This window comes from Melozone crissalis, unplaced genomic scaffold (assembly GCF_028551555.1).
Source record: "Melozone crissalis strain CALT ecotype California unplaced genomic scaffold, PUWL_Pcris_2 ptg000006l_1, whole genome shotgun sequence".
In the NCBI taxonomy this organism is placed as follows: Eukaryota; Metazoa; Chordata; class Aves; order Passeriformes; family Passerellidae; genus Melozone; species Melozone crissalis.
Genome location: NW_026535784.1, coordinates 35,366,408 through 35,417,308, shown reverse-complemented (window position 1 = coordinate 35,417,308; position 50,901 = coordinate 35,366,408). Strand labels below are relative to the sequence as shown.

The window sequence follows — 50,901 nt, the reverse complement described above, 5'->3', positions numbered from 1 at the left end:
TATTACAGATATTCTAGTCCTGACTAGGGAGAAAATCCCATGAAAATCTTCCTGGACAAGTGACAGATTTGCTCCAGTATGGAGCAAAATGCGGGATATGAACTTTCTGAAACCCAATGGATTTGTGTCAGTCTGTGGGTTTGGCTGGTGTGAGAAGGATGGGAGGACACTTGGACACCACATTCTGCTGTCAGCCCAGGCAGGGAGCCCTTTCTGATGCAGGCAGTGCTTTGTTCTTGCTTCACTGCAGAAATACAGTGTTGTAAATCACAAGCACATCATTTGCATGTGTGCACACATGTGTATGCAAACAGCTGTAGAGAAATGTATTGTAAAAGGCACATTATCCATGTGTGGATGTGGATGAAAAACTCAACATACGCTGGCAATGTGTGCTTGCAGGCGAGAAAGCCAGTCAAATCCTGGACTACATCAAAGGCAGAGCGGCCTGCAGGTCGAGGGAGGTGATTTTCACACTCTGCTCTGCTCTTGTGAGACCACACCTGCCGAAGTGCATGCAGTTCTGGTGTCCCCAGCATAAGGAGCTGTAACCGTTGGAGCAAGCCCAGAGGAGAACCACAAGTTTAAGAGGGTTGGAGCACCTCCCATAGGGAGACAGGATGAGAGAGTTGGGGCCGTTCAGCCTGGAGAAGAGAAGGTTGTGTGGAGAGCTCTTTGCAGCCTTCCAGTTTCTGAAGGGGACTACATGGAAGCCAGAGAGGGACTGTCAGGAATTGTAGCCATGGGACAAGAAATTATGGGTTCAAACTGAAACAGGGGAAGTTTAGGTTCGATATTACAAGAAATCTTTTATTGTGAGAGTGGTGAGGAGCTGGAACAGATTCACGGAGGTTCACGGAGGTTGTGGATGCCCCAGCCCTGGAGATATTCAAAGCCAGACTGGATAAGCCCTTGAGAAATTTGGCCTAGTGGGAAGTGTCCCTGTCCAGGGGAGTGCAGTCTGTGACTAGATGACCTTTAAGGCCCCTTCCAGCCCCTTCACACGGATTCCCCGGTCGGATGTATGGGCGCACGCCGCTCCCCGCGGGCCGTTCCCCGGCACAGGCGGCGCGGCCCGGCCGGGCGCTGTCCCTTTAAGGCCGCCTCCGCGCCCTACCACGTGCTGGGGCTGGGCGGGGGCGCCGCGCAGCCAATGGGGACGGCCCGAGGGGCGCGGCGCCACCGCAGCCCCGGCCCCGTCTCCGTCTGCCGGCGGCGCGGGGAGCGCTGCCTCGCTCTGCCCTGCCCGGTGCCCGGTGCGCGGCCGGTGCCAGCGCCGCCGCCGGGAGCGCCCGGCCCCTCGCTCAGGTGACGGCTGGCCGCCGGCAGCGGCGCGGCTGAGCGGCCCGGCGCTCCTTTCGCCTCCTCTCGCCTCTCCTCGCCTCCGCGGAATGCTGGGCGGCTCCGCAGCGGCTCCGGGGATGCTGCCGCGGCCGCCGCCGCTCGCCGCTCGCTGAGCCGCTGCGAGGGGCGCGGCGGGGCCGCCGCCGGGCGGGAGGGCGGCATGGCTCCCACCCTGCTCCAGAAGCTCTTCAACAAAAGGGGCGGCGGCGCGGCGGCCCCCCACGGCCGGGCTCCGGGGGAGGGGCCCGCCTTCAGGTAAGCCGGGGCGGGCAGCAGCGGGCGGGCCCCGGGGGCTGCCCCGGCGAGGCGGCAGGGAGGCCGGCGTGGGGCGCAGGTGTGCCGCAGCCCCGCGGGGTCCCTCGCCGCAGAGTTTCCAGGGGAACGGCCGGGGAAAGGGGGTGCGGCGGGAGGCACGGCCGCGCCGGGGTGGCTCCTCTCCCGCCGTTCCCTCCCGTTGGATCTCTCAGCCATTTTCTGCTCGAGTTGGCGGTGGCACGCCCGGGAGCCTGGGGCGCTCGTCCCCGGTAGGGGTGGGGGAGAGGCACCGGGCCCCCTGTCTGGCGTTTGTGCGCGGTTGATGGGATAGCTCGTGCCCGGGTCTCATCAGCACAGGAAAATTAAGAAACGGCTTAATTGTTGTGACCTAAATACACGTGCGCAGTCTGGTGACCCGCTAAGCATTGGGCACCTTCCACTGCCCCCTTCTTTTGATACCGTGCGTGCTGAAACGTGAGGCTCAGTAGCTATGGATGCTTCGGGGTTTATGTGTATAACCTCTATATAATATCGATTCTCTGTGTAATATTGAACTTTTAATGTTTTCTGAACCTTCGGGGGCAGCATTTTGCTCAGGCTGGTGCTTTGGAGCTTTGTTCGTGTGACATCTGCGCTGCTCACAAGACCGAGCGGCCCGGTGAGCGCAGTGACAATCACATGCGTGCCCCGTAACCTCTGTGCCTGTTTTGCTGGGCGGCATGAGTTGGCCGGTCTTGTGATCAGATGGTGCACGGGGCTCAACTGGAATCTGGGCTTTAAACGCTGAAACTACTGAGGATGGTCAGGGAGAGCAGTGGGCAATATTTTGATCCACAAAATGCCGTCGTGCTAAGTATGAAAGACCACAGTTGTGGAACCATTGTAATTCCAAAGATGGTCTGTGCGGGATATTGCCATTTGTGTGGCTAAAGTTACAAGATCATGGAGAACAATAGTGTAAGATGAAAATGACAATATATTTGGGTTACAAGGTGTTTCCTCTGAAAATGATTGGACACAGTCTTGGAGCTGCATTCATATTAGAGAACAAATCTGGTGAATTTTGTGAAGCTGCAGAGTCGATATGTTGCACTTGCAACTGCAGATTATTTTTCTCTAACTGCTACTTCTTTTAACACTTATCCACCTTATGAGTTAAATATGTCCTTTAATGTGGAAAAAAACAGTTTTCCACATCGAAACTGACAGTTCCAAACTAACTCTATTATTTTGCATATTCTGTGTCAGAGACCAGTGTTGTGAGTTCTGGATTATTGGATTGTTATTGGATTATCAAGTGTCTCCATGAAGGCAGATTCCTTGCACAGTGTGTTTCCCCCTAAAATCAGTAAGATTATTCTGCCTGGAGTATTTAGTGAAGTTAGGGATTGTACTTTCTCCTTCTTTCTGTTTTTTGGGTAGGATATTCCACACTTGGTTTTCAGTTTAAGTAACATTTAAGTTATGTGATGCTTTGCATAAAAGCTATTATAACGAAAATACTTCTGTAGGTACCCTTCATCTTTTTATCCCCTGTTTTTCCTCATTCCCTTTCTATCTGGCTTTTTTTGACGCACCTAAGGTTAATAAAATTTTTGAAGTATTTTACATGTGAATGGAGGGGTTTTTTGCTTGTTAATGTTAAGCTTCTTCCTTACAACTTTTAAGTATGCTGTAATGCTTTTTCTTTCTTTCCAGTGATCTGTTCATGATCTGCAAGAGCATGCTTACATGGGCTGAGAAGCTTTGCTGCAATGCTTTTAATAGACTTTCTGTTCAACAGTAATCTCTGTTGGAGTGGAGAGATGTGATTTCATCTAAGTAAAGTAGGAAACATAATCCTTTGGTAGCTCTGTATTAAGCACATACTGCTGGTCAATGTTGGATGCAAAGTGGCAGAATCATTTTCTAATGACAAGGCTGCCTTTTTAGGGATCTTTAGTTGGTTTAATTCCTTCCAGGTTTTGGTTAGTGAGGTCCCTCCATGCTCAATATGTCTGACAGTGTGAAGCTCAGTTAAGGGGTCCTGTGAGACCAATAACAATCTGTATCCTTGGACTTTCAATTGTTATGAATGCCTTGAAAGCTTTAAGTGTATTCACACACCCTCCTTATCCTGAAAAAGAGAGGAATCACGAAAAATCTCTTTTGTAGATAATGCCTCCTCAAATTAATGTGATTTGACAACTTTTTCCAACTATGTTGTTGGAAAAAGTTGTTTTCTAGTCTTCCCAGGAACACCAGAAAAAGTTCTGTTGCAGAGGGCTATCAACCAGGCTTGCATTTTGCCTGTAACAAGCACTGCATGTGCTCATGGTGTTGCACTCTCTCCTTTAATGGGAGCTACATCTTGGCCAGAGGTCTACGCTCCTTCTGCTCTGAAGGAAGTATCAAGCTTCAAGGTCTGTGCTGCTTACCAAGATGAGCTGGCAAGCCTCAAAGAGCAAGAGACATGGTGCCTACGGATGAATGTGGAGCCACAGGAAATTATTTCTTGGGTGCATGAATATGAACATATTAATTTGGCTCAGGAGTTCTCTTGTAAAGAAAACCTCTAAATTGTCCCACTAACTGCACTTTGGCTCACAAAGCCAAGTGGCTTTGGTGCATAAACTGGATTCCTGTTGGAATGAATGAAATTAGAATGTGTGTTCCAACCACTAATGGGCATTCAATCCCCGGGACCATACTACAGCTGGTCAAAAGTACAACTCCAGAGCACATGTACTGTGGGTGTCAGGTCCTTAGCAGCAATTAATGCACTCTGTGGAGCTAGTCTGAGCTCCATGACATGCTCACATGAGCACAACCTTTACCTGCAGGGTGAGGAGAGTGTAAACATAAGGTGCAGATGCTAATATAGAGCTATTGGGATAGCAGGACTTTCTACTGGCCCAGGCCTCCCTTCAAGATAATGGAAGTATGAAGTGCTAGAAGGGTAGTAGTTAGAATTATAGAATAGCTTAATTCCTTTTTTACAAAAATTATAAACCAGCTGGAATAGACGTGTATTAGTGAGATATTACATTTGTTCTAAGCAGTTTTGTGTACAAACTCGAGCTTCTCCTTTTTTACAGCTGCTTCTTGCTTCCCTTAACTAAAAGTATATATATCTATGTGTGTAATACATATGTAAAGATGGATGTGTGTGTATACACACATCCCCTTCAACAGAGGCACTTGAGTGACTGTAATTGAATATATTTCTTCTTAGCCTCTGAGGCTCTGGGAAAACCCTAATTACTTTGTGTGTAAGCAGTGTGTATTTATGTGGCTAAATTCCCCTAAAACTTCTTATTTCCTTATCAAATGTTGCTTCCCATATGAAATTGGTTTAGCATAGTTTGTACAATATTTTGGAGTGCTACCAGAGTCATGTATTCAGCAGAATCATAGATCAGCTTGTGTTGGAAGAGACCTTAGAGATCCTCTAGTTCCATCCACTGCTGCCTTAGACAGGGATACCTTCCACTAGACCACACTGATCAGAGCCCCATCCAACCTGGCCTTCAACATTTACAGGGATGGGGCATCCACTACTTTTCTGGGCAGACTCTTCCAGTGTTTTACCACCCTCACAGTAAAGAATTTTTCCTAATATCTCATCTACACCTATTCTCCTCGTTTGAAGCCATTGCATGTGTTTTTAAATTTCTCTCTCCATAATTTTGTAGGCTCCCTTCAGGTAATGGAAAGCAGCAATGAAGTTGTCCTAAAGGCTTCTCTTTTCCAGTTTGAACAGCCTCAGTTCTCTCAGTCTTTCATCACAGGAGAGATGCTCCATCCCTCTAATCATGTGTCTCTCCTCTGGACTTGCTCCAACAGGTCAATGTCCTTCCTCTGGTGGGGACCCCCAGAGCTGGATGCAGCACTGCAGGTGGGGTCTCACAAGGGCAGGGCAGAAGGGCAGAACAGTCTCCCTGGTCCTGCTGGCCACGCTGCTTTTAATGTAGCCCAGGACATGTTTGGCTTCCTGGATTGCAAGTGCACATGGCTGGGTCATGTCCAGCCTCTCACCCACCAGCACCCCCAAGTCCTTCTGGGCAGGGCTGCTCTGAATCTGTCCATCCCCAGCCTGTGCTGATACCAGGGTTTGTTCTGACCCAGGTGCAGCACCTCACATTTGGTCTTGTTAAACCTCATGAGATTGCCATGGGCCTACTTCTTGAGCTTGTCTAGGTCCCTTGGGCTGGCATCCCATCCTTCAAGTGTGCAGGCAAGCACAGCTTGGTGTCATCTGCAGATTTGCTGAGGGTGCACACAATTTCATTACTGATATTCCCCAAGGGATGCCGTTTGTCACTGATGTCCATCAGGACTCTGAGCCGTTGACCAGTGCCCTCCAACCAGTTCCTTGCCCACTGAACAACCCATGAAGTTTTAGGGATTGCATAGAGTATAAGCACATAGTATCTCCAGGGTAGAGTGTCTCAAGAGCTAAGCACATATTTGAGTAAGGTATTGGGGGATGGCCTTAAGGAAATTGATATGGGTTGCAGATAGTTTGATTTTACTTAAACTGATGGCAGTTTTTCTGTCATTGTGTTTACCTGATTCTAGAAGAAATTTCACATCTCTGCTTTTCTGGACTTTTCAACATAAAGTCTGAGGTTTTCCTTAAGCTGTGGATACAGACTTCACCTTAATTTCAGTCTTTTATAGTTTTGTTTGGTTTTGAGTTTTTTAAATGAAAATAAATGTATTGGAGTTTTTGGAAGACTGCTTTCCCTGCTGAATATATAATTTATGCATTGCAACCTGTGATTAAATTTCTGTGATATTGGTATGTGTAGTGAAGGACTGTTGTAAAGTAGGGAATAACTTCATTTCAAGTGGTTTTTTTTTTTTTTTTTTTAAAGGTTGTGTTATTTCAGCTGTGTCTGAAACTTGCATGCAGTCTATTTCTTCAGCTTTAAGTATCAACTGCTCCTTCTGGTGTATATAATGGAGCGGATGTCATGTTGTAGCTGCAGGATATCTATCTGGTAACAGTTTGTTAGCTTTGGTACATGAGATCATTTGTTTGGCAGCTGGTACTAGTGATTCCTTTGGTCATAGTACTGAAATGCTTGGTGAGCTCCTACTTGCTAAGCATTATTTCACAGCATTTATTACCAGCCTGGCAATGTTCCACCTTCTGAAAAAGGAAAGAAAGCAGCAGTGAGCTTGGAGTCTGCTTGTATGTCAGTTTGTTCAAATGAAACACTCCTCAGAATGTTCTTGTGACCTAATATGGGTTTTTTCTTGAGCTTCTTGCAGTTTTGTAGAGATCCACACACCAGTTACCCTACTGAGCACACATGTACATCTTCATACGTGGAAATACCCATAAACATCTGGCTGTAAACCTTTTTAAAAGTATTTGAAAAAAATTCAGTGTTTTACATGCTGTAAAAGGGCAATCCAGCCCAAGGCCAGACCTGAGCATGGGGGCAGGACAGGTCAAAGAGCAGATCTAAACTGTACACCATTTCACAGACAGCTGAAGGTGAGCCTCAGGCTGCAGTATTACACCTTTGCACTGGTGTTAGTCTTTCATCCCTAAAGTGAGCTAAAGAATAAGTTCTGCAGAAAGAGCTTTACTAGAGTCTCACTCAAAAAACCAGCTTAGACAGGAAGTAATTGAAAGTATGGTCTTTTGACATGGAAACCACACTTCCAGCCTGGGGCTTTTTTGGAGGAAAACAAGCCCCAAGTCCTCTGGTTTTGAGCTTAGCAGGAGCTAATGCCATTTCTGCATTAGTTGTTTGAATTTCCCCTCCCCTAAACACTGCTGTCATTGACAAACCCTTGGTTTGCTCTAGCTTTGTTCTGAGTCTAGCTCCATCTCTCTTAACATTGCAAGAAGACACCGTTTTTTGTTTTGGTTTTTGTCTTTGTCACAAATGGCAAAAAATGTGTGGAAATGCACAAACTACTGACATTCTGAGAGGGATGGCTGTACCTTGATTATTCCATGAAAAGATGCATTATTGCCTGGCAGTCAAATGAGTTTTGCCTGTGGATTATCTTGTTTCTGATTTACAAGTAACTTATCCATGCAGTTCCATGTGTTTATTCTAAAATTGGTGTGCAGTTGGATAGTAGATGCTTGATTCCTTATTCTTAGGGCGCTTCTGTTGACATGTCCAAAACTAGGTGAGAGCTGTGCCACATACTGTGCTCAGTGGAAAGTGATTTAGGGAATAGTGGCAGCAGAAAGCCTTGAGGTATCTTTCCTTGGTGGCACAACTTAAAGCAGGAAACACTGCAATTTAACACAGTGATGCTAATGCTGTAGGGGAATAGCTGTAAATGGCTTGAAGTGAATGAGAAAATAAAGCTGCTTGAGGCTGAAAAATGTGGACAAGCATTCATAAAAGCTGAATTTGTGGAGAAACGTTTTAAAAACTGATGGAGGCCTTTGTTGCCAGTAGCGGGTGCCTTCATGTAAAGTTACATAAACTTTGTAACTTTTCTTATGTAAACTAAGTTCAAGTTGCAAAATAGCTTTATTAAATTTCGGGGGAAGGAAGATGGTAGAGTTTTCACAAAAATGTTTTAGTCATTAGTCATCATATCATCCCACTTTGACGTTGTGGGATGTAGGTGTTTCCAGTGCATGGTGGGGGCCCTCAGATGTTGCTTTGGTCTGAACAGTGAGTAACAGCAGACCAAACGCCCTGAGATAGTAGATGAGACAAAGGAGTTGGGGTTGAGGGGACAGAAAATGGAGTAATTTTTCTCATACAGATAATCCCTTGTGAGAACATTCTCACATTTTGGTATTATTGAAGATGCTGAGGACTTCCTTTGCAAAGAAAATTCTTTAGATTAATACTCACTATATGTGCTATAAACCGTGGTGATGTACCTGTTCCTTTAAGAATTCCTTCTGACACTAACAATCATGTACTTTCATCGTGTACTTTGCATCTTAGTGATGTTCGTGGATAGCTTCTGAAGAGTAAATTCAGATTTGGAGTCATGTGTTGTGTTTTATATTTGTCAAGTGTTACTGCTAAGTGCACCCTTGATTAAGAGCACACTGTTGTCTTGTATGCAGCTTAGATGAAGCGTTGTAAGAAGAATGTTCTTAGGCTGTCCTAATTACCAGCATTTGCTGTGTGAAGGTTTCCATGGGTACATTTCTTAGGCAAAAGATGAGGAATGCAGTTCTGTGGGGTGGTGGTGAACAGGCTTGCTAGAGAGAATAAGCAGGAAAAGGAGGACTTTGAATGGGGTACTCATGTGAAGACAGCAAATATCTGTCTGCACTTTTTCAGTGTGCTTCCTGTGATAGTGTCAGATTACTGCTGATCTGACTAACAGGCATGGACAGGGCAGTTCACCTTTGCCTGTCATGAATCAGCTCCTCTGTGTGTGCTCCACCTATGCTGCTTCTTAATCTTCATGCTCAGGTTCTTCTCTGTTCTGCTCTCTCCCCACTGTAAGTGCCCTTCTCAAGTCACCCCATTTGCCCGGTTTGTCACTTGAATACCTCAGTAATGTCATGTTTTAATGTGCAAGGCTGAGGTCACAAGACAAGCTCCTGTGCAGGCTACAAGACAAAGTGTTCTGAGACACTCACTGAGCAAACGAGCTTAGGAGTTGTGGCAACAGTGCTCGTGTCTTCACCACATCCACAGGGCAAGTGCAGATGCATTTACCTGACCAGCAGCTGAAATGTCTGTGGTCAGCCAGCACACTTCTCATAGGGGCGAGATTCTTAGAATTGTACTGATAAACGGGCACGAGGGCTTTACATCACACTAGCTGCTGTTAGAACTGAGTCATGATTCTGCTTCCATAGCCTTTGCTGAAGTGAAACTTGAGCTGTAATGTAATTACTGAATCAGTGTGGAGCTTTCTCTGCAGGATGCTCTCACTTCAGTGCAATACAGCTCAGCTTTTCTCCTCCAAGGTGCTCAGTGAAATTTTAGATGTACTAATGAAATCAGCTGTATTAAGTAAACAATTGACAATATTTATTCATTTTGCTAATAAAGGTGCTAGCAGTCTGAATTTGGTATTAGCACTTTCAAATTAGAAATCTGAACACAGTAGTACTTAATTTTTTATAATGGAATCGGGAAGTTTCTTACAATAACTCAACTTTTGTTTTCACTGAGTTTACTGACTTTTATGAAAGAAAACAGGCTTGAATGAACTCAGTGCTCTGAATTTCTGTGCAGAGTATTTGTACTGAATTCTGAATCTGGATGTTATCCAACACCTGAAATTGCTCAACTCATGGGGTTGGGTTTGTAACGCACAGCTCCAGGAGTACAGAAAATCTGAGCAGAGTACATGAGATAAAATTTTTGAAGGAAACTCCAGAGAGAAGGCTGTACAAACTGTTGAATACATAGTCCTTAGCAAGTTATTATTTAGTTATTATCATTTCATTGAATGTGGATGATTTTACAGAATGTAATGTTATAATGTTAAAACCCGCTGTGGTCTGGAAAAGATAGTTACTGCAACTTTTTGAAATCTGCAATTCACAGAAATTATTTTATGTTCAGACAAATTTTTTTTTGTATCTTCTGTTTTTTTATGTGGGCACATGAGTTTGTCCAGCTATTGCTGAGCATTTGAGTGCTTGTGTCTGCCACATTTGCTTGCCTTTCCTTCACATTCCCCCAAAATGACCTTTTAAAATCTTCACATTTAACGCCCTGCTCTCTAACTTGCGCCCTAAAATGGATTGTACTTTTTAGGACAGGTCATTCTATAGGAAATGTCATGAGCCTTTTGTTTCTGAAGTGTCCTGTCTTGTTTAACAGCTTGGGTTGAACAAGGTGGGTGGAGACCTGTGAGGCGCTGGGAAGGAAGGTACAGGAGCAAGGAAGAAGAAATTTGGTGCAGAAACCACTTTGCTCAGCTGTGGAGCAGCATGGTTAGTCCATGCATATGAAGGCTTGGTCTTGGTGAATGGCTTCAATGTTATAAGATGCTACTGGAGTCTCCTGTTCTGTGCTGGAATTGGGCATTGCCTGAACATTGGTCACGTCCACAGTAGCGCTGATAGAGCAGTGTTGAGATGCTCTCAGTGGTGTCTGTGTAGAGGTCAGGGATAGAACCAGCTCTTCTTACAGTAGTGTGTGTGAAGCTGTCACACCACGTAGGAATGGTTATGGAGGGCTAATCCTCAGCCGTGTTGAGAAGGCTGGAATAAAGAAGAGGGATTTAGTGGCCACTTCAGTTCACTTAGCAGACAACCATAGTGACATGCACCTTAGCTCCTACTTGTCTTGGCTTTTAGCCTTGAGGAAGGTTGCTCTCCCGTGTTAGCCGCTTCAGGAGTGCAACCTCTGCCCTCCCAACTGTTAAAAGCATTTCTAGATCACATCAAGTTAAAGAGTTGGAAAAATTAACCCTCTCTCCTTATAAAGGTAATTATGAGATTTGCCTGTGCATATAAATCGTGCTTACAGAGCCCTAAAATGATTTCAGACACAATTCTAACTTAGGGAGTGGATGAGTAATGCCTAATGACTTTGGTGCTTGGGAGGCTTGGGGATAGATGTCAGTCACCTGCTCTGGACTAGGTCACAGTACAGTTGAGTTCAAAAAAGTTCAGGTACTAAATTTCTTGTGCTCAGAAGTTCCTGGAAGCAGTCTTACAAACAGGGATATATTTGGGAATGCTTTTGAATGGAACTAGGGAAATAACATCTATTTGAAAATAGCTATTTCTGTTTGTCACTTTATCATAGCACTTGGTGCATATGTACAGCTGGACTGGATAATGGGTGCAGGGATAGGTGTGCAAAGAAGATGAAAATGCAAACAGAACAATGTATTTTGTAGTGAATGTGGGTTTTTTGAAACAGTCAACTCAATGAACCCATGTGCACATTGATAATGTATCTGTCCAATTTCTTTATTTTTAAGCAAAACACATCTGTGTAGAGTGCCAAAGATGACTTGAACCTCTGATTAAAGAAATAATTCTGTATTTGGATTGAAATGTGTTAGTGTGTGAACTAGAAATTTGATTGAAATTTGATTTGATTTTGGCTTTTTGTTCACATTACTGAAGCACTAAAAGGTGACTGTAGTCTTCATCAGAGTTGTATCCTTGGTCCCTGTTTTGACAGAAAGTGAAAAGAAAGTGAGTTTTGTTTGTATTTAAATGAAGTTATCCTGAATCTGTAGTTGTTAGGATGGCTTCTAGAGAGTCTGCTCTGATAGACTTCATCTCAGGAGTAAATCAGGTCTGTTATAAAGGATTTTCTTGTACACTGTTTTTTTTGGGGAACACTAAAGGAGCTTGACCAGGTTTTACCTTCTTGTGAGGAGGAAGGTTTCTAATTTGTCTAATAATTGCTACATAAGCTTGCTGACTGAAATTTGTTTGCATCTATCAATGTGCAAATCATTCTTATTGCAGGACAAGAATGCAACTGAATTTTCTGTGTGATTTTTATTTTTTTTTCCTCAAACATTTCAGGATTGATGGACTGATACTTGGCAGCCAAATGCTAGCTGGGTGCGGTCAGCTGTAATTACAAGCAAACCTGACTGGATAAACTTCTAAGTCTTCTGTAATACCAGTGTTTTTGAGAAAATGTTTGAGATCCTATGTGAGTAGTTTAGAGTGGTTGGCCTGCTTTAAGGAGGGGAGACTGTTTCATAACTTAATGACTATTTATACATTCAAAGTCCTACGCAATTGGTGGTAAACAGAATGTAAGTCTTTAGCATAGTGGCTTGCAGCAAGGGTAGGTTTGCCCATGCCAGTCAGCTGCAGGACTGTGGTTTGTTTGGTTGGTTTTGTGTGTGTTTTTTTCATTGAGAAGGTATATGGTATGAGTGATTTAATTGCCATGATCTTCTGCACATGGTCCCAAGGTGTTTCTCCTTCTCTTTCCAGTGAAACTTGAAAATAAATCTATGTAAGCCTTCAAGATTCAGTTCTAGTTACTAGAAAGCTACTCTGTGTGTTGTCTACAAGAGAGAGTTAAGGAAAGTGTTTTGGATGGAATGGACAAATTATCATAACAAAAACAAGAGGAGCAAAACGTATTTTTGGCCATGACTAGTGAAAAATGCCAGAGCTGACGTTATATCCGTCCATATTATCACTTCATTCAATCTAAATCAGGATTTCCTGGCATTCATCTAGACCAAAGCAATGGACTTTGCTGTTCATGCTGCAGCAACTTTGGGTGATCAAGCATGGCTACTTGTGTATGTGTTCTTTCCCATATTCTTGCCAGTTGGGTAAATCAGTACTTTCTCATAAATATTCAACTTAGTTTGTCTTCCTTCCCTTCCTGGTTATTGCAGACTAACTTTTCAGCTACAATCTCTGCTTTAGAAGGATCAAAACACATCTTGTTCTTACAACAGTTTAACATAATAATTTACAGAGGTCTTACCAATATTGTGTTAGCTGGTCAAAAAAACTGGGCTGCTTTAGCTCTCAGCACTGTTAGAGAGCCACATGTGATATCTTTTCATAGAATAGGAATTCAGGAGGTAAATATTAATTAATTTAAATATTAATTCACTTCACTTTGTAAGTGAAGTGATACTGCTGAGTTTGTGCTTTTGGGTTAGATGAAACTGACCCCTTCTGAAGCAATTTCCCTTGGAAGAGGGCCATGGGGTCCTTGGATAGCACTTGCCTCTAGCCCTCCTTGAGTGTGTTCTTTTGTACTGTGGGAGTGCGTGTTCAGAACCATGATGAGAAATGGGAATTTGCAATCTTTCTGTGCCCCTGGAGAGAGTACCCTCAACTTCTGTCTGTAAAGCTTGAGAAAGTGCCACATCCTCTGCAGTTCACAAAGGCCTCTTGTGAATGCAGCCTTTTCATAGCAGAAGTGAAGGAAATTTCTAAAGAAATGGTTGCTGTTAACATGCGGGTGTTTTTAGCTGCTTGGAGTGAAGGTGTTCGTGTGTGTTACAGCAGAAAAAATTCATTTAGCTAGAAAAAATTGGGGGGAATGCTCAACACCTGGCATTGTTTATCTCTCTGTATCTATGTATTTACATATGTCCAATAAATAACATTTTTTCTTAGTAATTTTTTTCATATTCTGAAAATAATCCTTTGAACAAAGGTTTAAAAGCTGTATACAGAATCTTCCTTAAATAAAAAGAATAGAATATAGGGCTCTGTAGAGGAGGGAGAAGGAACAGGAAGGAACAGGCAACCAAACCCATGCCTCAGGATACCAACCCTAAGGTGTGGTGATGTGTGACTTGGCTTGCTCACTTATGTAGGAGATACTAAGGTCTGAGATCTGTCAGGACTTTTATACAGTATTGCAATGGAGTAAGAGCTAGTGCAGTGCTATAAATACCAGATTCTGCCTTGCACTGCTGCTCAGAATTCTCCTTCAGACAGATGTACAATGTGTAGTTCTTCCTTGCATTCAAGAGAAGGTGGGGAAAGGCAGAGGCAGGATAAAGGATTTCTCTTAATATCATTTTCTGGCAGAGGCAGTTCCCAGACGTGCCTTGGCAGTGTCTGTATTTAGTAGCTGTGTTCCTGGCCGCTGGCCCAGTCACATGGCGCCGCTGGAGCAAGTGCCACGGGAATGATGCATTAGCTGGGAGCCAGCGCTGCGTGCTGCAGGAGCTGGGGTGGCCTGGCCGGGCAGCGCAGGCGCCGCACCCAGCGCTGCCTGCTCCCGGATGGAGCTGCTCTTTGGCTCCAGTCAAAGCTGGAAGCTGGTTATTGCAGGTGCCTTGAAAAAATAAACAGGGAAAGGAGCGCTGTCAAATCCTGGAGAGTGTCAGGTTACAAGCAAATTGTCAGTTCTTTGTAATAATAAAGATCATCGCTCTGAAACAGCTTCTGCAAAATGCTTGACTTACTTTGGGTCAACTGAGCTCTCCTGACTGTTGGAAGCTATGGCAATGACGGCAGAAACTGGGATGCAAAGGAGAAAGTTGATAAAAGTAAGCACAGCTTTCTGTGTGGATGAAAGAGCTAGGTGGTGGACCTAGGGTCCACCTAGTTTAGTTAAAGACCTAGTTTAACAAAAACCACACTTTTCTTCATTGAGAAAGAAGAAAACCATTGTAAAACACAATTAAATGCATGCCTTTTTTTCATGCAACTACAAGTCTTCTCTTTGGTAATGAAAAATTCCACTTCTGGAGCTCGCAACTGAGAGTGCTGTCTCTGTGCTATTTGTGGTCCTGCATCAAACAATGTACTTGCTGGGTGTTTTCTTTGATTAGGGTTTTGTTGTGGGTTTTATTTTTTTATTTCTGCATTATTACTGAGATGCTCTATGAAAGCTAGCTCCCAAACTTCAGACTTGTAGATAAGCCAGTGAGCAGTGATGCCTGATAACACAGAGAAGTTGAGTTCTGACGCACTGGTTTAATGGGCTGCTCTTGATGTTTGTGGAAAGCTGATGTCTGCACTTCATGGTAACTCCAGCTTGCGTAGATCTGTTTGTTAACCTCTATCAGCAGTGTGTGTGTCTTGTCATTTTTTTGTGCATGTCTGTGATGATACTGCTTTGTAGCAACAAAGATGATGAAAAGATGCTTCCAGCCTTACAAAAATCCAGCATATTGTTCTTTCCTAAGCAGGGAATCTGTGGAATTCCAGCTTTGCAAGGAACAAATATATCCAATATTGTTTTGGATTTCGTAGAACATACAGAATTAACCTAAAAAAAGTAACCCTTCTGTACAATGATTTCATACCTAGAACTTTATTTTTCTCCACCTGAACTCTTCCTTCAGGAAAATCTGTCTTGAGAGAGAGAGAGCAGTGCTCCAAATAATACCTTCCTTCACTTGTTGCGTGACTAATCTGCAATGTATCCCGCCTAACTTGTGTGAAACTTATAACTATGTATCATGCTTGAACAAGGTAGTTCATCTGAGGTTAATAGAGCTTTGCCATATTAGGACTACTTTAAGTCATTGTGGAAAAGGAATGTGGTGTGGCATCAGCACAACTCTTCCATATCTGAGGTTTCAGAAAGAGAAGAAACAATGCAGGGTAAATGAGGCAAATTAGGAGGGAGGATAGAAACCTGTGTTCCCCGTAAGCTATTCAATGAACTAAAAGAGGGAAAATCCTTATTAAGCAATTCAAAAGATATTCCACTTCTTCCCAAAATGTGTTTTGGCACTAATCCTGAATGTCTGGGTCTAGGCATTTTATGTGTATCAATCCTGCTTAAGTGTATGCTTTGCAAAAAGAAATCCTCATTGAAACAGCACGTATGATTCAAACTTTGTTTCCTTAAGCTTCTCTAGCCGCTTCTAAAAGCTGTTTGGAAAATAAAGCCTTGCATGGGTCTCAGAAAATATTCTCTTATATTGAAAACAGTGCTTAAGTTTTAGTGGACAGCTGTAACTTATACAGAAAACTATTCTGAACTACATCACATACATTTATTTCTCTTCCCCCACCCCAAATTTTCTTGCTAAAGTGTTACCTTGAGTCAAAATAGTTTAGGTAATTGTCTTGTAGTGAAGATGGACAGGAAATGACCTACAAACAGAGCAGGTGACATACTGTCACATAGCCTAGAAAAAGAGTGATTAAATTTTGCTTCAGAGAGGATTATATCTGCAGAGCAGGACACTTTCTTCCATTTTCTGTGTTATCTACTTTATGGACTGTGTGTGTTTTCCATGTGTGGATTTATGTAGTATTTTGTTGTTGTTTAGAAACTGTTCTGTGGATTTGCCATGTTAATTCCCCAGGTACTTTAGGATTTGTATTATTCTACAGATGATTGCATTTACAGATGAAGTAGTGTTGTGAAGCTATTTAGTGAGCTTACAGGAGTTCCTTGTTCTAATGCCTGATGGGAATTTGATAGTTTGATGATTGTTCCAGAATTTTGGTTTGTTTGGGGAAAGGGTAGTACAGGAGAGAAAGCTATAATTTCCTGATCTTAGTCTAAGTGTACTATTTCACTTATTTCACTCACACTTCAAAGATTACTGATAACACTGGTGTTTAAAGTAGTCTTCCTCAATGAGGTGAGGTCTAGAGTTGTCTTCTCCTGGATCATTTAAGTCACTTGAGAACAGGCTGAAGATTTCATTTGTTTGCCATACGTAGGAGGAGGAGTAATTGTGATCCAGTACTTGTCACTTCTCTTGAAGGGATTGAAGTGGAGTTGGTTTTTTTATTGCTATAGGTTTCCCTCAGCAACAGAGCAAGTTGTTCAACCTAACCTTGCTCTAGTTTTTTGCTTCGCTTCTGTCCAGATTTTGGAGGTTGGGGTTAACTGTGATTACAAAATCATTTTAAGGGTGCTGTACTATTTAGCAGGTAGCACGTAGCACTGGGTTTTGAAATCGTGCTTCTAACTCTACTGCTTGTCTGGTTGACCATTAACGAAGTGATTTTCCCTTTTTAACCTGGAAGGGAAATTGCAGTACAGCTGTTATCTTATAAAATGTTTAAAATTTTACTGATGGGGAGAAAGCCCATCATAATTCATGAGAGATGTGAATTATGAGCAGATATGTCTGGATAACTTTTTAGTGCAAAGATGGGGAAGAGGACTTTGTTCTGCAGTAGAATTACCAGAGCCTAGGAGAACATCCTGTGTGCAGCTTTGGTCACTGCAATACGAAAAATGATATTTAAGCTGTCAGAGTCCCCAGAGGAGGGCAACAAAAATGATGGGGAGAAGGCCTTGGGGAGAAGCCATATGAGGAATGGCTGAGGCCACTCAGTTTGTTGAGGCTGAGAGGAGGACTCATTGCAGTTACAACTTCATCAGGAGGGGAAGAGGAGGGGCGGGCACTGATCTCTTGTCTGTGGTGACCAGTGGCAGGGCCCAAGATGGCCTGAAGTTGGGCCAGGGAGGCTTAGGCTGCATATTAGAAAAAAGTTACTCACCTAGAGGGTGTTTGGGCACTCAAACAGGCTCACCAGGGAAGTGGTCACAGCATCAATCCTGACAGAGTTCAAGAAGCGTTTGACAACACTTTGGGGCAGAAGTGTGACTCTTGGGGATGCTCCTGTGTGGGCCCAGGAGTTGGCCTCGATGATATTCTGTCTTCTGTGGTCTGATTCCTTTGTTCTGTTCAAAAACTTAAATTTACTTGGTCAGGAGTATTTTATTAGATATTTTTGCCATCAGTACTGTTATTGAATTATTTTAAGAGGCACATGACTATAAATTCTCATCAAGCAACTTGAAGTCTGCAACCTTTTCTCATTGTTTTCTTTCATACTTTTTCAAAAAAACTTTTCAAAGTACTAGTGCCAAGTTCTTGTCCAAGTATAAGTAGTTCTTGTCCTTAGAAATAAAAGCATTACAGTGCAGAATATCTAGCATGTTTCTTGGTGTTGGTAGTTGGGTTTTTTGAACTGATAACCATATGGCAATGATGACAGAGTCTTACTTGCTCCTAAGCTATACCGGGTTGCTAGGGGTTGTCAGATGACACTTGCTCACATGAGAGCCATTAACAGGGTGTTGTAGCCAGTGTTAGAACAACCTTGCAACTAAGGGCGAGTCACTGCAGAAGCAACTATGCTTTTTTTTTTTTTTTTTTTTAAAGAGGCCATATGGTTCAGTCTTGTGACTACATAATTGCCAGCTACCTAAATCACATACCAGGAAACAAACATAGCTAGAGTCAATATTAGCTGTTGTATCTGCTACAGCTTTGCACCAGGCTTAGTAGGAAAACCTCTGACAGCAGCAAGAGCAAGTCCGCGATGGCTTCTGAAACCTGAAAGTCATGTCTGTTCTGTCTGGAATAATTGCAGAAGTACATTAGCTACAGCTGTCCTTTTGTATTAATGGCTTATAGAATATATGAAGATCGTTTTGCCTTTTTTTCCCCCAGCTGGAAATTCGGCAGACTGTGTTCCTTTATAGGGAAGAAAGCTGATGGTAAATTACCATTGTTAATGGTTGATCGATAGTGAAGAAACTTGCTTGAGGCTGTTTCTCTTCAGCAGGTATTTAGTTTCTTTGAGGGAGCTTTACAAGAGTATTTGTGGCTTAGAAAATGTGTGGGGGTACACCAAAAACTGCAAATGGCACTGGGGGACGAATAGAAAGAACAAGAAACAACAGTGATGTACCACTTGGAAATAATCTCTCTTGTACCAAATTGGATGAAAGAATTAGAAAGTCTTTGAGAGATGAAAGTGTCAGCTGTGCCAACAAAGTGACTAGACTGCTGCAAAACAGGTATGCATGTAACTTTTTTGATGTGTATGATTTTTGATGAAGGATGTTTTTATGTAACGCTAGATTTATAATCATGTGCTGAAAGGCTATTTTGTAAATAATTGAAAAAGTTCTGTTAGAAACTTATTCTTGATGATAATAAAGACTGAAACTCCAGAAAGTCTTTCCTTTTTGAAACTGAACCGACATACTTGACTCTGATCAAGAGTCAGATTTATGTATATGCAAACTGAGGCATAAAGGGTAATTGCCTTTCTTTTCAATTAAGGTTAAATAATCTTACCTTCTCTTTCTAGTTTCCTAATTAGTTTCCCCTCTTTTACTTTTTTTCCCACCTCCTGTGTTAGTGGGTCAAGTACTAACAGTGTGTGGAGCTGACAGGAGAGAATGCTGTGAAGTGGGGGAAGAACAGAGAGGGGAACCCTCTGCTTTACTTGTGAATTACCTCAAATTTGAGCATTACATCAGAGTAATCTGAAGGGGGAATAGTATTTATTTAACTTTTGTACTGTCCTTTTCAGACATGTGCCAGCACGTCTCCAGTGTCTGACTCTTTATAGCTATGTAGCTGTGTTAAAAATATGGTTCAGGGTGGCTTTTTCCAAATTCTAGCACCCAAGGGTCTTTGAATTAGTATTCTACATTCAGGATTGTTGGCCTAAGAAGCAGAAAAATATAGATAAATATACATAGCTATTTCAGTCTGTTTGGTTTTCTGGCCTGTAGATGTTGCACTGGAGGAGTAAGGGGTTAGTCACTTTCAAACACAGTTTAAGGTCAGCTGAAGTAGTTTTTGAATATAATTGAATAGGTCACTCTTCAGTTATTGCATGCATGCTGATAATTATAAAGGGGAAGCAAAAGCTTTCTTTGTAAACATTAGAGCTTGGAGATCTATATGAGAAAAAGCAAGCTTAAGCTTCTCTGGGGAGGGACAAAACTTTTTAGGATATCAGTAAGCTGTTCCAAACTTGTGGCTTCCTTTCAAAAATTAAAAAAATCAGTAGCATTTTAGTATCTGTAGTAGACCTGGTTCTACTGTCATAGGAGCACAGCTTGATTTGGTTTATTTATTTTGACTTGAAGATAGTGTTTTTAGTTCTGGTGTCTTCCACCTGTGGTAAAGGTCCAATCTGAAGGTGAGGCTGGGTAATCTGTGCTGCTCAAACAGACTGATGGTGTTGAAGGAGCCACTTCTTCCTTTGATTTTTGGCATCATGCTCTTATCCTTTTTCCCCGTGTTCTGGCCTTGGCCTTTTAAGTCCTTTTGGAACTGGCTCCTATTAGGGAGTCAGCTCACTAAGCCGACAGGGAACTGACTTGGGAACAAGAAAACTCAATTAAAATCCCAGCTAGCCTCAATACTTACTTGGAATGGATCAGGAGCATTTTCTGTGTGCCCTTTCCTAAAGGTATATAATTCTATGGACAAAGTGAGTTAGTGTAAGTCATGCTGCCACCAAGAGGTGCAGGTTCTTCTTCCTTTCTACTTTCCTTCTTTCAGGTGCCTTCTACTTCTTCCTTTCTCCAACCATGTTTCTGGTCCACTTTCATGTGCTTGGACAGGCTTCTGTTGCTGCAGAGAATTCAGTTTATGGGAGGGTCCAACAATTACCAGAGGAGACACAAGAAACAGAAAGGGTCACATAGTTACAAAAAGGGGTGAAAAGACATGTGGGGCTCTTACTTCTGTGGTCAAATTAGAAATCATGTTTAGTCAGAACAGCCACATTTAACCTGAAATGCGAACATATACACAAGATCACGTTAATTCAGCTGATTTTTAAGAATATGCAGGACCTGGCATTGCTAAATAAGCAATAAGCTGATACAGAGGTAAGGAAGTAACATTTTGGGGTTTTGGTTTTTATGCATGTGAACACAGAGCTGACCAATGAATCTCCATACTGTCTGTATTCTTCAACATTCTGCTTTTAGGAGATGACTGAATACTCCTGCTGTCCCTGTTTTGGGGGAACTGTTACTTAACCTTGCTTAAACAATAAAGGGTGGAAGTACTGTAAGCAGTGCTCATCAGCTTTTGTGATGGGCATAAACATCCCAGTCATCTGGCTGGTCTTGGGCCTGCTGCTGGATTCCATGTGGAAGTAATGAGGCTACATGGACTTGTATGCCTGTATAAATTGCCTATAGATGTGCTTGATGTTGTCAAATGAGGATCTCTTCTGTAATGGGTAGGTCTGCTGCAGGAGTGCATCTGTAAGCAATGGCATCATTAAAACATAAGTTTGATATTTGGTTAGAACTACAAGAAGCATTGTCTGAAATTACTTCCTTAGATTTGGTTTGCTGGTCACATAAAGCTCTGTATGATAGACTTTGTGTAATTTCTTAGCTTGTTGCTGTCTGGTATTAAAGAATCTGTTTGTAGTTTTGGCAGATTGCAGCAATCTTTAGTTCTAGCATGTTGTGTGGAAAAGGCTGTTAAGTTGGCTTCTACTTGAATAAAATCCAGTTCATGTCTTATACAGAAGTCAGCACTGCATGAACAGCGTGAGGTTTGCTTTAGTGTGTAATGAGGGAGAGTTTATTTATTCATGAGGAAACCTGAATTCATGCAACCCAGCCTGCATGAACCCTGCATCAGTGGGAAGATGCAGGTCTAAATTGGTTCAATCTGTGTCTGAAATGAATCTTTCTCAGTTTAGGCTTTTGCAAGCCTGTGGTCTGAAATATGGATGCTGCTGTGCCAGTAATGGAGATAAGTAAGGCTTTACTCTTGCATAGAATTTAAGCTAAAGCCATAGAGATGTAACTTTTCTTTGTTGTTAAAAAAAGGAATGACCTGCAGACTTTTTAATGAAACAGCATAGTTACTTCAGGTTGTCTGTTGCAGCAAGTAAGTAAATAGATAGCTGTGTAACTGAAGAGATATTGGGGTATCTGGTACTGAAGAGTATCAGATTCGTGTGGCAGACTAGGATGAAGTGTATTGATGGCTCTGACTTCTCTTGCATTCAGTATAACTGGATTTTGTAATACCATTGCATAGGCAGTGGGCTGACAAACTAGTCACAGACTTCTTACACAGATGGTGTAGTTGCAGCTCTCTGTGTAAGCAAGGTGTGTAGGAAATTTGTTGGGCAACTATCGACAATGGTATCAGGTCTGGTCTCATGGAGGTTAACGTGATGCTGTGACTGCCTTTGTAAGGGAAGGCTTGAAAAGAAATCTGCCTGGCACTCTCACCAGTTCTGGAGGCATCATGTTACATACAGGTCAAGAAGCTTCTTCACTGTGGATGGCAAAACAGCCTTTAGCATCATTCCATGATGGGAAACCTTGTATGTTGTGTACATACAGCATACTTGTATTAGAGTAACTTACAGTGGAGATAGGTATCTGGCTTATTCTGCCCCGAGATGTTTAAAAATAGACCTCCAGATAGAGTTCTTTCAGGTTTGAAAAATGTCTATTTAGGCTTTTTTTTTCTTAGTTACATAGAAATAGCACTAAGAAGAAATTAAGCTGGCTTTACTTAAAATTATTTTAAAGTCTGCAAGTGTACTTCTAAAGCAGTTATTCTGACTAGCAGGATTTGATAGTGTTTACCTCACTGTTGATTTATGGATGTTGACAGAGCATGGAATAAAAGAAATAGCTTCCTAAATTCTAGTCTTTTGTCTGTATAGGGGTTTTATGCTCTTCTCTCAATTATCTACCTTCAGTTTCTGTAAAGCAAAGTTTGGGGAAATTCCTAAATGAAACCTCCTTTTGGGTGGAAGATCAGTGTGGCCTTGACTGAAGTCTGTAATGCAGTTTGTTAAGCCAACAACTATTAATAACAGTTGTACTCTCACCCCTCAGGTCTAGTCCATCCAGGTCAGGGCTGGGGCAGTGAGGCTGAGCATCAGTGCTCTGTGGCACTCCTTCATGCAGTAGTAGGTTTTTTCTGTGGATTTCAGCTTGTCAGCCCATAACCTGGAAGTGTTTTCTGTAGCTAAAGCTGAGGCCAAGCAAATCTCCATGCTCTGATGTGTAGACTGACTCCTTTTTGAATAAGAAAATGAGGTTTCTTGTTATTGCCACAATAATCTCTTTGGCTTCTCAGCCTCTGTGGTAGTGCAGCGAGCAGGTCGTGTGCCATGTTGCATCTTTGCAGAATGGACAGATTCTGGCTTGAGAGAATTGTTTTGCTTCAGATTCAAGTTCGAGTATCTTGGTTTCATGTATTAAATTATTTTCATTGTAGCTGGACATTGTCTCAGTAATCAATGGCTGCTCTGTAATCCCTGAAATGTCTCCAAAAAGGGGGAAGAAGAATGGAACAACATAAACCTTGTCTATCCATTGCAAGGCTTAAACTTTGGGAAAATCTTAACTTGCATTGTCAAAAGGAATTAAGTTTGTATTGTTTAGAGAAGGAAGAGAGAGGATGTAAGCCTTGTGCCTTTGAAAGACTGCAGTAGACAGGATGGCAATCCACTGTGTTTTGTTGCCACTCGGAGTATTGCATAAAATAGTACACTTACCTTATAATAAGGATGATCCAGGCTGTGTACAGAGAAGAGAACAATTGTAGTTAGGCCTGGAGCAGATTGTTGAGACTAAGTTTTGTGTTCTCTTTCTGGAAAATTTTGCAAGAAGATTGGATGAAAATTGGTCTGGCTGTGCCTGCCTCTGTCAGTGACACTGAGCTTAGACCCTCCTTTGGAGTTCCTTTTTTCTTGGAGCTATGTGATTTGCAACCTGGATTCTGTAAATGCTAAGTGAAGCATATATTTGCCTAATACCCATTTCTTCACTTAAATGAACCTGCAAAGTAAACACACTATTTTAATATCTCCTGTTTCTAATCCCTAGCTGGTCCTCTTCGGAGTTGGACTTGAATGAAATCCGCCTGATAGTTTACCAAGACTGTGAGAGGAGAGGCAGACAGGTCTTGTTTGATTCCAAAGCAGTCTGCAAAATTGATGAAGCTGTGGTTCAGGTATGAAATTTTCATTTTGCTGTTGTCTTACTGCTCTTTTGTTTTCCTTTCCAAAGGTAGTTCTTTTAATAGGACAGTATTAACTTATTAATCTTGTGGTCTTTCAGTGTGATAACAACAAGCATCATTCCAGCAAGCCCATGAACATGTCTGATATTTGGTATTTATAATATAAATATGGTATTCAAATGTAACAATCCAGATTTTCTTTCAGGCAGAGAAATCTATTTACCTTAAATTGAGATTTCTTCAGCCTTTCTAATGTTGACTGTTTGCTTTTTATTGCTAGCCCTGGCTGTGCAATCTGTTTCAGTGATGTACACCATGTGTCTAAAGGTGCTTTTTTTCCTTTGGTGTTTGCAGTAGTAAAGCTGTTGTCTTTATGTGAATTAAAACAACTTCACTGGCTAACCACGTAAGCATGACACATGGTGGTTTATATGGCCGTGTAAGTTTTGGTGACACATAGAAGCAAGAGCAGATGCCGTCAAGATGCAAGTTTTTTCTTCTCTCCAAGCACACTAATTGTGGAGTAAAGCTTTCAGCAAACTTAGGTCATTTTAAGATCAGGAAACCAACAGTGTTTTCTGTTTTGTGGTCGTTTTGCTTGTTTTTTTCCCACTGCCTCTGTTTCTCTTCTACATTAAAATATTTCTAATTTTTGTTTGTTTTGAAGTTTTTTTTAGAACCAGCAGCTTCAGCTTGTTAGACTAACATGGTTTGTTGCAGAGCTATATATATATACACACCTGTATAAGCCATAGAAGAAGAGTCACAACTTGTAGGATTTACTTATGAAGATGCTTTAAAAGCACCAGTCTGTATTTCGGTTACACTGTAAATATGCCATTGTGCTGAATCAGTAAGACTGATGAGCATCATCAGCTGATGTCTGATCATCTACTTAAGAGTATAAATGGGTCAGACTGCTTGTTAATCTTGCTTCCCCTCTTCCCCCACCCCCTGCCCAAAATCAAGGTCATTACTAAGTATCTTAAAGTTGTTTTAAAACCAATAGCATCTTAGCAAAAAATGCATTTCTGGCTTCATTTAAATACTCAAATTATTCCACTTGCTTGAATACCTTAGCTAAAAGTTAACTACAAAATGTTCTACCAGAAACTCTCTATGCAACACTGACATAAAACAGATTATAACCTCCCTCATAACACATGATACAGGCTATAATCTGTTTTCTAGCCAGACACTCACTAATCTAAGTACCCTTTTAAAGCAGCCATAGTACTTTGAATGCCATGCAAACACATGGATGTTAAAAATAATTTTGAGTATTTGGTTGTTGTTAAACACCAAAACTAAAACTTAATTCATTTAAAATAAAGACAGAACTACTTTCAAACTCGGTCCTGTTTAAATTGAAGTCAAGGGAGTGTATGTGTGTTTACTGTCTGTTTTTCTGAAATACACTAAAGCTTATTCACATTGAGTATTCAAATACATTGCTTCTCTTTAACCTGCTAATTCTGCCAAATAATGGATTATCTATCCCTTGTTTTTGCTGGCTGTTCTTCTGTTTTAGAAATGTGTTAATCATTTGGGGAGCAAAAGTTATATGCAATTTGAGTAATTAGTTGTGCAGATGATCACAGGAATTAGTTTGTAAGAAACCCTTAAACTGAGATTTTGTTTGCCTAAATTTTGGCAAATATTGCAATGAGTAATTCATAACAATTAGAAATGATCTTCCTGTGAAACTGAGTAATCTGATTATATGTGATACTATGAAAACCTATCTGACAGTGTGAATGTGAGAGCAGTTCTCCACTTGCTCTGATGCTGGCATTTAAAAAAATATTTTAAAACTGATACATACTTTTTGAGACAAATAATATTATTCCTTATTTCTATTGCTTTCCTGTAGTTTTAAGGAGATTCTTGCCATGATATGTTTAGAATGGGAGTTCTCAGATTTACTTTTTATCGCATTGTTCTGTTTTAACATAGAAAATGGCAGATGAGGCTTCTGTAAAGACTTCTGCCAAGAACGGCCAAGCAAGCAATGGGAACAACAGTGTTTCTTCCCATAGTCCCTCTGTAAGCTGTATGCAAAATATCAAAGAACAGATACCGAAGTATCAGGTAATATTTGTTACTTTGTTGCTTTTGTTTTTCCATTATACTGAAGGAGTTACTTTATTAAAGCCTCTGCTTAGATGCATTGAACGACTTTGGCTTCTATTACATTACAGCTTAATCTGAACCTTGAGGTCTGCTCTATCCTCAAAGTGTTGTAGAATAAAAATATGTGTGGGTGCATCTTAACCTTTTAGTCTATCTTGGTCTTACCTTTCAAGGAGTTGTGAAATATATCTAATAGCATTTTCTCATAAGAAGGTTGTAAGAAGCACTATACTGTTCTCTGTTCATGTGTGCTTGTGGTTCTGGTCAGTTCTGAAGAGGCTGTTGAACATAGTTTATTAAGAATCCCTTTAGTCTGTCTTACTATAACATTAAACTTTAAGTACTCTGTCTCTTTCTTAGTAAAAGCATTAGCATTTCACCTAGAAAAATGAAGCTTGAAGGATGCATAGGTTAAGGTGGGAAAAGAAAATTATGATATTTAACTGAAAGGTTATTTTCTTCAGCATTAACAAACTTCTCCTTGTATTTGCTATTGATGATCAGTCTTTGAAACAAAATAAGCAACTGATCTGAAGACTGCATTTCTAAGTGCAATCACAAATAATTTTTCAATAAAAAATGTTTCCAAGAAGTTTTCTACAAAGACAGGGAAGTTGAATTTATTCATTTGGATAAGGAAGGCAGTTTATTTTTTGGGGATCCAGACCACAGAATCCAAGTCCTGTGAGCATTTATAGCTTTTATCAAACACTCTGTTATATGGGAATGTTGATGGACACAGCTATTTCTTTAGAAATGCAGAAGATCTTTTTTTCTGTCTTGTCTTTGGGGGGTCTGCCCAGAAAAAGGATAGCACTGCTCATCTAGTAAGCAAAATGCAGGTTTTCTTCCTGCTGAACTTGGTAAATCCAGTGTTAAACCCACCCTGAGTGCACACTGATCTTGCTTTGCCTGCAAAAGATGAACTTCTTTGTTCTTCATTCCCAGTGCATCACTGTGGCACTATGGTAAGTTGAAATAGTGTGCCAAGTTATTTTTGACTTTGCTGTTCCCGTCTTCTTGTCTGTGTAGTACACCAGACCAGCCTCCGATGTCAATATGCTGGGAGAAATGATGTTTGGCTCAGTGGCAATGAGTTACAAAGGCTCCACCTTGAAAATTCACTACATACGGTGAGTGTCCTTTTCTGTGATGCACTGTCTTTTCAGGCACTTGGAATTGATGACTCAGTGAAATAAATGACTGTTTATCCTTTCAGCTCTCCCCCACAGCTGATGATAAGTAAAGTCTTCTCAGCCAGGGTAGGAAGCTTCAGTGGAAGCAACAATAAGTAAGAACATCTTTCTTTATATATAATTCCTTTCCTTTCCCAGCCAGTGCAGTTGTCTGTCTTTCTCCTTTTGTAATTCTGGTAGAAAATCAAGAAGGCAGCTGTAGAGAAGAATTCCCTTAATAGATCCTAGTTAGGCCAGCCAAGTTTTTAATTAAGAAAAAAAAATCTCCAAGTTTCTGCTTCCTAATTTGTCCTGGACATGCAATAAAGTTCCTAAACCACCTAAATGCAGAGGTTAGGTGCTTTGGACAATCAAAATGTCCATCTCTTACTGCTGTCAGAAGGGTGAGGAAGGGATAGGCTGAGAATGCTTTGACCCTGTATCCCACTTCTGTTTCCTTCAGCAAATACACTGTTCTGTTGTACCTCCTCCCCAAAATGGGCAAATATGAATAAATTGAATCCCAAGTGTCCTAGAAAGAAGTTTCCAATAATTTAAATGTAAAAAATAAATGAATGCCTGCTTCCTTCCCATTTCAGAAACGTACTTGTCCTTCAGTTTGGTTTTAAAGTTAATGTTCAGCCTTCTTTTTTTATAAAATGAACCTAATTCTTAATCTAATATTAATGCCTATTGATCATATTCTGAAGGAATACTGGCTTCTCCCCTTGTTTTAGCTTGCAAGATAGCTTTGAATGCATCAACCAGGATCCTAGTCTGGGAAAGCTGAGCTCCAATCAGAATGGTTTGGGAACCTGTCGCAGTGGAAGTAATTTAGGTAAATATTTCCAGGTTCTGTGTCTTTCTGACAACACGAGGCCATCTGTTCATTCAGTTTGGGCTTTTTTTTTTTTTCCCAGTACATCACCTCCTTGGGTTTTTTTACCTTTTATTTGGCTTGGTTTTTTTGGGTTTTTTTTTTTTTTTTTCATTTTTTCCATTTTCTCTACGTTGCTTTTGTTTCCTAGGTGTGTTACAGCTGTGTAGCAGCAAACTGCTGCAGGGTGTGTCTGAAGGAGGTCCCCTCCGGCTCATCCGCAGTGCTTCTTTCTTTGCAGGTTTGTGTGGAATGCCAGCCACAGTGTGACCCATCCATATGCACACACAAATCCAGCTCCTTCTGAATCTTTGCAGGACATGCATAATTAGTCTCTAGAAACAGAGGGCTGAAATAGTGACAACAGGTGTATCTGGTATATACTTCAAAATATGTGTTCTGAAAAGATGGCTATGCTAAATTACTGTGTTTTGTTTTAAAGATATTTTATGCAGTCTTTTAAAGATGAATTAGCCCTTATGTTTCTTAGAGAACTTATGTTTCCTGGCTTGGTGCTGGTTTCTTGCTAACATGCAGGTGTCTTGCTGGTGTACAGCTTTTTCTTCTCTGATCTCTTGCTACTTTTTAATTTGGTGGCAGACGTTCAAAATTTTTGAGCTAAATTTGGGAAGCTTTAAAGGTTTTTTTCCTTAATAAATATTAATTTCTTTAATTCTCAAAACTTTAGACTGCATAAAGTCTCTTTTTACAGGCAGAATGATGATCCATGCAGGTGGGTAGATCTCAGGCCTAATTACTTTTGTTAATTGCAAAAATGTGAACTGAAATACCAATGCAGTTTCTTCACAGCCTTTGCAAATCTTGCATGCTCTACAATTTGAGTTACTCTGCACTACTAACACTTCGATGTAATCTGACAAAGACTGAGTATTTCTTATTGTGAGGCTTTGTGGACAGTAAATCTCAGCTCAGCAAGTGAAACAGAAGCTTTTAATGGACCTTGTGCTAGACTATTTCATTCTGATCTTAAGCTGTGTCAAAGGACAATCTTGCATACTCAGGGTTTATCAAGAGTGATGAGGATACCACCAGCCCTCACTTTCAAAGTATATCTGATTTCTGATAATGCAGACTGCATTCATATTCTTAAGCTCCTTAGAAATGTTTTCACTTTTGGGCAAATAACCTTCCTGGGATAACATGATACTCAGCACAGGCTACTGTTTGCTGCCACCTCTCTTCACACCATACTGATTTGAGCAACAGTACGGGATGTAATTTTTTTGGTGAATGACCTTTAAACTTAAACTTTTTTTTAAATGCTGACAAATAGTATGATGAATTATGTAATATTTTCTATTGATCTGCTCTGTTTGTTTTAGCGCACAGCACACCTGTTGATATGCCTAGCAGAGGACAAAACGAGGACAGAGACAGCGGCATTGCTCGGTCAGGTATCTGCTGTCTATCTTGTTTGCCTGCTTTTGTAATTGTTACAATTCTTGACTGCAGTGATTCACCTGAAATATAGACACCTCATGACCTGTAAATCCATAATTGTTTTTATCTGCTAGGTGGTTTGCCTTCTGCATTTGCCCCAAGCCTTTATGCAAAAATATTTGCAATTATATTCTTTGTTTACAGCCACCATGTTCTGGGCTCTTAACCAGTTTATAATTTGGAGGAAGAACTGGTTGGAGCCTTTACTAGAGCAAATGAAGAGAAATGGCTTTTTACACTGAATAGGAAAATGAAGACCAGAAGTCATCCTGTCTATTGTAATGGAAGTGCAACAACTGGTGGGAGAGAACACTTTTAATGAGAATAAGATACATTTTAGTATGTTTAAGTAAGGACGATCTCCTACTTTATAACAAATGAATGTTCTCAAGCAGCAAGATTTAAAATAAATAATTGTCTCTCCTGTTGCAAGTGAGTTGTGTGAAAAAGACCAGAAAGCAAGAGCAATATTTGTGAAAAATTATTGTTAGAGTATGAAGAAAAATATTTAACCAGCACTCTTTGTGATTCATTGTATGTGGGGTTTCTTGCTTTCCTCGTAGCATCTCTGAGCAGTCTACTGGTTACTCCTTTACCATCTCCAAGCTCTTCATCGTCATCTTCTAGCAGCTATCAACGTCGCTGGCTCCGAAGTCAGACAACCAGTTTAGAGAATGGAATTGTTCCAAGATGGTGAGTGTAGTACCTTTCTTCTTACAACAAGTGTTTGAGAGCTTAAGCCTCCCTTCTTTAAAAGCACAAACCCTGTTATTAAATGTTCTCGACTCAGTCTATCTTCTGTGCGTGTTACATAAGATTGCCAATATAAAAAAAGATGAAGTTTTGGCTGAACGTGAACTTCAAAGCCCAATTTGGAATATAATTGTTTTTATTGAATACATAGGCTGTGTATTAATAAGGTGTGAATTTATAGGCTGTGTATGAAACCATATTCTGAAAAATAAATTAAATTGTTTCTGAAGGAGCAGAGCATCCTGTTGAGATGAAAGGGACTGTAACAGCACTGCTGCCATAATGGCTTTATACTATGATGAAGTCTGACCAGTGAGCAGTTAGAGAAATTTTGGAGTAATAGCCCATGACGACTCTCTTGGCTGGTACAGGATGTTCCTGATGTGACTTCTGCCAAAACAGGAAGAAAAAAAAGCTGTGATCAAAAAGCTTGGCTTCTGTTTTGGAATTTTATTAGCTTTTGTAGCTCAGTGGCATAACAAAGCGTGGAATGCAGCAGACTTTTCATAGCTAATAAGCAAATTCTTCCCTTGTCATTTGCAAAATAGCAAATGGTTCTTGATTATCCTCTCTCTGTACTCATCCACCTGTACCCAGAGACAGAGTGGAATTAGTGGAGACCTACAAGAAATTCATACTATTTGGCCTCTCTCCCTTTTCAGTTAAGAGAAGCATAAAAGCTGCCAGTTAAAATATGTAGTCAGTAAAAAATAAAAATTAAACCTCATTTGAAAAGCTTTCCCTAGTGTAAATCAACACTTGCAGCATTTTTTCTAGATATTCTTAGTGAATAATTTTTAACATGAAGAATTGTGCCATGGTACTAAAGTAGCAGTTGTGCTGTCTAAATCACACTTGCAGTTCAGAGTAAACTGGTTGCTTTAAGTAAACTGGAGTACTTTTTACTAAAGAAAAAATGCTGAGAGCAGCCCATGTAAAAAAGGTTAAAACATCTAGGGTAAGATCATTTCAGCCCAGCTTAAGAAGCAGCCAAATTTTCACAAATATAAGTTTCTGCCAAGTGTTCTGAAAGCTACAAATTGTCTAGAGGAAAAATCCTCTTTGGGCTGTTTATTTGCTGTCCAGAGCAGGGTTGTTGGTTTTTTCCCCCACTGGAGAACCAGTGCTGGGGAAAGATACTGGAAACAGCACATAATTATTTTTACTGTCTAGAATTATTCTTGAACTGAGATTCTTTCTAAGCCAAAAGGCCTCTTCAGATACTTGTTTTCTGGTTATTTGCTAGAGAAACAGTAGGCTTCTGGTTGAATGCTTCAGTGCCACAGAGTTTGCACCCCAGGTTGTTACAGCCAAGATTCTACAGTCTCTTTGACTGATGTTTTAGGCCAATAGCTCAAAGAAATTGAGATGTCTAGTTGGAACTCCACAAAGTCGATTGGCAAGCAAGCTAGATTAGCAGTTTTGTTGAAAAGGCTTCTCTCTGAGACCTAAATTCCTCAATTTCTGTTCCTGGGAAGCTGTACAAAAGCTTGTGATGTTTCTTAGATGCTGACTGACCATCCTTTCCTGACTTCCTTGGGAATTTCTGTCTCTGTATGCAAGTTCCCGAAGTTCAGATGAGGTTATGTTTATGTCTGGAACTCTGTTTTCCCACAAGCTGTTTTTTTGCTGTTGTTTAATTGTCTGTTTTATCCTGTGTTCATGGACTCATACCTCTGTGATGAGAATTTTTTGTATATTTAACTTTGTCAAACCAATTAAACTGTAAACTAAGTATTTTTAGAACGGACTAAGAATGAATGCTTAGCCCTGAGTCTTTCCTTTTGTTAATTGCTTCATAGTGTTCTATAAATACTACAGATTCCATTTCAAGATACTTCTGATATGAAAAGACTTCAAACTTTTAATTACCATTCACTGGTATTTCAGTCTTAACTTAAAAGAAACTCTAAAACCAAGCTATTTCCAGATCAGTGCTGCTCAGAATGTCTCTATGGCTTTTTTGTATTTTTACCCTTTTCTCCTATAATTTCTCAGTAGATTAACACCCATTATTCAGTTGAAATTTCTTACAACAGACATTTTTTCCATACTATTTTACTTATTTATGTATACACATTATATTTATATATATATATGGTGTTCTTTTCAGTTAAATTGATCAAGATCTTTAAGCAAGAAAAAATAATAATTTTTTAAGTCAGCAGTATCAATATCTAGTGCTGCAAGGCTAGTATTTATAGAAGAACATGGTGAGGGATTTGTCACCCTTTTGTATAATCACAGTAAAAATTATGCTGGGCTGAGACTTGTGGGTATCATCCAAATCAGTTGCCTGTGCCAAGCAGTAGCTTGGAATTTACATCAGGTGTCTGTGGAACTTGACTCTTGAGTAAGTCTTGAAAAACTCCAAGGATAGAGATTCCACAGCCTTTCTGGACACTGCCATCCCCTTGACTGACCATTTTCCCCCCATTTGACATTAACTGCAAACTCACTAAAGGTGTGTTTTGGTCCACAGGCCAGGCTCATAATCAAAACATTGAGCAGTATTGATCCTAGTAGCAACCCATGTGTAATATTGAGAAGAGACAATTGTTGAAAGAAATGTGGCAGCACTCTCAAGGAAACAAGCAGAACATGGGGAAATAATAATGGTTGTAAAATAGCCACTGGATGGGTATTTTTTTTTCTTTCTGGTATTATTTTATAGTTTTAAGCAGAAAACAAATCTTTCTAAGCTAAAGTCTACACAATTTTGAGCTGGGCAAACATGTGTTTGTAGGCATTAAGTTTGTGTTTTTACAGTAATTACTGGATGGTGACATTTTGTCTTCAGTTAAAATAGAAAGTTTTATTTTGTATGCAAACATCCACCTTAAGATGCCAGAACAATATAAATAGTATAGGTTATATGTTTCCCAACTTCCCTCATGAGCAACAGTCCAGATTCAAGAGCATCATAGATATGCAGCTGAGCACCCAGAGAGGAGCTCAAGTGCTGGATGCAGTTCACAGCTCCAAAGTTACCTTTAAGCTTTTCTGGTTGTGATTTTGTGTGATGTATCTCTGGTCCCTTTTCTTCGTCTCCCTCAAAGTTAAATCTAGGAGGGAATCTATTAGTTCTGTTTCACAGGAAAGTGTTCACACCAGGCCTCTCTGGGGATTGTCTTCTTCCTATTTGAACAAGCACAGGACTTATCCATCAAAATGTCAGGCATCCTCTGTTCAGAAACATGTGACAGCAAAGCCTTATGTAGTCAGTCAAAGGAGTTCTACAAATGAGTTACCTTCTACTAAATAGAGAGCTATGGATAGAAGCTGAATTCTCTCTCAGTACACAGGTAACTTTCCTAACAAATCTGTCTTACAGGTCCACTGAAGAAATGTTTAGTATGGCTGATGAAAGCTGCAGCTCCAATCCTGCAATGGTTCGGAGGAAAAAAATTGCAATCAGCATCATCTTTTCTCTGCCTGAAAAAGAAGAAGCTCAGAGAAACTTCCAGGATTTCTTTTTCTCTCACTTTCCTCTTTTTGAGTCTCACATGAACAAGCTGAAATATGCGATAGAAAAGGTACAGAATACTAATTTGGCATAATGTGGAAAAATGTCAATCAGAATGAAGTATTCTAGAATCTGATAGATGAAGAGTGGGAGAAGGTGCGTGGTTTCAAGCTTGCCTCCCTCCTTACACATGCAGTCTTGAGCTTGAGCCCAGAGTAGGAACTCAGCATTTGCTGAAAGAGGTGCAGTTTCTTTTCTAGACAGAATTAGAATGGAGAGTTTTATGCTATGGGTGGTTTTTCCTTCGTTCTTGCCATATTTCACTCTGAGGTTTTCTTGACTCCCTAGAGACTGTGGAAATGATGGAACTCTGTCCTTTCATGCAGTGTCTGAAAGAGAGACACAAAATATTTGTGTCTTGCTGTTGTCTTCTCAGAAATGTTCTCTCCCCTTGTCCAGTACTAGGGCTTGGTCTCCTATGAGCTGGAGGGAGGTTGGCATTTGTTGCTATCCTGAGTGGCTGTATAGGACTGGGGCTAGATCTTAGTTATTTTGACATGTTAATGAAGTTTAAAAAGATGAAGAATGTGAATCCTTTAAGCAGCTGTTTTGTGTCTTTAACTCTTAATCAAGGCCATGATCTCATGTAGAAAAATAGCAGAATCCAGCCAGAGAGTGCAGGTTTATATCAGCCGTGTCATGGATGCCCTGGGAGAATTCAGGTGAGTTGATGGAATTCCAAATTACAAGGAGAGCACTTTTCATGCCCCATGAAAGATATTTGTCACTTCTAGTTATAAGCAACTGAATGTAAGGTCTTGTATTTTAGATAGTCTTGCAGTTAGTGTGAATGAATTTTCTGCATTGGTTGTTGGGGAAATGTTTTCAGAAAACTTTAGCAAACCAGCTCAGCCATTTTCCAAATGAGAATGAAAGTAGTTCTGTTGCACTCATGTGTTCCTGGGATTGTCAGTTAAAGTCTAAACATGTCATCAAGAGCTGGCTTCTGCTGATGACTGTACAGTTGGGTGGATTGATGTACTCAGACAGATAGATGTGTCTACTCCTGGTCATGGATGTTGAACAATGTAACTGGCAAGAAAGTTGCAGTCAAATGCTCTCTTTTCTGTACTTGAGAAATGAAGGAATGGTCAAAGGCTAAGAAAGTCAGCCCAGGAGAGAGAGAAGGCTTTAATGGAATGGAGGTTCTGTAATATCTGGAATGTGGAATCAAATCTGTGTAATGAATATAATGGGTTCTTCTTCCCCTCAAATTTATTTCTGAATGGTTTCACTGAATAAAATTCACATGGGAATGCAAAAAAGGGAAGCCAAATATGTAATTCATACGAACATACTGGGTTACTGATAATATAAATTGAACAGACCAGTGTTCTGAACACTAGTAATTACTGGAAGAGTAAAAACTCTTCCAGTTTGTTTAGTCTCCTAGATCTTACCAAAAAAAGCAGCGAATTATAATCTGGACAACAGAAGAGGAAAGGGGCTACTTATGTTTATTTGCAGCATTGAGATGTGCGCGTTAACACTGACTTTTTGGGACTTTTGTTTGGGCAGAGTTACCATCTGGAACCTATATTCTGTTCCAAGGATTGCAGAGCCTGTGTGGCTTAATATGATGTCCAGCACCCTGGAAAAGAATCAGCTATGCCAGCGTTTTCTTAAAGAATTTACCTTTCTGATAGAACAGATCAACAAAAATCAGTAAGCTTCCCCCACTCCCTTTTTTTTTTTAAGAAAAAGCTTTTGTGCTTCCCAGTGCGAAGGACTTAATGGGGTGTTTTTTTGCTGGTGTTACTTTGGACATACTTTTTTAAACTTTTTTTCCCTCCTAGGTTCTTTGCTGCTTTGCTGACCGCAGTGCTGACGTATCACCTGGCGTGGGTCCCCACAGTGATGCCCGTTGACCATCCTCCCATCAAGGCCTTCTCTGAGAAGCGCACATCCCAGTCTGTCAACATGCTGGCAAAATCCCACCCATATAACCCTCTCTGGGCACAGCTGGGTCAGTATGATTTGGAAAGCTTCAGATTTTTCTATGACAAGCACCTTTGTGCATCCACCCCTTTTAGATAAGGGCTGCTTGTAGTCCAGGTCATGTTTCCTCCTACTAACAGGTGTCTTTTGCCTGATTAATCAGAGAATTTGGAGGCCTATTTGCATATCCTGCTTTTTATTCTTGTTCCTTGTTGACATCCTCTGTTACACTGTCTGGTTAACTTGTTATAGAGGTATTAAGATGGTGCTCTGAATGGTCTGAGCAGTTTGGGAAAAAACAAGACGAAATAGACTGGATTGAGAGGAGTTACCTGGGCCTTGGAGGCCCTTTGTAGTTGAAATTGGCTACCTCCCTTTGTCTCTTTCTCACATAGCTAGAATAGAGAGCAGGGCAATAGATTAGAAGTCTGGCAACTGGCAGTAGCTCCATTCACTTCCTGTTACATGAATGGGCTTGGGGCAAGATTTTTTTCTAGGCTCTGTGCCTCAGGCTGGTCTCTGACAAATTTTATAGCTTGTAAATTATCTTGATACAAGGGACTAGATAACTGATGTCAAGTGAGTAGGTGAATGAAAGCTCAGAAAGTAATTCTGTCAGTGGTAAATATTTGAAAATTCCTCCCCTTCTTGGCAGCAGATGAAAATCTGACGTCAGACAGCCCTTCACTTTAGCTGATGTACTCTATTGCCATGTAAAATAACACACGTGCACACTGAGGCAATGATGTGACTTAACTCTGTGATGCTGGTGCTGTCTCTTCCTGATTGTCTCAGGCTTCTTTTTCTCAGTAACCTCTATGAAAGATTTGCTCCTTTGGCCATGTAGTTGTCATGAATTGTTTCCTGGTTTAAGATGTCATTTAAACATTGTGCAGAGGTTAGACTGAAGAGGAAATTAGAAGTGTGTTCATGGTGTTGAGGACGGAGCCAGGCCTGGAGTTACAAGAACCAGCTGGACTGGAGGCGTAAGCTCAGTAGTAGCTCTTGTGGTCGCTCCCAGGAGTCACCACTGGTGACTAGTCAAGAGTCTGTTTCTCTTTTTGTCCTGCCAAGTTCTCAGTGCCTGAACTCAAAATGCTCTCTGATTTTGTTTCATTCTTATAAAGCCCAAAAAGCTGTTACTGTTGTGGTTGCAAAAGCTGATTGTGAAAGGGAGATGTTGCCCTCTGCTGGCCCTCTTCTTTAGGAAGAGGGAAGAAAAACAAAAAATCAAGTCTTGGTGCTTAAAAATGGAAATGACAGGATTTTGATGTACCTGTCTTCTCACCTTTAGACCTGTATTTTCATTACATATTAAATATCAACTGCAATTATGTACTAATACAATTGTAAGTCCCTCTGTCATGAGGACATACTGTCTCTTAAACACCAGCTTCAATCTAATGGTATTAACAAGTATTAGGGCTTTTTTGAGATCATGATTTTGACTTGTACTGTCTTATTAGTATTTATATAAAAGCCAATTGTGCAAATGAACATGAAGCCTGAATCTGATTTCCATAGCAACTCTGCTCAACTCAGAAGTAAAACAATATATTCCAGTTTCATTTCAATATTGCTTGTCCTTGTGACCTACCAGCCTTTTAGATTAATTGAGGCGTCTGAAGGACTGAATGAATTTGCTGGCTTGTTAGGATCTGGGCTTGGTTGCAAGGGTGTCCCTAACTGAAGGAGAAAAGCACCACTGATGTTACCTACCACCCAGGAGCCTCTCCAGTGCATCACTGGCATCATGAGAAATGGCAGGTCTTAGCAGGGGAGACAGTAAGAGCCATGGAATTATGGTCTCATTGATCCTTGTTTTTAGGAATGGAGTTGGGAGCCTTATTCCTTTTATGTTCTGTGTAATGAGGAGGAGGCTGGACATAAATGTGCTCTTGGGGTTTTTTTTTTTTTTTGCTGTGTTAGTGTCGAAACCAGAGCCCCCCTTGCCCTTGGAAGAAGCCTTTCTGAAGCTCTGTTTGTAACTCTTAATGTAGTGTTGCTTCTTGAGGTCTAGTACAAAATCCTGATGGCAAGCTCTGTCCAGAACAAGATTTGAGCAGCCCAGAGGAAGGATTTAGCACCTGAAAGCAGTTTGATAGATTAGCAGGTAGCTGATGAAGCCTCAAGGTAGAGAAGCCTACTTTGCACACTTCAGGTAGCTGCAGAAAATTGAGCATTTGCTGGCTGTCTCCCATGACATAGATTGGTTAACCAAAGACAGCTTTGTGAGTGTGCTCTGTTGGGTGTCATGTGAAGACAACTAGGTTAACTCATCCTAGAAATAGACACTTGTTTGAGTTGGCTGATCTTTTACCAATAGGGCATGTGAGCATTCCCTTATTGGCTATCTATGTTTACTTCTCCCAGAACTCTGGAGTAGGAGCCCTTTGGCTGATAGATGATTATAAGCAGCTGGAAGATAATTGCCACTCTCCCAAAGAAGTATGTTGAGAGTAGGATATGTCCAACCTTAGTTCTGTTAAAAAAGCAGTTATTCAGGATAAATAGCAAATAAATCATTCTTAGGAAGACTCAGATGATGATGAAGATGTAGTAGTGCCTACCTTTCGTATTGCAATTGTATTTTGATTTTCTGCTTCTTCACTCCCCCTGCCAAAGTTAAATGCTCATGTGAGTGAGGTTGGCTCCCACATACACAGCACGTGCCTTGCTCAATAAGGTAGTTATGTGCTTCTTTTTTCTGAACCTCATTTATTGAGCTAATATTTATTTATTTTTTTCTTTTTTGATATCTTAGTCCTGAAAAACATAATTAAGATTTTATTTGTGTAAAAATGCCTGTGTTTAATAGAAAGTCACTGGACTAACACAGAAAAATTTTCATGTGAAAGAAAATTAGTAGAAAAATAGAAAATAATATAGCTGGCTTCAGAGTTTTGCTGGACATACATTCTTCTTTGCCCCCTCTTGTGTCAGTTTCCAGGTGACAATGTCTTGTAAGCAGAGTGTAAATTAAATCTTAGTGCCTCTTAACAGAAAGAAAATGAGCAATAGCAGCTGATTCCTCACAAAAGCCCTTCTGGACAAAAGCCAGGCCTAAGAAGCATTAGGTGACTTCCTTTGTTACTCTTTGTTTTAAGACTTTTATGAAATCACTGTGGAAGAAATTAACTGTCTAATTGTGTCCATAGTAAGTACTGTTTCAAACTGTGTTTAACTTGAACAGTATAAGTTATATCACAATGCAACATAAACCTGTGAAATTTTTGCTTTCCTGTGCAGGTGATCTCTACGGTGCCATAGGCTCTCCAGTTAGACTGACTCGGACTGTGATTGTTGGGAAGCGCAAGGAGCTGGTGCAGCGCTTGCTCTATGTTCTAACTTACTTCATCCGGTGCTCTGAGCTGCAGGAAAATCAGCTGACCTGGAGTGAGAAGGCCGGGGAAGGAGAGCAGGTGCTAAATGGAAGCAAGATCACAACTGCGCTAGAAAAGGGAGAGGTAGAGGAATCTGATTATGTGGTTGTCACTGTTAAAAATGACCCTGCTCTTGTGCCTCCAATCCTACCTCCAAAGAATGATGGAAGTAAGAACAACAGTACCGCAGAGTGGGTGCATGAACCAGAAAGCACTCAGGCAGTCCCAGTCTCTTCAAAAGAAAAGAGGGAAGCAATAGAAAAGGCAAGTCAGACGTCTGAAACATCTGTTGACTGTCTAACTGGCAGTTTCTGTAGAGGAGCAGCTGATGGTAGGAAAAGAACTGTCACTGATACAGGAATCATATCCCACCACTCTGAAGCATCATCTAAATTAGAGGATGTAATGGATACAAAGAAGAACAAGAACCAGAATGAGAGAAAAGTGGAGAAGCAGTTTTCTAGTAGGTCATGTGCTGTACCTTGTCCTGAAAGGTCTGGCCACAGGACTTCACACTTGGAAAAGGTCACATTCCAGATTGGAAGTTCAGCATCACCAGAGTCAGACTTAGAAACTCATAGAAGAGAAATGGAAGAAAATCTGAAGACGTTAATTAAACATCCTGAGGTGATACATTGTGCCTCAAGTTCCACAAGTCTGACTGTGGATGCTTCTCAGAATCAAGACAGTTGTGAAGCTGCCTTTATCAGTAAACATAATGTTTGTTATGCACAAATCCCACCGTGTGAGGAGAAGGAAAGTATACTTAACCAACATATGGAAAGTAAAGGAACTGAAGTGAATTTAATTAATTCAATATCTAGTGAAGTGCTTTTGCCCACAGATAACATAGAAACTGTAAAATTGCCAAACATGAAAGAAAATAGAACTTTATGCTCTGGCAATCTGGAGAACTATTCTTCTGACTGTGTAGAAGCAGATTCTGCTGTCAAACAGGATTCCTCTAAAGTAGGTGCTAAAGATGTCCCCTATGGGGATTCTGGAAGGAAAACCTCCTTCAGAGTTGAAGGGGACATTCCAAGGAATGAGAGTTCAGACAGTGCTCTTGGAGCTAGTGATGAAGAAGGTGATTGTTGTATCCCTGATGAAATGCATCATGATAACATCAGCAAACGGCTTGAGGAATTTGCAGAAGTGGAACTTCCTTTGCCAAGGTAAAGAAGTCTCATTAATTTAGAACTAAATGGAGTCAAAAGCTGTAGCTACTTTAGAGTTGTTTAAAGTTTCAAGTCTGAAGTCTTCTGGGAGCCTGACTAAGTTCCTTGCAAACAAATCAGTAGCAGACAGTGATGTAGTTAGAATTCTTGTAAGCAGATTTGGCAGAAAGGAAACATAGCAGATTTAATAAAGTTTTATAGCAAAGGTATATTTCAAATGCCTAAAAAAGGTGATCAAACTTTATATGTAAGCTGACTGAAACATTTAGTGTAGACATGTAGATAGAACATCTGAGGACAAGCAAAACTTTACTTAAAAAGATAACTGTTTAGATTTGACATAATTCTTAAATGAAGTACAAATTTGGAATAAACATGGGCACGCTGTTTGAAAATTTTTGAGCATTCCAGGTGCATATGGAGTTTGATGGTGCTTAAGGTCAGTTTCTAGACTTACCTTCAGCAAGAGAATTGAAGAAAACTCGAATTTAGCAAAACTGTAAGCTGCACAACATGGAGCCCATATATCCCACAAACTCCAGTGCATATAAATTTTCTTATGTGCAAGTTTGAGGAAATCCATACACGGTTAAATTTTAGCTTTTAAAATTCTTGTTTCAAGGAGCAGCAGTGGATGTTTACTTTTGTGGACATTTATGTATACTTGTAGTACAACTGTTGATTAATATTTGCAGTAGAAAGAGAGACTTTGCATTCATGTAAAATCTGAATGCAGGTTGTCAAGCAAAATCTTACCTGCTTTGTATTTCTGTATTTCAGGTCAAATACCATCAGCAGTCAATGTGTGAAAAACTTTGGAAGATCACTTCTGGGTGGTTACTGTCATACATATATACCTGATCTAGTGCTGCATGGAATAAATAATGATGAAAAACTCAAGCAGTGTCTACTAGCAGATCTACTTCATGCAATGCACGTGAGTTGAAGTGCTGAGTCAGGGTTGTGATATTACTGAAATCTACAGAAGTAGGTTATTTCAGTAGGTGACTTTTTTTATTTACCTGTTCTGAACAGCCACAACTGCCATGTCTGCCTTTTTGAAAGATGTAAGCCCTTCATTTACTATATGCAATGCTTGTTTATGCAAAAATCATGTGCTTTCCTTATTACTTTTAAGGCTTCTCTTCCAAGATTAACACAAGGAAGATTGTTTGCAACTTCAAGTTACAAACAAGGAAAAGAACCCTTGAGCTGCTTCTCTTTTCCATCACAATAGCAGACAAAATTACCTGCATTTCAGAAAAGTTATATGCAAGTTGAAACATCTTATTTTGCTACTTAGTGGCATGTGTTGCAGGTGAGGTAAAGTCATGTTGAGGCCTGCGTGATGCTAGTCTGTAGCAGAAATTACTGACTACAGAAGATAGTTGTATATAGATAAGAAATTTGCTGTGTTCTTTTTCCACTGTAAGTACTCCTACATTATAAAATTTATAACTAAGCTTTCACTGGAATAACTGTGTGACCTCAGTGTGCAATTTAAAATGCTTATCTAGTGATTGTCAGCAGCTTCTCTCTGTAGCAAGGATGATTCTGCTGGCATGACTGCATGTACTATCCAGAGCAGTGATGTGTGTGTCTGTCTGTTCCTTAAGGAACACCAGATTGGTCTGGTGTGATAGTGGGGCTCTTCTTTGGTGGATGACAAGTGGGCCATGAGCTTGCACAGCTCTTGCTGCCAGGAGAGCCAGTGCTCTCCTGGTGTGCCTAGCAAGAGCGTTCTAGCTGGTCAGGGGAGGTGAACCTGCCCCTCTACTCACCTCTAGTGAGGTCACATCTGGAGTGCTGTGTCCACTCCTGGGCTCCACAGGTCAAGAAGGATGAGGAGCTACTGGAGAGAGTCCAGTGGAGAGCCTCAAAGATCATTGGGGATCTAGAACATCTCTCTTCTCAGAGGAGACTAGACTGAGAGGGGATCTCATTGATGCATATTAATATCCTAAAGGCAGGTGTCACGAGAGTGGTGCTCAGCAACAGGACAAGGAGCAATGGCCATAAACTAAAGCACAAGAAGTTCCACCTGAGCAAGTTCCACCTTCTGAGGAAGAACTTTATGTTGAGGGTGGCAGAGCACTGGAGCCAGCTGCTCAGGGAGGTCATGGAATCTTCCTCTCTAGAGACATTCAAAACCTGCCTGGCCTTGTTCCTGTGTCACCTGCTCTGGGGGACACTGCCTTGGCAAGGAGTTGGATTAGAGGATCTCCAGAAGGTCCCCTCCTCCTCACTTTTCTGTTATACCCTTCTTGGTTGTGCATAGTAAAATCCCTCACATATCTCTGAAACGTTGAATGTACTTTCACCATACTGGATCAGTGTAATTATTACACTCTTCATTTTGAAAGAAACTAATCTCTCCAGGGTAGGGGGAATACATGAAGAAAAATAAAATTGAGTAGTGACTTTCAGGCACTAATGAAAATGAAATGTCTCAATCAAATTGGCAGATGCAGTGCTGCTGAATGCTGAATGTAAATCTTGTCACTGTCTTGTCATTTTTTGAGATGCCTTTGGTCCCCTAATGGACAAAAAAATGCATTGAATCACTTCCTTATTTGCTACATCAGTGTGTAAAAGTAGAATATCAAACTGAGCTGTGGAAATGTATATGAAAGTATCACATAATTGTATTTTGTTTCTGTTGCAGCATCCAGTGCTAGATGAGCCCATAGCAGAAGCTGTCTGCATTATTGCAGACACAGATAAATGGAATGTACAAGTAGCTACAAGCCAGAGGAAGATGATGGACAGTGTGAAGTTAGGCAAGGATGTTCTGGTTTCAAGTCAAGTATCCAGTCTGTTGCAGTCTATTTTACAGCTTTACAAACTGAACGTCCCAGCTGACTTTGTAAGTATTTCTTTATTGAAGGCTGAAGCTAATGGAAATTGCTTAGCTCAGATAGCAAGCATAGAGTTCTGTAACTGTGTTGCAATATCAATGGACTAAAGCCTGATATAGTGCAGAGCTGTTACAACATGTTGAAAAGAATCCATGCTGCAGTCCAGTAATGGATACCAATGGGAACCAAGTTGGTTCTGGCAAACAACTTCCTATTTTTGGAGTTTCTATTCAACTCTGTCATGTTGCATACTCCCTATGCCACAGCATCCTTTCCTGTCCTCATTTGTAGTGGAGTTCATCAGAGCAAATCAGTAATGCTGGTTTTGCTGATTACAACGAAATTACCCCCAAGTCTGACTGCAATAACTGTAGTTCAATTTTTAGCACATGATTATTGGTGAGGGGAGATGGAGGGGTTTTTCAGTAGTCACCCCTTTTCTAATTAACAGAATTGATTTGTCCTTCAGCAGATAGTTTTGAGAAATTCTCTAGGAGTCTTGTGTAATGACTGTGCCAGCAGATGGAAGAGGAAGATAGAGCTAAACACTAACAGCTCTAAATAGTATTAGTTGGCACTGTTTTGGGTTAAATTGGTGGTATTGATTACACCAAGTTCTTCAAGTCAAATACTAGGTAAAATATGTGGGTACATTTTTGAGTGTTTTCTCTGGATTCTTCTGGGCATTGAAAAATACACGACTGTGGTTGAAATTGTATCTTAACACTTGCACAGTCACACCTTAAATCCTGGCATTTTTAAACTGAGTAGTTGATTTTGCAACTGAAGTGTTCTTTTCAGTGTTTCCTTAGGATTTGTATATGCAGTTTCTATAAGCCTTGTGTGGTTTGGGAGGTGTCTGGAGGCAGAATGATTTTCGGGGGTTTTTATTTCCTTTTTCTTACAAAAAGGAACTGTGCAGTGACAGTGCTTGTTGTTTGTAAATTTTTTATCGTTTGTGTTAGAAATACTTTGATCCTACTGTCAGGAGATTTTGCAACTCTGCTAAAACAACATCAGTGCATGGAAGCCAAGTGTTCCTAAACTCCAGGAGAAGTATGACATTTTCATAGTAGTATTTCTATTGATTTAAATTTGGATAGAAACATATGCATTGATGTACTCATATCAATCAGAAATGACCACAGTGCAGTATGTTTGAAGCTTCCTTTAGGAGTGCAAATCTCTTTACATGCAGTTACTGTTCAGATGAGTAAGTATTTTTGCAGTTTTGTGGTACCAACAAAAAACAACCCAGTTTGAGACCAGATGAAAAGCAAGTGGTAATATCTTTATTTTACCACTTCAGACTGATAGTTGTGCTGCAGAAAGCTTTGCAGTATGCCCTGGTGAGAGGAAAGTGCTGGTTGCAACTGCTGCATTTTAGCAAAAGTTTTACCTGCATCTTTAAGCTCACTTTAAGCTACTCTTCTATTTTTACAAGTTACTTGACTTTTTGTCCATTTGGTCGATGAGTAAAACTGCAGAGGATGCTAATATATAAGAAAAAAACCAAAACTTGTGGACACTGAACAACATGGGTTAATGTACCGAGCCTGTGGGCAGAAACATCTTTTGATTCTTTGCTGGTGTTCAGAAGGAGCAGATCATATGATGTAAACAACCCTTCTTTTAAAATAATGTGGGATTCTTCCTCACTTGCTTCCTCATAACTTCAAAAAAAAAAAAATCCATAATCCTTAACACAAATACTGGAATTGAAACAGATTGAACTGCTACTTTGTGAATCATCTGCATGCCCCCCATAACCACTGAGAAAGTGCTCATAGGCTTTTTGCATGAGGGTCACCTGTAATGGAAAAGATAAGAGTGCTTGCTTCCCTTTTGGCCAGAATCAGAAGTGTTACGATTATAATGATTTGAATAAAAATTTGCTTGAAGCAAATTGATCAAGCTATTGTCAAAAACCTTCTGCCTTTCCTCCATTGGTGGCAGTGGTTTTACTCTACTACCATGAAAGCACATTTTTTAAAATGCCTCTTTATTTTCCATTATTAAGACTTGATATTAGCTCATTGAAAGAATAATTAAACATCTTCATCGTGCTTCAGATGATCAGAAAAATGCATCTTAGGCTGCCTACAAGCCTGAGTCTTTTTTTTCTCATTAGTTTTTTAATTAACAAAACTGGTCTCACTTCTAATACTTAGGGTTTTCATTCAGCTCCAGCACATGGGATGATGGCCTGAAGCTATTTGCTGCTACTGTTTCTAATTGCTGTCTGTGCCTGCTGGATGATTATATGTTTGATAATGTGGGGTTCTGTATTGCTTCCTGCTTTCATCTCCTGATTTCAGAGAGCTGACCTAATTTAACTTTTTTGAAGTGGTCATCCCTGTGAAAAGAAGGAATATATCAAATTGAATGTACCTTTGTCCTACAACAAAATACCTGATAAGACTTCCTACCTACTCAGCTTGTGAAGACATGCTGCCTGCTGACCTTGTCTTGCCAGAATAACCCCTCTCTCTCCTTGAAGCCAAGGTTCATCTGCTCTCTTGTAGTTGGTATATGAGAAATTGCCATGAATCACATGACTGTATTTAAAAATAATATGCATTTCTAGCATTCCACTACTGGAATGGAATGATTAAACTGATGTTTCAACTTGAACTATTACCTTTTGGCAATCAGCATCAAATGTTTAAGCAATTTTAAACTAGAAGTACTTAGGAATTATGAAAACAAATGCCTAAAATGGATTTGTAACTTAGTTGCTATAGAAAAGCAGTCAGCAAAAGAGTTATAATTCTGTTACCAGTAAGGTACCGGTGTCTTCCACATCTTGAGTCTTAGTTTCTTGAATGGCACTAGAGCCTTAGAGCTAGAATGATCATTTTAGAAACTGTTGTTTAAACGAAGTCTTTCAGAAAAATAGTACTAACTTACAACAAAGGCATCTTGATCCAAGAATACTACCTTAATTCTTAGTAAGATATCTTGAGTTGTTTTGAACCTCATTAAAACTGTTTAAGTTGGCAGAAATGCAGTGGTGTGAGTGGAAATAGAAGTGCAGTTTATGCAACAAAATTGCTGCCCAGGAGAGCTGGAATGCCCCATTTCTATGAGGGGTTTCCTCTTTGTGGAGTAGTGTAACTTTTTTTAAGTTTATAGCACAATTGTAATAAATCCAATTGCATCTTCTAGATTTTGGAGTGGAGGCTTAGTTTATCTTCTGAGGTAGAAGGTAAAGCGATGTGCTTAGATTTCTGTAATATTTGCATGTGGTTGCAAAAGGTGTTCTGAGCTTTGTGGTCTGTGTTTGCAGTGCATAATGCATCTTGAGGATAGACTGCAAGAGATGTATCTCAAAAGCAAAATGCTTTCAGAATATCTGCGAGGACATACAAGAGTGCATGTAAAAGAACTAGGAATTGTATTGGGGTGAGTATTGCAGGTATCAGTCTTAAGCAATGGCAAAAGCTGGGGCAATTATTTTTCCTTTTCTTTTGAGTGTTGACAGCTTGTTCTCATGAGAATTTGCTTCATATTTAACACTTCTCTTTCATGGGCCTAATAAGTTGCAAAAATGGCTCTACTGAGCTATCTCAAAATCAGGAGAAGACATTTATACAGCAACAACAAAATACTTGTCATTTTTAAATCTTCAGAATTAAGAGAGTTTGGATTTTGGTCATTAGTGAGTTATCCAAGCATTTGTACACACTCTTCTGTTGTGATCTCCTTAATGAGAACTTCATCCCAACAAATACTTTGGAATGAAAAATTCCATTCCAATTTTTGGAATGAAAAGGGTGCATTTGTACTTAAGTGACGAGGGTCTCAAAGATCAGGTGTAGATAAATAAACAGGTGTCCTGTTCAGCAGCTGTCTTCTAATAATAGTACTGGATTGGCATATAACCTTTAGGGAGCTGCCTGCTGACAGCAGAAAAGGGGGAAGTAGTAAATACACTTTCTCAAGATGTTTTTTGACACTGTAGCTTAAATCTAACTTATCTTTTTCCAGACTGTTTGAGATTTCATACTCAGAAATGCAGCTGTAAATAGTGAAACAGTGAAATAAGTACTTTTCTCTGTGTGCGTGTATGTGTCAAATATATATAAATATGTACACACATCCTGGCCTCTGAGCAGCTTCACATTTGGAAGTAGTTGGAAACTGACCATTGCACTTGAGAGACATTCCTTGAACTGTTATTGCATAATATTAAATTCAAATTTTGGTCTTTTTTTTTGGCAAGAAAGTGCTACTATGTAGGAAACTGAGTTATATTCAAAACCTGAAATGCATAATCTTCCATAAGCTGATACTTAGTACTTTGTTAAACTGGGTTTATTGGAGCCTACTCACTGGTAAGGCTACAAGCTGAGGCTTAGGGTTTAGTAAATACATAAAAGATCTTTTATTTAAACCAGAAAAGATTATATAGCACAGAATGTAATGCTGCTTGCTGTCTTTTGATTTAAGTGCTAATCTACTTCTTGGTTTTAAACATTATTTACTTACCTTTACTGGTAGTACATGATTATTGACAGTAAATAATAATTAAACTATGAACTTAGTAATGGCAAGACACTTCCAGTTTCTTTAAAGTGGATGAAAAGTATCATCTTGTATTTCTCTTGTGAAAAATGACTGTATATTATTTTAAAGGCTGTCTTTTTTTTTTTAATTTCTAGGATTGAATCCAATGACTTGCCTTTGTTGGCTGCTATAGCAAGTACTCATTCCCCATATGTTGCTCAAATACTCTTATAAATTAAATTCTCAGGATAGTCATTCCCTAAAAGTACAGTTATGAAAATGGGAATGTTGAATGAAGAACAGAGGTGCCAAACACTGGTAAAGGGGAGCACTGATGAAAGCAGGTGATGACTGTACGTTCTGCCACCTTCCGATCCTGATTTCAGCCGGATGCTTTATCGGAGGACTTCAGTTTACATAACACAAAAGGCATTCAGGTTTTTCTTACAATCTCACTTCTGACTTAAATCAAGAGACTGCATCCTTGCATTTTATTTTTATTCAAAGGACAAAAGTTAACACTATGTGGCAGACCGGGTGCTGCCATCCAAAACGCTGCTCAAAACCATGAAGTACCAGTTAAAAGAACAAGTGGGTTAGAATGGATTTTGTAATACTATGCTTGTGAGTGTGGTGTGGTGTATGTCTCTTTGCTGGGGAGGAGGAGGAGGAGTAGCTGTTAACTCTGTATATAGCATTCCTATACAAAAGTGTATTTGGTGGGACATGATTTTCTTGCAGAACATACGTGTGGTTTTGTATAGTAGAAGTGATGGGCTCAAAACAAGGAACTTGGATTCAGCAGCCAGATGTCATGTGGGAATGGAGGTGTGTGTGAGCTTGATGTGACTTTTCCATTTAAGGACAAGAGGTTGAGAGCTGTGGCTTGCTTCTGTTTTAATGAGGAGGCATTCTAATGGGCCCATGGCTGCAAGTGGAATGGAATGGACATCCGAGAGAGGGATTTTGTGGGAAAGCCTTATGGAACTTCTGCTACAAGTTTACATTTGTTGCTGATGCAACTTCAGTAACTGTTGATTTGCTGTATGACTGTGGTCCTGGGAACTAAACTTGTCTTGGTGTCATCAAGTATTGCTATCTCCAAGGAGTATGAATTTGGAAAACTTGTGAACGATGCCAGTGCTATGAGCATGTGTCCGTGTGCACATACACCAAACAATTGGCACAAACTGAAGACAATCGTATTGGGGAAATACAAGATATCAAACAACCCCCACCAAACCTTTAGTCAAAAGTATTACTTTTTTCCAGCTATGAGTTGTCACTCTGAGTAGGAATAGAACAGGAACGTTGTTTGAAGTAAAATGAAATGTGGGGGCAAACCCCAATATTTGATATTACTCTGAATGTTTGCAATTACCCTTTTTGATTCTACAGAAATCTTGAACTATCATCCAGGTGCCTTTCCTTACTAGATTATCTACTCTGACACCAGAAACTACTTCTCCACTAGTTGATACTGGCCTTTGGTGTTTCTAGAAAGCAAAATAAAATTTTGTACTTCACTGTTTTCACGTGGTTGATTAAAATGAATGTAAAAAATACCTTTTTTTGCATAAAGCACTGTTAAGCTGGATATGAAAATATGGACCAGACTGAGGAGAGAACAAAGGATCAAAACATGCTCAAATGGAAAACTCAATGTTGGACTGTTCCGTTGTGAGCCACTGTGAATACGGTGTCTGAAACTGTCATCTTGCAAGCAAATTTCTGGCAACACAATTGCTTGAAAATAGTGAATTCTAAAAAGAAACTCCTGGTCACCAGTTGTGAGTTCTCCTTGTTGGTGGTTACAGATTTTTAACACTGAAGGGACACACTTTTATTAAAAGTGTTTTTATTTCCTACTACCTTGATGTTTGGACTTTTCTACAGTAAACTTTCAATTATTTGAAATAATGAAATGTGCTTATTGTGAATTGTTTAAATGTGATGGGGTTTTATTAACCTTGTGTTGCTTTTTGAGGGAAATAGGTAGACTGGCCTACTGTGAAAAGAGGTTGTTTCCACGTGGAGGGATACTTAATATTCTGATACAACACTTCTTAAGCTGTTCCTTCTATGCTGGTTTTCTGACCTGACATTCCAAATATTTCTTTTATTGCTTTTCATATTTCTCCCTAGTGTTCTGCCTAAAAAGGCTAAAATCTTTCTATGGTTCAGGTTTTTTTCTGCTGCTTTATAGCTAAGCAAACTTTTCATATCTTTGGTCTGTGAATCCTATCTGCTGGAAAGTAAATTTACCTCTGCATATGGCTTTTAGCAGATACCACTTTCTGTTTCACAAGGTTAAAACAAGGAGCGAACCATAGAGCAAGTCATGTATTCCTAAACTGCCCTCTTGGTGGAGAATGTGTGTGTGCATGTGTAAGACTATGAAACTGCTTCTCTGAGTGTATATAGAAATCCTCTTGTACTTTCTCTATTTCATGTCACTCTTAAATAGTAGCTGACATCATTTAAAGTCAGTCCAGTTCTTTTAAAGTGGGGGTTTTATCTGAACAGACTCTGACAGTTCTACAAAGAAATATATGCTAACTTAAAGATGTGCTTTTGTTGTCACAGGGTTTACTAAAGAGGACAGAGATCTGCAGGCATTCAGTGAATTCAAGATTAATACCATAATCAATAATAGACCTGATTTTACCACATGAAATGTTAAAAAGAAAATAAATCTGCAAGACATCAGTTAACTTTATAGTGGCATGTGAGCTGATGGTCAAAAGCACTTGAATTTTCTTCAGCCCAGGCTAAAACTTTATAGTTCTTGCTGCTTTCTCTAACATTTTGCTGCTCTTCAGAAATTACACGTTGAACTATTTTATTCTCAGTTTTAGTTTTGGGGGAAAGAAAATTCAAAATGAAAGCCCTTTATTACCTTTAAAAGGCTTTAGACTAATGAAAGCTAATTACATATTTCCCCTCCACCAAATGTACTACCTCAGTTGACAGGATTCCACTTTCTAGGGCTTTTTTTTGACTCGAAGTCTTTAACTTGTTTTTGGTAGCATCTTGATGTTCATGTAAATTGGTGTGGCATGACAGGGCAGTAAGTATTTACAGATGTGTTTTTTAGACATTTTTAGGGCATGTTTCTGGTTTTACTTTAATAGGATGAAAAGTGATATGAATGTACAGCTGTGTTGAAAATTGATAATGTAGCTTAATTTTCAAATATTCCAAAGTTGTTTTTATCAGTATTATGTAGGTTTTTGTAAACTGAAAAACATACTTTCTTGGTTAGGTGGGAGTGCACAGTCTTTCCAAAATCCCACATAAATGCAGTTTACACACTGAAATTTAAAGAATGTATGCTGTTTTCAGGCAAGACTAAACATAGGGGAGGAATGAACAGCTAAATTGTAGAATTTAATTGAAATGAATTCTTGAACCCC

The 50,901-nt window shown here is 40.1% G+C and overlaps 1 protein-coding gene across 1 annotated transcript; it reads left to right on the top strand.

Moving 5' to 3' along the window:
• The first annotated feature begins 1,487 nt into the window (after positions 1 to 1,487).
• Positions 1,488 to 50,179, top strand: FNIP2 (folliculin interacting protein 2). Its single transcript, XM_054292717.1, has 17 exons — positions 1,488 to 1,599; positions 23,559 to 23,685; positions 25,651 to 25,785; positions 26,860 to 26,960; positions 27,047 to 27,118; positions 27,740 to 27,840; positions 29,223 to 29,294; positions 29,904 to 30,033; positions 33,428 to 33,629; positions 34,193 to 34,281; positions 35,138 to 35,284; positions 35,416 to 35,585; positions 38,807 to 40,115; positions 40,899 to 41,055; positions 42,784 to 42,984; positions 46,266 to 46,381; positions 47,641 to 50,179. Exons 1-17 carry the CDS (start codon positions 1,505 to 1,507, stop codon positions 47,717 to 47,719), a joined length of 3,303 nt encoding a protein of 1,100 aa, XP_054148692.1. The 5' UTR covers positions 1,488 to 1,504; the 3' UTR covers positions 47,720 to 50,179.
• Positions 50,180 to 50,901: the final 722 nt, after the last annotated feature.

Coding starts and splice junctions, on each gene's coding strand:
- FNIP2 (XM_054292717.1), top strand. CDS start 1,505: ATGGCTCCCACCCTGCTCCAGAAGCTCTTCAACAAAAGGGGCGGCGGC. Junction 25,786..26,859: donor AACAGATACCGAAGTATCAG/GTAATATTTGTT, acceptor TTGTCTGTGTAG/TACACCAGACCAGCCTCCGA. Junction 41,056..42,783: donor ATCTACTTCATGCAATGCAC/GTGAGTTGAAGT, acceptor TTTCTGTTGCAG/CATCCAGTGCTAGATGAGCC.